This window comes from Colius striatus, chromosome Z, assembly GCF_028858725.1.
Source record: "Colius striatus isolate bColStr4 chromosome Z, bColStr4.1.hap1, whole genome shotgun sequence".
Classification (NCBI taxonomy): Eukaryota; Metazoa; Chordata; class Aves; order Coliiformes; family Coliidae; genus Colius; species Colius striatus.
This window is the reverse complement of record NC_084790.1, coordinates 32562932-32623630: the sequence shown is the minus strand read 5'-3', so window position 1 is coordinate 32623630 and position 60699 is coordinate 32562932. Positions and strand designations below refer to the sequence as shown.

The following is a 60699-nucleotide window of genomic DNA, read 5'->3' as shown; positions in this document are numbered from 1 at the left end:
TGACTTCTGGGGTAGCTTTCTATGCTACTGGCAGGACTCTGACAGTTGAACAAGATTGTTGCTACTCCGGCAACTTGAAACAATTAGACTTTCCTGACTTACTACAGAGGGGCCGATGATGACACTCCTCTTCCACAAAATTCTCCTAGCAAAAAGATATCACATACCAGCTAGAATTTGAGCTCATATTTTGAAAGAAATTAACTTTGTACTTCATTCTTTTATTCAAGACAACTTTCATTTTGTTATTATTCTCCACTTACAGAGCAGCTGCTCTTCAGGGAAAAGCAGCAAAGATTCTAATATTGTCCACTCCTTCAATATTTTGGAAACTGAGGCATGCAAACACAGTAATGTACTGATCCTCTAAACTGCTTGCATTTTCAATTTATTTCCACTGGGAGCTTGCAATATATTTTGAATTGAGGGGTCTGTGAAGAAGGGAAGTTAGAGTGTCTTTGTAAGTGGGAGGAAAAGATTTCATATTTACTTAAATGCGTTTTTTTGAGAAGTCTGAGCTCTTACTATTTGCATACTAGTGATGACAATTTCTTGTCTCAAGATGCTCAAAAATATCCAACATTTGTTTTTGTTCTGGAGTAGGATAAAAAGTTTGAGTAAAAAAGAAATTTTGAAATAGAATATTTAGAATTGTTATATGGGCTTGGAGACAGAGAGCTCATAGATATTGGACTTGAGGCAAGATCAAGTCTGTTTGATATGAACATGGAAAGAAAAATAACAATGGAAATTAAGAAAGGAATCTTTTCCCTGGAAATTAGCTTGAAAACATCTTTAAAGGTTTAGCATTTGATAGATTGCATAGGAAAGTGTTACAAACAAGACAATCACATGGAAATGTTGTCTTTAGAACCTTTAATAAATAACCTGGTGTAATTTCTTGGAAGTCTAGTAGTGAAATTTTAAGGAAACTTCCATAATTTAAAATTTTTTTTTAAAGAAAATCTTCAGACAACATTTAATGTAGAAAGATCTTGAGATAATCCAAATAGTCTCATGATTAGTTTTTATTTAAAGAATATCTTCTTAACAAAAAAAAAAAAAAAAAAGAGAAGTGCAAATTGGAGTGAGAGGAATCTAGTTCAATGACTGAGCCCAAAGAGGGGTGGAGAATGGAGTTAAATCCATTTGGCAGCTTGTCACCAGTGGTGTTGTCCAGGCCTCAGCACTGGGGTCAGTTCTGTTTATTATCTTTATCAATGATCTTGATGAAGAGATCAACTTGTCATGAGGTTCAACAAGGGCAAGTGCAGAGTCCTGTGTCTGGGAAGGAGCAATTCCACGCACCAGTACAGGCTGAGGATTGACCAGCTGGAGAGAAGCTGTGCAGAGAGAGACCTTGGAGTGCTGGTTGATAGTAAACTGAACATGAGCCAGCAATGTGCCCTCGTGGCCAAGAAGGCCAATGGCATCTTGGGATGCATGAAGAAGAGTCTGCCCTGGAGAGGCCTCATCTGGAGTACTGTGTCCAGTTCTGGACTCCCCAGCTCAAGAGGGACAGGGAAGTGCTGGAGAGAGTCCATCTCAGGGCTTTCTAGTCTGGAGGAGTCTGTGGGGGCGATCTCATTAATATTTACAAATATCTAAATGGTGGGTGTCAGGAAGTTGGGACATAAATTTTTTTTCTGTTGTATCTAGTGACAGGACAAGGAGTAATGGGATGAAGTTGGAATGTAAAAAGTTCCATTAAAACATAAGTAAAAACTATTTTCCTGTGAGAGTGAGGGAACTCTGTCACAGGTTTCCCAGGGAGGTTGTTTAGTCTCCTTCCTTGGAGGCCTTCAAGACCCACCTGGACGCATTCCTGTGAAACCTGATCTAGGTGGACCTGCTTCAGCAGGGGGGTTGGACTAGATGGTCTCTAAAGGTCTGTGGTGGTTTAGTCCAATGTCCATCCAATCATAAAATCACTCCTTCTAAACTGGACAGGAGAGAGAGAGAAATATAACAAATGGCTTGTGAGCTGAGATAAGGACAGAGAGATCACTCAGCAATTAGCGTCACAGACAGAATAGACTCAACTTAGGGAGAAAAAGGTTTGATTTATTAAAGAAACAATAAAAGCAGGGAGATGAGAAATGAAACCATTTTAAAAACACCTCCCCCCATCCCTCCTCTTCCCAGGACACCCTTCCCTTCCCCCCTAGTGGCGCAGGGGATCGGGGATAGGTGTTGTGGTCTGTTCATTACAGATGGACTTTCCCGCCGCTTCTTCTCAGGGGCAGGCCTCCTCACATTTACCACTGCTACAGTGTGGGGTCCCTCTGAATGAGAGACAGTCCCTCACAAACTTCTCCAGTGTGGGTCCTTCCCATGGGCTACAGCTCCTCACCAACTACTCTGGCATGTGTCCTCCCATGGGGCCAGCTCCTCACACTCTGCCCCAGTGTGGGTCATCCACCGGGAGAACAGTCCTTCAGGGACAGACTGCTCCAGCTTGGGTCCCTCCCGGGATCACAAGTCCTGACAGCAAACCTGCTCTGGTGTGGGCACCTCTCCCATGAACTCCTAGGTCCCACCAGGAACTTGCTCCAGGACAAACTTCTTACAGTTACACAACCTGTCCCCGATTTCGCATGTAAATTAGGTCTTTTCTTCCTTTCATTTGCGTGTTGTCTCCCGGTGATGGCCGGTGATGGTCTTCGGGGCCTTGGGAGATGAAGGCTGATAAGTTCTGAGGCTTTCTCACCCCTGATCTTAAGATATCGCTTGGCCCCTCGCAGAACCGGTTTCTGCCCTCAAGGAAGTTGGAGGACCCCGGAGGTATTGTGTGAGGAGATAAGCGTGACCTTTTACAGCTTGTGTGAATTTTGTCCTGTCTGAAAAATAAGCTTTATACTATTGCGATAAGTTAGTATAAGGTTTATTAGCACATGTTAGTATAAAGCTCTACATCAATCCCCCGTTTTTCTATAAAATTAGTAAATTCTTTTACTATTGATACAGTGATTCCTTATTAAGGATTTTACTAAAGTACTTATTTGAATCAGGCTTGTCTTAGCTGGTGTTCTTTCCACTTAAGAGCATGCATCTCCGGTGCTGACAACAAAAGAAACATCTGATACAGATGCCAAATAGCACAATGATAACAATTATCAGACTTATTACCACAAAAGTTCTTTCAACCCAGCCAAGTTAGGTAACCATGAAGTTAATTTACTTCATAACTCTTGTCACTTCTCACGCTTTTGCTGTTCTTGTGGGAAATGCCTTTGGCCAACCTGAAAAGGTGTCAGTTAGCACTAACAGGTCCCTTTTCTCTGCCAATTTGACCCATCTCTGGTTTAGGAGCGTTCTTTGGATTAGTTTGGAGGCAAAGATCGCATTGGCAAGTTACTTGTTTTACAGTACTATATAAATTTCTGGCTATAATTTGCCTGATTAGATGCCTGTGCAGAGCCTCTGCCCCCCCAGTGTTCCTTTTTGTTCTTCGCTCACTAAAGACCATACTAATTTTCCTTGTGGGGTAACAGCCTGCTGCCCGTTCCCGAAGGAAAACACAAAACAACCGAGGTCGTTTTATGCAGTGCTTTATTGAGGGCCCTAGGGACCTGAGGACTAGTGTCCAAAGTCAGAGCCCCCACTAACAAAAAATTTCACAGAGTTTATATACTTTCCACAAATGATTACTTCATCAGGTCCCCGTGATGTTTACCAGTTTTCTTAGACATTAGGATTATGTTGTGCTCTTTCATGTAGTTACTTGAGACTATGCTTATCTGAATCCACAACAAGAAATTTCCATAGATAACAAACAGGTAAACATTCGAGATAACGATTTCTTTGAGAAAAACAAGATTCAGCGTTCAGTATTCTTCACTAATCTCTTTGCTTTGTTTAAGCAAGAATGCACAAGCTCAGCATGCCCCACTAGTTCCCTAGACTGTTAGGTTACATCAACATCCCACACTGCTCACTAGGCCTCGATACAGACCTTAGCCTAACTATTTCTAACTTTCCATATACAGTAATGCTAACAAGCCCACAATCCTTCCTCATTATATGTGCCCTCTAGATCTGTGATCAATTTCTTATCCTTTTTAGTATAGTTAGGCTTACCTTCCAGGGAGATTTGTCCATCTGGAATCAAGGCTCCCTCAAACCTTACCTCTCCTTTTGCAGCCTGTTTTGCCTCTCTGTCCGCCAGCTCATTTCCTCTTTCCAACTCCGAGCTTACTTTTTGGTGCGCCCTCATATGCATAATAGCCACTTTCTCAGGGAGTTGTATGGCATCAAGTAGTTTTAAAATTTTGTCATAGGTGCTTCCATCTGTAAACCAGCTTTCCACATTGTCCAGAGGGGTCTCCTTCAGGTCCAGGTGACTTGAATATACTGCTTCAGTGGTCTCTAAGCAATCATGCTGCACTGGTTCTCCTGAGTTTCTGCTAAGAAATGAAGATCTGGAAGTCCTAAGGCTGGGGCAGACATCAGAGCCTTCTTTATCTGATCAAAGGTCCATGCAGCTTCTTCATTCCATTGTAGATTCATCATCACATAAAGGGCATCCAGGTGAGACAGGCATCCTTTATTTTTGTTCACATACTGCAGGAGTTTTCCTTCTTCAGATGGGGCTTCCCATGGTTCGAGATCTTTGGCTAGCTGGTTGCCAAATATGGTGGGGCTATTTTTGAATCCTTGAGGCAGCACCGTCCAAGTAAGCTGAGTTTAAGCTGAGTTTTACGTACACTTTTAGGACTTTCCCATTCAAATGCAAATACTTTCTCGCTGGCTTCATGGAGAGGGAGGCAAAAGAAGGCATCCTTTAAATCTAAAACAGTAAACCAAGTTAAGTCAGGTGTTAGCATAGTTAACAGGGTGTAAAAGTTTGCTACCTCGGGGTAGAGGTCCTCAGTTGTTCTATTATTGGTTTAATCCCCTCCCTGTCCTCCGTCCTCCTGTTTAGTCCTTACCGGCAGTTGTCCTTTAAGTTTTACCTCCACTGGTAGGGCATTCTTTGCCCTTCTGGGTACATCTGTGGCCCATACTCCTGGATGTACTTGGTTCATGATGTCTTCGTTAATGTTTCCTTCTGTATCGATATTAGTTAGTAACAGGCTCATAATTTGTGTATAATTTTGACCATTCACCTCCAAACTAATGTGACCATTTTTAAATTTAATCGTGGCTTGTAACTGCTCCAGCAAATCTCTTCTCAAAAGAGCTTTTGGGGCATTGGGCATATACAAAAACCTTTGAATTTTACTTGCTTTCCCAATTTGTACTTTAAGGACTCAAAAGTGTGACTTTTCACATTGAACAGTGGCTCCCATCACCATAACATAATCATTACTTTGCGGTAACAGTTTAAGACCGAAACATTTAAGACCGAAAATGTCGCCCCTGTATCTATTAGAAATTCTACTTGTGTTTCATTTTTCCCCAGCTTTAGTGTAACCAGTGGATTTGCTAGGGTAGACTCCCCAGGTCCCCGTCAATCATCCTCCTTTAAGTGGGCAGGTCTCCCTCTTCGTCCGTCATAGCTCCCCTTGAACCCCTTAGGGCATTCTTTTTCCAGTGTCCCTTTTTTTACAGTACGCACACTGATCCCTATCCAGTCCCAGTGGCTCTCTTCTTTGTGGTCTCTGTTCCAGAGCTGCCACAGTTGCTATTATTCTTTGTTCCATTCTCCTGTCCTTGTCACTTTCCCTATTCCCAAAGACCTTCCATGCTTCTTCGATTAACCTTTCTATATCCCGCACATCTGCCCCTCTTAATTTTTGCAGTTTTCTTCGGATATCGTCACACGACTGCCCTATGAACAAGGATATTAGCTGTTGCTGGCCTACTTCGGCCGACGGGTCCAGAGGAGTGTATTTACGCATAGCAAGTCTTATTCTGTCTAAAAATTCTGAAGGGGTTTCAGAAGGGCCTTGTCTTACGGCATATAGCATTGACCAATTTATAGTTTTAGGAATCGGATTTTCCAACCCATACTTTATCCACTGTTGATATTGTTGTAACTGCTGATAATCGTCACGATCATTTGGATCCCACCCTGGGTCTGTCAAAGGTATACACTGATCAACTGTCCGTCCCACCAGTGTCCCTCCTGTAATTTGTGCCTGTACTTGTGTTTTTGCAGTTTTCAGTACCAACAGCCTTTCTGTTTCGGTCAGTGCATCCAACATAGCATCTATGTCTCTCCAGTCTGGATCTAAAGTTTTAAGAATCATATCAAACCTTTTAGCAATGCCTATAGGGTCCTCTCGGTAATCTCTTACTGTTTCCTTCCAAGAATCTAAGTCATTAGTGGTAAAGGGAACCTTTATTTTTGCAGGCCCCATTGGGCTCATCGCCTGCCTCAGCGGAGCTTGAATTATTGGACCCACTTTACTCCGAGTCCTTGATGTAATGGGGCTGAAACCAGGGCCCTGTGGCTCATTTTTCACTGTTCCTTTGTCTGGTATCGGTGGTGTTTCCATATTTATAGCCCTATCAGGTCCTACAGAAGGGCCAGGACCCATCCCAGGGCCAGGTAAAGTTCCTGTGTCATTCATATTTATATTCATTGTGGGGAGAGGGCCCTGACTACCAGTAGGCATGCCCATATTCCGTGTCCCCTGAGGACCCATATATTCCATCCTTACTTCTAGTGGTGCTCCCATATTTACAGAAGGGTCAGGACCCATCCCAGGGCCAGGTAAAGTTCCTCTGTCATTCATATTTATATTCATTGTGGGGAGAGGGCCCTGACTGCCAGTAGGCATGCCCATATTCCCTGTCCCCTGAGGACCCATATATTCCATCCTTACCTTCTGTTTTATTACTTCTGCCCTTCTTTCATCAGGAGGGGGCATGGAGGGAGGTATATAGCCTTCCAGGCTTTCTAAATCATTTGCCTGATACACCTTATCTCTATTGGTGCAGTGTTGTCCGACACTGCAGGATGAACAGCACCTTTTCAGTTTTCCCTTGTTTTCTCGTTCTAGGGCCAGTATCAGGGGATCTTGGGGAGGAGCTAACCCACAATCCTGCTGCCATTCTGGGTGATTTCTCAGAGCGAAAAACATGTCCACATAAGAAGCCTCATCCCATTTTCTTTCCCTCCTTATAAACAACATTAACTGCAGGAGGGTATTATAATCCAGAGTTCCATTTTGAGGCCACTTCTCCCCATCGTCTAGTTTATAGAGTGGCCACCATTGGTTGCAGTATTTTGTAAGTGTTTTTTTACTTTCTGTACCCCTAGTCCCCACAAGATCTTTCCAATGTGCCAATATGAATCCTAATGGACTTTTCTCGGCTCTCACACTCTGAGAGTTTCCCATTATTTTTCTATATTCTCAAATTACTCTTTGTAACTCTTTCTCCGAAATGTTTCTCAAAATAGGTAATCCCAACGCCCAACCACAAAACACGGTTGTAATCTCGGCTATGTTGTGTTCTTCACACTCTGGACACCAGCACCAATGCTTATCGTAGTCACCACCACCCCCCCCCCAGGGCACTATAAAGTTTTTGTTAATGCATTAACACCGGGGAGCTGAAACCACCGCAAAGTCGTTCACGTTCCTTATCTTCTACCTTGATAGTGTAAAACAGTACTATTAAAATATTTCTTGGCTCCCTTAGTTCACATAAAACATATGTAGACAAGTTAACAAACACTACAATTACTTGACACGCTTCGTCCGTCTCCGGCTGGTCTCCTCGTGGAGATACGGAACCGTGGATAAGGACTCCACACTCGCTTCGCAGTCAGACTGCGTCTCATTCATTTAACACCCAATACACACACACATCACAACTTTACAATATCCGTTTATCTTAAATACAAATAAGCCCGGGTACTTCCAATGCCACAATACTATTATTATTATTATACCAGTTGTTATCCCTTCCGCAGCTGCAAATTAAAACCAAGATGTCATGCGAATTCGCCCTGTAACCATATGAATCTCGACTGGGGCCTCTGAGTTACAAATACCAAGTAACCCCCCCCCAATGTCGGCTGGGGCCTCTGAGTTACAAATACCAAGTAACCCCCCCCCAATGCCGACTGGGGCCTCTGAGTTACGAATACCAAGTAACCCCCCCCCAATGCCAGTTGGGGTCTCTGAGTTACGAAAACCAAGTAACCCCTCCCCAATGCCGACTGGGGCCTCTGAGTTACGAAAACCAGGTAAACCCCCCCAATGCCGAGATTCTTCCCAACTTACGTGTACATGGGGACTCTGTCGTGCGCCAGACGTCTCTGCGCGACTTATGGATCGCCCCGACCGTGGTCCCTTTCCCTCTGTCACATACCTTGTCCGCAGGATAGATGGTCGTTGTCTGCTCCCGCAGTGAGCGGCTGAGAGCAGAGTTCCTCCGAAGAAAAAGACTTGGGCCACGGCTAGGACGTCCATTCCTCAGTCACTCCTGCAGCCGAGCAGAGCGCGTCCCATCTGGGGTGCCAAAATGACTTGTGGAATCAAACTCTATAACTCAAAGAGTTACAAAGAAGGTATGTTTATTCGGCGCCGGGCGCACGGGGGATCGCTCCACCACAAACGTGCGCCCGACGCATGTTTCTTGCACGTTTTTCTTGCACGTTTCTTGCAACTTGCTTGACTTATATTTGTTACAAAGTTACAAAATCATATGATGAGATTATCCGCCTAGACAAAGACACAACCTGTCCCCGATTTTCACATGTAAATTAGGTCTTTTCTTCCTTTCATTTGTGTGATGTCTCCCTGTGATGGCCTGTGATGGTCTTTGGGGCCTTGGGAGATGAAGGCTGATAAGTCCTGAGGCTTTCTCACCCCTGATCTTCAGACATCGCTTGGCCCCTCGCAGAACTGGTTTCTGCCCTCAAGGAAGTTGGAGGACCCCAGAGGTATTGTGTGAGGAGATAAGCGTGACCTTTCACAGCTTGTGTGAATTTTGTCCTGTCTGAAAAATAAGCTTTATACTATTGCGATAAGTTAGTATAAGGTTTATTAGCACATGTTAGTATAAAGATCTACATCACAACAATCCTCATAGGAAAGCTCAGGATGTGTGGCTTAGATGAGTATACAGTGAGGTGGATCAAGAACTGACTCAATGACAGAGCCCAGAGAATGGTGATCAATGGCACAGAATCGAGTTGGAGGCCTGTGGCCACTGGTGTTCCACAGGGATTGGATCTGGGGCAAATTTTATTTAACGTCTTCATCAATAACCTGGATGAGGGGACAGAGTGTACCCTCAGCAAGGACACTGGTAACACCAAGCTGGTAGGACTGGCTGATTCACTAGAAGCCTGTGCTGCCATTCAGCAAGATCTGGGCTGGCTTGAGAGTTGGGCAGAAAAGAATCTCACGAGGTTCAACAAAGGCGAGTGTAGAGTCCTGCACCTGGGGAGGAATACCCCTATGCACCAGTACAGGCTGGGGAGCAACTGGAGAGTACCTGCTGGACAGCAGAGTGATCGGAGAGTTCTGGTGGACAGCAAACTAAACATGAGCCACCAATGTGCCCTCACAGCCAAGAAGGAATCCTGGGATGCATCAAAAAGTGTGGCCAGCAGGTCACATTCCTTCCGTCTCTACTCTGCCCTGGTGAGGCCTCATCTGGAGTACTGTGTCCAGTTCTGGGCTCCTCAGCTCAAGAGGGACAGGTTCTTTAGAGACAGTCCAGCACAGGGCCACCAAGATGATCAGGAGCCTGGAGCATCTTTCATACGAGGACAGGCTGTGGCAACTGGGACTGCTGAGCCCGGAGAAGAGCCTGTATCTCATTAACACAACTATTTGAAAGGTGTATGCCAAGAGGATGCGGTGGCACATTTTTCTGTAGTGTTCAGTGACAGGGGTAAGGGACAAAAGTGGAAACACAAAAAAAATCTACCGAAATTTAACGAAAACGCGCATCTCGTCCGCCCACCCGTGCACACCTCATCCTGCAGATGCCCGCGGAGCTCGGCCGCAGGTGCAGCGGCTCAAATGGTAACGGCGGGCGCTTCAGCGAGGGCGGCGGGACTGAATCGGCACTGCGGAGCAGTCCTGGTGACTTGCGGAATCAAACTCTATAACTCAACGAGTTATAAAGAAGGTATGTTTATTCGGCGCCGGGCGCACGGGGGATCGCTCCACCACAAACGTGCGCACCCGACTCGGCATCTTGCTTGACTTATATTTGTTACAAAGTTACAAAATCATATGATGAGATTATCCGCCTAGACAAAGACACAACCTGTCCCCGATTTTCACATGTAAATTAGGTCTTTTCTTCCTTTCATTTGCGTGATGTCTCCCGGTGATGGCTGGTGATGGTCTTTGGGGCCTTGGGAGATGAGGGCTGATAAGTCCTGAGGCTTTCTCACCCCTGATCTTCAGATATCATTTGGCCCCTCGCAGAACCGGTTTCTGCCGTCTAGGAAGTTGCAGAACCCCGGGAGTATTGTGTAAGGAGATGAGCAGGACCTTTTCCAGCTTGTATGTGAATTTTGTCCTGTCTGAAAAATAAGCTTTATACTATTGCAATGTTAGTATAAGGTTTATTAGTACATGTTAGTATAAAGCTCTACATCACTGGCGCGATCCCGGCACCCGTGAGGAACCCGCTTCTCCACAGTCACTCGCGCTCCACCTTCCGCCGCGCCTCGGGGCATCACAGCACCCGGGGCCAGGGCGAGCTGCCTGGCGCGCTGCCATGGCACTGCCGCGCGCTTCCGCTTCCGGCGGCAGGCTCTGGCCGCGTTTGGGCCGGGCCGGGCCCGCACCGGGCAGAAGAGAGCGGTATGTGGCTGCCGCCGCTGCTCTGGCTCTTGGCGGGGCTACTGCTGGTTGCCCTTTGCGGAAAGCCTGCGGCGGCGGCCCTTCCCGTACGGAGCGCCGCCACCACCTCCCCGCGCCCCGCGGAGGTGGCCGGCGGGGCCGCCACGCGAAGCAGCAGCAACCGGCTGGCCGAGGTGTCAGCGCTGCCCAAGCAAGGCCAACCTATGACCCAGCGCGCCCTATCCGTATTGGTGCTGGCCAGCGCTGCCCTCATCGTCTACTTCGTGATCCGGACCGTAGGGTGAGAGTGGGCGCCGTGCCGGCCAAGCGCTGCCGAGGGAAGCCGCTGCGGGGGTGGGCCTCTCCGGGCCCCCTGTTGGGAGGCAGCGGGCGGCCGAGGGGGTGAGGCCGGCCCCCACACGTGCTAGCGCCGCGCCGGGCTCGGCCGCTTGGTTTGGCTGTCGCAGCCACTCGGCGCCCGGCCCGGAGCCAGTGAGTAGGAGCCGTCTGCTCTGTCTGCGGCGGGGGCCGACAGCGAACTGGCGGTGCGTCCTCCCCGCCGCTTGTGGGTGGAGAGGGGCGCGGGCGGACGCCGCGCGCGGTGACAGTGCTCGGCGCCGGAGGCGGGCCTGTACTGGTGCGCTCTCATTCTCTTCAAATGAACTTTCAAGGACTGACATGTCAGTCCACTTGAATTAAATTTTATGCATTCTGGGGGTTATTTTTGTCTTACTTGCAAACTACTGTCTCGCTGAACTACCTGATTTATTCGTCTTCTCGGCATTGTCAGTGAGCGTCTTTCTTTCGTGCTTCCTTTTTCAGTAAACATCTCTACTTCATGCTTCCTAGAGAAGGCCCTGAAAACGACTTCCTTGCACTACGAGTCATCTGTCTTTATTTTTTTTACTGAAACTGTTGGTTGTATACCTCCACCTGCTTTTACTGGTAATTACTGGTAATTTTACTGGTAATTAAACAGTGTTTGTGACTGTGTTTCTTGTTTCTTCAGTTTTACTTGCTGTCTCTCATGCTTAAACTATGAACCCTTCTGGGTGAGGCTCAAATGCATAAAGCACATTGATTATGCAGCAAGTTCTTTATGTACTGTTTGTTGTTTTAAAATATACTGGTGATTAGTGTGTCCAGTACCTTCATCATTTTTTCCAGAAAGGTGGTTGAAAGACAATGGTCTGTATGGAGAACCTAGCAAGACATACAGTCCAAGTAAACTACATATCTGTGTTGCTTGTCACTCATACAGATCACTCTTGACCATCCTTCAGTCTTACCTTCCTTAGAATGCGTATCCTGATATCCTGTGTTAAAAGAAATGTTATAGTGTTTTAAGCAAGTGCAAAAGCAAGGACACTTACCAGTGAGTGTTCCTGTTTCTCCTACCGGGAGCCTGTTGGACTTGGAGTTCTGGATAGTATTATCGAAAGGCTAGAAAAATAACTAAAAGTCACTTATCGCTGGAGCTGGAGAAGGAAATTCTCATCTACTGCCATTATTTTCTGCATAAGTGGCAATTATTTGATATTCTGCTTTTGTCAATAAGAAGGTTACCGTTCTGCATTTGAAACTCCAATGCTGTCTTCTTGGTGCTACTGTAAACAGGAAAGTTAAAACTCATGGTTTTATTTTGTATTTCTGCATCTTTCTTTTCATCTTGCTTCTGGAATTCAGAATAGATGAAGCATATGCTTTTGATTTTGAACTTGTGGCTGAAGTGTTGTTGGCAATAAGAAATTCAAAGTTTAGATACAAACCTCCTGGTTTCTTTTTGAAAAAAATTTTCTCAGAATAAAATCATATGTATTGTTATCAGACATAAAAGATTTGCTGCCTTATAAGCTTTCAACTAGGTCACTCTAGTGGATGAAAGGATGATAATGGATGTAAATCTTCTGAATTGTAGTAAGGCTTTTGCTACTGTCTCTTACAGCACCCTTTTTGAAGAATCTGTCCAATGGTGAAATGGGCAGGTTCACTGTGCACTGGCTGGTAAACTGGCTATACAGCAGGATCAAAGGATTGTAATGAATGGGACCACGTCTACCTAACAGCCAGACACTGCTTTGTTCCTTGGGATTCAGTTTTAGGGCCTGTTCTGTACTTTTATCAATGATTTCTATCAAGGAGGCAGGAGTTCAGAGCACCATTAGCAAGTTTGATGGTGATACTAAACTGCGAAGTGCTGTTGACATGCCTTATAGAGAGATCTAGATAGGCTGGATTATTGGGAAACAATTAAGGGGATGAAAGTTAAAATGTATGAATGCTGTATTCACACCAAGGACAGAGTAACACCAGGCTTAAGTATGAGTGGAAGAGAAGTGGCTGAAGAGCAGCCCTACAGAAAGCAGACTGGGCCTGCTGGATAACAGCAGGCTCAATATGAGTCTGTAGTGTGCCCTGTCAGCCAAGAGAGCAAACACAGCATAGCAACCAGTCAAAAGAGGTGATTACTTCACTATTTTCAGCATTGATGCGGCATCACCTTGAGTACTGTGTGGGTTCTGAGCCTCATAGTTTAAAAACAGTGTTAAAAATATTTGAATATTTGAATTCATGTAGAAGATAGCTGCCTTGATGGTGGCAAGGCTGGAAGGTGTGTCCTGTGAGGAGGGGCTGAGGACTGTGGGTTTGTCTAGTTTGGAGAAGAGGAGACTGAGGAGTGACCTCATTGCTCACTACAGCTTCCTGAGGAAAGGAGATGGGGAGGGAGGTGCTGAGCTCTTCTTCCTGGAATACAGTAACAGGACATATGGGAGTGGTTCAAAGTTGCATCGGGGGATGTTTAGACTGGACATTGAGAAGGTTTTTTTCACTAACAGGATGATCAGACATTGGCACAGGCTTCCTAGAGGGGTGGTCAATACCCCAGGTTTGTCAGTGTTTAAAAGGTATTTGGACAATGCACTGCATAACATGCTCTGTCAGCCCGGGATTGGTCAGGCAGTTGGACTAGGTGGTTGCTGTAAGTTCCTTCCAACTAAACCATTCTATTCTAACTTAATATATACACACCCTTCAACTTATTCTGTGGAAAGATCTGTAATTTTAAAATAAAAAATAATATTTGTTGAGTTCTGGTATTTACCTGGAAAATCTATGTCCTGAAGTGCCTTTAGCCAAAGTTTTGCCTGATTCAGGAAAGTAGTGGTTTCTTCCTTTATCAGTTTTATCCATTCTGATAAAGGTATGACTTTTTTTTCTGAAGCACATGACTTTTCTTGGAAGATTGTCCTCTGAAAATATATTTTCAATAAAATCTTGTACAAGCAGTTGCAACTTTAATAGTGTGCCTAGCATTTAACTTCTCTCCATGTAGGAGATTTTGTTTGGCAATGGTTTTCCATCGACCTTCTCAAATGGTAATGCTGATGATACAATTTCTGTTAGGGAAAAAAAAAATAGTACAATCCCAACTTTGTATAGGGACTTGTTTTTCAAACCCCTTGAATATAAAGGTTGATCTGCTTGCACCCCTCCTCCTGGTGAAGGAGATTTGAAGTAGGATTGCTAATCACTCTGTCTTTTTAAGTCTTTAAGTCTTTAGGACTTTAAGTCTTTCTCCTAGAAGTTTTTTACTGTTAGTAAACGCTGCAACTCTCCTGATCACCCTGTAGAGGATTCTGAAAAGCATGTGCCAAGGAAACTGCAATTCTTTCATCACCTCAGAGTTACTTATGGGCCAATATCTGCCTTCTCAAATGTGAAATTCTTAATTTTCTTGCTCATTATGTTGACAGATCCGCAATCCGAATGAACTTATCTACACAGGTATGCAGAGAAGCAGGCACTTTGTTATGCAGTGCTGGGGAACACAGAGGATATCTCCTCCAATTGTGCTCTGGTGTTAGTTAAAATTTTCAAGGTTTTTAGACATTTTAAACAAAGAACTACGTTTGTCCACAAAATGCATGCAATGTCCATCTTTTAATTTGCCCTTTATTTTGATTGTTTCCTAACTACTATAAAATTTCTCAGTATCATAGTGATTGGCTAAACACTAACAGAAAGATATCAGTCCACTTGTCCCGTCCACCTGCCTTGGCAACAGGCAAGTTTTTTTTTAAACACCTGTGCCAGGTATCTTGTGATTATATGAAGTATAAATCAATAGTTATAGAAAAACTAAACTAACAATGGTTATTGTATTAACCACTTGTTTCATAGTTTGCCACACATCACTGGTAAAAGTCCTGTCACTGTGACAGGAACCAGACCATGAAGGGCCATCTGGCAAACACTGAAGAAAACGAAGAAAGACCACTTTTTTGCAACTGTGGTGGTTTTTACAATTTAAAAGAGTACTTACTTAATCATTAGGTGTTTAAACTATTTGCAAGTGCTTAGCTAATTAATTAAATTATTAGCAAGTGCTTAACAAGTTAGTATGGTGTTAGATTATTGACTAAAATAATCTTGTATCTGCAACAATTAGTTCCAAAGCCAGACAACTTTCGAATAGGTGTTTAAGATACAGAGTTAGGTTTTCTCTGAAGGTTTTCGAGACCTATTTGGATATATTCCTGCATAACTTGGTCAAGGTGAATATTCTTTAGTGGGGGAGTTGGACTAGATGATCTCTAGAGATTCCTTCCAACCCCTACCATTTTGTGATTCTGTTAAATTATGATAGTATAATAGAGCTTATTTTCTCTCATATAGATGGAAATGACTACAGGAAAATGCTGTTTTGTGCTAAAATTTCTTTTTAGCATTTAGAGAGGTTTCTGTGTTAAGCTTGTAGCTGGCAATGAATATGCCATATATGACGTATGTAAGCATGATAGATAGTCTATCTGGTCAGTCCTGGTCAATCTTTTATTAAAATATAAATAATTCTGTTAGACCAATGTTGCTGTATTTGTCCTTGTTTTAAGAAAAGGCATCACTGATTATGCGTCTAGAATAAAATCTCATTTGTTTTGCAATATATATTTATTCCAGACTTTTAATTTATATTTTTTGAATTTGCATAGAGTGGAATCATATGACAGCAGAATGAGGAAGTCTTGAACTTTCTGGAGAGCATTTAAGAACAGGACTGGCTAACCTGGAGTTAAATCCAGCTGGTGGCTGATCACCAAGGGTGTCCCCAGGGCTCGGTATTGGGGTCTGTTATGTTTAACATTTTTATTAGTGATTTGTATGAGGGAATCCAGTGTACCCTTAGTAAGTTTGCTGATGACACGAAGCTGGGCAGATGCGTAGATGTGCTTGAGGACAGGAAGGCTTCTCAGAGGGATCTGGACAGGTTGGATTGATGGGCCAAGGCCAATTGTATGAGGTTTAACAAGGCCAAGTGCTGGGTCCTGCACTTAGGCCACAATAACCCAAGGCAATGCTGCAGGGTTGGGACAGATGAGCTTGGAAAGCTGTCTTGCAGAAAAGGACCTGGGGTTGTTAACTGGAAGCTGGCTGAATATGAGCCAGCAGTGTACCTAAGTGGCCAAGAAGGCTAATGGCATCCTGGCTTGTATCAGAAATACTGTGACCAGCAGGGCCAAGGAGGTTATTGTTCCCCTGTAATCTGCCCAGGTGAAGCCACACCTTGAATGCTGTGTCCAGTTCTGGTCCACTCACTACAAGAAGGACCTTGAGGTCTACGAGTGTCCAGAGATGGGCAACAAAGCTGGTGAAGGGTCTGGAGAGCAAGTCTTGTGAGGACCAGTTGAGTGAGCTGGGGTTGTTTAGCTTGGAGAGAGGAGACATGATCACTCCCCACAACTACCTGAAAAGGGGGTTGTAGTGTGGTGGGGGTTGGTCTCTTCTCTCCAGTAGTGAATGATAGGACACGAGGAAATGGGCTCAAGTTGAGATTTAGGAAGACATTATCATAGAATCAGAATGGTAGGGTTGAAAGGGACCTTTAGAAAATCATCTAGTCCAACCACACATTAGGAAGACTATTTTTACTAAGAGAGCTGTTAAGCATTGGAATGGGCTGCCCAGGGAGGTGGTGGAGTCACCATGCCTAGAGATATTTAAAAGATGCAATAGATGAGGTGCTGAGGAATGTGGTTTGCTGTTGGACTTGTCAGTGTGAAGTTAGTGTTTGGTGCTGATGATCATAAAGATCTTTTCCAGCTGTAATGATTCTGTGACTCTATGATTCTCCGTGTCATTGTTAGTATTGAAAAGCCCTTTCATTCAAGAAAAAAACCTCAGAAATATGTTTTCTATTTTTTTTTCTGTTTTGTACGGTCTAAGGACAAAGTAAGTTGTTTCAGGGCTACATTTAGATTTCTTTTGTTCAGGATTTTCCTAAAAGAAGGTGAATGTTATTTGGGGGCTGCTTAAGTTACATCAGTTTATAAAGGGCCATTATCCATGGATATGTCCTTGGAAAAAAAATTAAACAATTTTGCTAAATTAATTTTTGAGAAGGAGTTAAGGACAAATATTGCTGTGACCCTTCTAGTTGTTATCAGATTCAGGAAAGAATTGTTTCAACTGCCTTGTTGGTTGAAAAAAATTTTTCCTCTTCTAACTGAAGTAGTGCTTGAGACTGAAATACCATAGCTTCTCAGGATACACTGTTGTCATATTGACAGACAAAATTAAATATATGAGTTGTCTAGATTTTGTGCAAAAATGAAAATTCTTTCAGGTAAAGGTACCTTGCCCTGTTGCTTTTTGCTTTTTATTCTTCCCCTGATTAGTGCAGGTGTGTTCAGAAGAGATTTGTATTTAATACACCAGATGAGCATCCAAAAATCTTATAGATTTATAACTGAGAATACCTTTTTATACAAGAGATCTTTGAGATCTAAGTTAACATTTAACTATCTGATATAACTGAGATTTTGAGATTTCTGTCAGCAGTTTTGGTATTATGTCAACATGGAAGATGGTGACTATATTTTAGCTTACTCTGTGGGGTTTTTAGCTCTTACTATCCTTCTAAGTCCCTTGCAGTTTTATGTTCCTTTAGACACTGCATGTTCTTTAAACTTGATCTTCTGTTTTGCTTTTATTCTTATTTTCTTAACGTAATTTATGCCAGTTTGGGTTGGTTTTCACACCAGCATTTCTTAGTTTTTCTTACCTAACTCCTCTCTAGATTTACAATCTATTGTATTTACTGTCTCTGGTGTTAGTCAGATAGTATCTGTTCATATTTACTTGTAGATTCCTCTACTGCTATTAGTCTTTGGGGATTTTTTTTTAGGAAGGATTGGAACTGAGCACGTAGAAATATTAACTTTTTATGTACTTTTAAATTATCATTATAATGCTATCTTATTAAACCCCAAGGTATCTGTAGTAAATACAAAGACAAAAATAATCCCTGTGAAGTTCATGAGAAGCATAGAGTGTGCTACTGATTCAAATGAAATTAGAATCTTGTCCTAGGTTTTCTCTGAACAGTTATAGGGTAAAAGATTTAAGGTTTGTGTTTCTTAACATTCCATAACACTACTCTAGTGTCACATGTTACATAAGGATCTCCAGTATTCTTTAGTGGCAGTCTTTTGACCAATAGAGAAAGTTTTCCTATCACAAGTAATTATTTTGTCCCTTTTTCAACAGCATTCGTTTGAATCTAGGATTTGGTACCAACCTTGTAATTAAGATTTTTTTGCATTATCTGTAGTCTAGACTTTTGCTATGCCTTAGATTTTTCTAGACTCACAATAGCGACTCACTGTCCTTTTTTACTCTTTTAAGTAAAAAAATAAAGTATGTAATGTGATTGACAGAAATATTGACTATACAAATAACACGAATGCTTCTACATTTCTTGTTTTGTTTGTGTTCAAAATATTTTATAGTCTGTAAGAATATCAACATGCTTGCCCTAGTGCCAACTGCTTAGCTTCTACCTTAGTAAAAACAAACCAAAAGTTTATATGAAATAACCATATTTTTCATCATGCTTTCATCTTGAAGTTTTAGAATTTTCTTTTGCTTGGCACTTTGAAGTATACAACTTCTTTTTGTGTAGAGAACTAAAGGCCACATGAAATGAAGGAAGAAAATAGAATGAACTTTGTCTTGAACCGAAAGGTGAAATTTTCATCATTGTTGTTAGCCTTAGCTTTAAACAATAAATATACCCCTAAGTTGCTCCTGTTTCAAATCATAGTTTAGGGTGGAGGAAATGATCATACTTCTTTTTGTAGTATTTGAAGAAAGATATGTGTTTTATACCCTTCCCATCTTACCAAATTATATTTGCTTCTCAATTCCAAAAGGAGTTCTAATTTACTGGAGTATAGTCTAAAACAAGACTGGATGCTGCTCTATATTCTTTCAAAGTTGCCCTGGTGTGAAAAGGTGAATGCTTTTCCAAGAAGCATATTTAAAAAAAAAAATTGAAGCATACCAGAGTTCAGGACAAAATTTGAAGCTGGGAGTCTCAATATTGTATTTGATATATCTTACAAAGTGGTGCCTCAGTGTGGGCCAGAGAGGTGATTATGTATAATAATAGTATCTATCTGCATAGTATGATAGTACATACTATAGTAGCATAATATGTTACACATAAATAATTCTTTTTATTAGTAGTTCTGAAATACCTTGTATTGAAGTTCTTAAATGTTGTAAACATCTTTCCTAGGAACTTTGTGTGTAAATTTTGGAGTTTCCAGAAGAAAGGACTGCTGTTACCTTAGCACTATATGCATAGAAAGCATATTCTTTTGTAAGTCCAGTAGTTCTCATGTAGCTGGTGTTTGCTAGTATACAGTAGCTTAAAGTGACTCCATCATCATTTTGTAGAGATGCCTAGTGTTATCTGAGTAGCTAGTGATCTGATCCTCAAAGACTTCAGCAAAGCATGTTCCAATATGTATAGGAGTGGTTCTGCAAAGCCAAAGGGAATGGTTCATTGAGTGTGATTTACATGGGACTCATGGACATGCAGGGAACCCCCAGAAAGTGAGAAAAGTAGATACAAATGGTTAGTTATCTGTGATGTGCATTTAATCCTAAATGTGAATCCCTAACTCTTTCTTCTGAGTTTTGTGGGCGTTACAAGACACTAACTCTACAAATTCTCTCTTATTCCAAAGAGTAACTATAAACATTGTCTTTAACTTTATAGCTCTAAAAGACTTCACAAATGATAATAAAAAGTTTCATTGTCACCCATGACCGGGATTACATTTCTCTTATGGTTTTGAGCGTCTCCCTGGTTTTATCTGCTGTTTTATAGAGGTCCGTAAAACATAGAAAGAATATCTAACAAGACAATTTGTTTTTCTTATTATAGGACCTGCTAGAAACATGCTTTTGCATGTCTTTTTACTTGACATTTGCATTTAGCTACCAAGTGCCTGTATAGGCTTTTTTATTGACTATAGTAATATATTGCAGAACTACAGATTATTTTCTTATTGACCTTAATAATTTTGGTTAAACTCTTGACACTTAGAGTTACTTGGCCTCTGAATTCCATAGAACTTTTAAGTATGTACACTTTACATTATCCAAGTTGTTTAAAATTCATGGTAAGTATCAATATAGCTGTATTTTAAGATACATTTTTCTTGCACTGTTGGCATGGGAAGTAAGGAAGAGTGTATGGAATTTAAATATTTTAAAATACATTTCAGACTCAGAAGGCCAAACAGGAAAACCCGAAGATACGGAGTTTTGGATACAAACGTAGAAAACGTGGAGCTGACCCCATTAGAGCAAGATGATGATGATGATGATGATGATACAACTCTATTTGATGCCAATCATCCTCGAAGGTTTGTATGTAGAAGTTGAATGTACTTCTTGCAATAGAAGTGGAGGAGTACGGATGATAAGCAGTTTCACTGAGAAAGCTCACTGCTGTGTTTCATATGTGTGTAGTTGGGAGAAGGGATGTCAAGATCACTTGAATTTTAAATGGGCAAGAATTTAGTGGGCAAGAAGATAAAAACCATTTGTCTTCAACATATGAGTTCCAGAGAAATGGAGAGGAAGGTAAGATATTTTTATTACAAATACGGTGTCATTATTGCAGGTTATGTTAAAGTAAAAAACTAAATTTTACGTTTCTGGGTTTTTTTTCCCCTTTATTTTGGATGGTCTTCAATTTTTCCTGTGTATTCCCTCCTATGAGAACTATTTCCTTGCTCAAGTTGATAATGGTCCTGCACTATGTTTTAATTTTGGTGCTGCTGCATGGGAAGGTTCATATTCTTAAGTTACTCTTTGAAACTATGTAGATACAGGAAAAATTTGTTGTATTTCCTTTTTGTCCTTACATGAAGTTCAGTTCAAACTTAAACTTTTGCAATTCAGACTTCAAAAAAAAGTTTCCCATACTAAATAATGCCATCACACTGCACATGCAAAGACAGTAAAAAATTGGTAGAATTGTCATAGTGAGGACTACTGTCAAGCATCAGAAGAGGTAAAATGCTTAATTCTGCCAGTCATAGCTATCAATTGATTCAACATTGTTTAATGTGAAACTGAATTAAAGTCTCAAGCAAAACAATTCAACAAATGCAATACATGATGTTTCAAATGAAATAAAATACTGGAGTAATAAGTCAAATGTTCCACTGTTTACCAGGAAACAATTTTGAATGGAGTTCTGGCACTTGAAGTGAAATATTCAGTAATTTTTTATATTGTCTCCTTAAGGAGAATCTTGCAGACGAAATTTTTATCATAAGTCACTCTTTCCATTTTTTCTCCCCCATACATTAGAAGAAATTAGTTGGAATAACTTAATTTACTGTTCCTGTCATTAGAGTCATGTGGCACTTACAATTACTCCATATAACTAGTCTTGTTCTGGTATAAATTATACCCATCAGGTAATAGGTAGTTGTTACCAGAAACAACTATTATATCCAGAAAGTCCTTCAATGTCTTTCTTAGATCTTTTAGCATCTCTTGTAGCTCAGCATACTTATTAGACTTCAAAAGTGTTTGATGAACAGTTGACACGATAGTCCTCATATACATTTATTTACAGAGTTATCAAGTGAGTTTTTTAGTAGGAATTAATATGATAATATGACTAGGCAGTGGTAAGAAATGGTATTACACAATAAAGAACAGTATTATTGTATTCATCTTATGAGGGTTACTTCACACTCTTGTATGCTTATTTAGAGATAAAGCGTGCCTTTATTTGATGTTACACTTCAAGGACATGATTATGTCTTAAGAGTACTATCTTAAATAAAGAGACAGTAGTATTAATATGTTAAACAGGTGTATGTACTGAGTCTTCTTTTGCAGAGGAGGTGTGTTTAGAATCATAGAGTGGTAGGGGTTGGAAGGGACCTTTAGAGATCATCTAGTCCAACCCCCCTGCAGAAGAAGGTCAACCTAGATCAAGTTACATAGGAACATGTCCAGGTGGGTCTTGAAAACTTCCATGGAAGGAGACTCCACAACCCCTCTGGGCAGCCTGTGCCACTGCTCCATCACCCTCACAGTAAAATAGTTTTTTCTTATGTTTAAGTGGAACTTTCTGTGTTCCAGCTTCATCCCATTACACATAGTTCTGTTGCTAGCTACTATAGAAAAAAGGGATGTCCCAACCTCCTGACACCCACCACTTAGATATTTGTAAATATTAATAAGATCCCCCTCAGTCTTCTCTTTTCTAGACTAAACAGTCCCAGTTCCTACCGCCTTTCCTCGTATGAAACATGCTCCAGTCCCCTGATCATCTTGGTGGCCCTGTGCTGGACTCTCTCCAGAAGTTCTCTGTCCCTCTTGAGCTGAGGAGCCCAGAACTGGACAGAGGACTCCAGATGAGGCCTCACCAGGGCAGAGTAGAGAGGGAGAAGAACCTCCCTTGACCTGCTGGCCACACTCTTCTTGATTCATCCCAGGATGCCATTGGCCTTCTTGGCCACGAGAGCACATTGCTGGCTCATGTTCAGTTTATTATCAATCAAGACTCCCAGATCTCTCTCTGCAGAGCTACTCTCCAGCAGTTTGACCCCCAGCCTGGACTGGTGCATGGGGTTGTTCCTTCCCAGATGCAGGACTCTGCACTTGTCCTTGCTGAACCTCATGAGGTTTCTCTCTGCAAGCTGGTCGAGATCTCGCTGAATGGCAGCACAGCCTTCTGGGGAATCAGCCAGTCCTCCCAGTTTGGTGTCATCAGCCAACTTGCTGAGGGTACACTGTGTCCCCTCATCCAGGTCGTTGATGAAGATGTTGAACAAACTGGCCTCAGAACCAATCCCTGTGGAACTCCACTGGCCACAGGCCTCCAACTCAATTCTGTGCCGTTGTTCACCACCCTCTGGGCTCTGTCATTCAGCCAGCTTTCGATCCACCTCACTGTCCACTCATCCAAGCCACACTGCCTGAACTTTCTGATGAGGATGTTATGGGAGATAGTGCCAAAAGCCTTCCTTGAAGTCAAGGTAGATGACATCCACTGCTTTTCCCTCATCTAGCCAGCTGGTTATGCACTCATAGAAGGCTATCAGTTTAGTCAAACAGGATTTCCCCGTGGTGAATCCATGTTGACTCCCCCTCATAACCACCTTTTCCTTCATATGTTTAGTTACAACATTCAGGATGAGTTGTTCCATCACCTTTCCAGGGATGGAGGTGAGGCTGACCAGTCTGTAGTTTCCTGGGTCGTCCTTCCTGCTCTTTTTGAAGACTGGAGTGACATTGGCCTTTCTGCAGTCTTCAGGCACCTCTCCTGTCCTCCATGATTGTTCAAAAATGATGGAGAGAGGCTTAGCAATCACATCAGCCAGCTCCCTCGGCACTCTAGGATGCATCCTATCAGGACCCATTGACTTATTATGAGCCTTAAGTTTGGCCAAAAAGTCTTTAACCTCCTCCACCTAGGGCAAGTCCTCTGCTGTCCTGGCCATCCTGTTATCCTTGCTGGACTGGGCTTCCCAAGGGCTGGCCTTGGCCATAAAGACTGAAGCAAAAAAGTCATTCAGTACTTCAGCTTTCTCTGCATCCTCAAGTCACCAGGGCACCCTCTACGTTTAGCAGTGGGCCCACATTACCCCTCGCCATCCTTCTGCTGCTGATGTACTTGAAAAATGCCTTATTGCTGTCCTTAACTTCCCTGGCTGAATTTAATTCTAGAAGGGCTCTATCTAGCCTTCCTAGTTGCACCCCTGTATGCCAAGCCAGCCCCTGTTTCCACCTCTCATAGATCACTGCTTTCTGCCTGAGTTGTCCCAGCAGATCCTTGCTCATCCATGGAGGCCCGCTACCTCTTTTTCCTTCTTTCTTACATGTTGGGACTCACTAATCCTGGATTTAGAGGAAGTGATGTGCAGGGTTCCTTTTACTTTGTGCAGGGGTTGTTCTTCTGGTCACGGGAGTGACCAGACACCAGTATGATGTGCATCAGCTCCAATTTATTGTCACATAATCATCACTTACATACATTTTCCAAATGCTGTGTACGTGCTACAGTTCATGTCAGAAAGTTAATCCTAAGCATCACGTGCTATGCATAAGGCCTCAAAGTTTCATTTTTGTAACAACTTAAACACCAACCTCATTGTGTAAAAACCCCATCCTTATTGTGCCTAAAACATCAGCCTTATTGTGTCTAAAATATCACCCCATCTGTTCGACCTTCAGTTAGTTTTCTCTCACACTATGGTTATGCTTACCTTACATTTAGTTAACTTTATAGTATTGTTAGTTACATATGTTACAATTTATTAGTCTAGTACAGTCATATAATGCTAAATTGAATGCTTTATTCAGACTTCTAACAATGTCCTGTTTAATGTCCTGTCCTATCTTCTTGCTTTGACCTTGTTTCTGTTACAATCTGCTGTTTTCCCCTTGCTCAAGCTTGCTATCACATAGGCATTCTTTTCTGTCCTTTTTTGCTGTAGAAGGCAATTCAAAGACAAACTGCAGACTTTCTTCGTTTCTGACTGACTCCATAACATTCATTATAGCCCAGGCCCCAACAGTGGTGCTTGAACATTGACCAACTCTCACTTCTACCGGCTAGAATCATAGTCCCTGTGATCCATCCAAGTAGGTCTTAGAAGAGGCCAAAGTCAGCTTGCCTGAAATCCAGGGTCACAGTCCTGCTTTGTGTCCTGCCTCTTCCACACAGGATCTTGAACTCTACCATCTGGAAGTACCACTTTAAGAAGCAGTATTAAACTATACTTGTCTTGTGCATGTAGATAAGTATGGTGATTTTTGACTGCATATAATAACTAAAATTTACCTATTTTAGACATTTTGGGGGGATTTTATTGAGCTTTCCAGATATTAACATAGCAGCCTGTGTCTTTTATGTTAGTAGGTTGCTGTTTAACTCTCATTCTACAGGTAAATAAAATTTCTAGCTTGAATATTACTGTGTATTAAGATAAACAAGATAATATTTTTGAAGTCTGAAATGACAAAACTAACCCAAAGTGTCAATGTGGTTGTGTCTTTAAACTTCTTGTGTACCTTAAAATAGAAGCAATGAAAATGTTAGAGGGAAAGTTAACTAAAATTTTTAAGTTTTTCAGAGGCTAAATTTCTGATTAATTTTTTTTCCCTTCTAAGTTTCTAAACACTTTCAGGGATAAATAATTTTTGTTCAAGTATTTCATTGTAGGAGTATTTAATATTCACAGTACTTTAAGGCAAAAGCATTTTGCAATCATAGTCATACCCAAGCATGTAAAGCAGATAGTGGTCGTATTTGGTTTAGATACTTCAGTTGTTTCATTCTTGTCCCTGACAGGATGCATAAGGATGAAAATGAAAGTGAGAACAGTAAGTAAAGGAAGTGTGATTTATACTGATGTCTGTATTTTTGTTTTACTTTTCTCTTTTTGGTACACAAACACACTAGGGAGATGCTGGAGTGTATACCTGCTTGTTGACTGTCTTTCAGTCTGAAGAGGCACATTCTTAAAACTCTAAGGCAAAGAGGGAAAAGTAAAATCATGTGAATATACGTCATTTATAAATATTGAGATGTTGCTTTGTTTTCCATGGTGGGAGAGCTCTCAAAATTTTAAAAGAACAGCTGGATAAAATACGGTCCAAACTTGCAAAGCAATGGCATTGCTGGGAGGGAAGTTTGAAAACTGATGTACAGGACTTAAAAATCTGTAATTGGGAATGTGCTTTTTTTTCAGTTAATTTGTTTCCCTTTGTGTCTATTAAGCCTTTTGCATCAACACTGAAGCTTAGTAATCAGTCTTTATGTTACTACTTAACCAAGAATGACCAAAGGGAGTACTAAATACGTGAGTTGTCAGAGTTGCTGAAAATAAACTGATGATGATACTCAGATATTCCCAAGAGATGTCATTACACTTTGTCCTGACATTTGAGTAATTCAGAGCTGTGGTTGGTTGCTTTTTAAGCCGCATATATATCCAGTCAGACTTGGAGCAACTAATTGGGGAACAAGGAAGAGGGGCCTTTAGTTTAGTCCTTTGTAAAGTAAATGACAGTTACAGTTTTGATTAACTACAGTCAATTATCAGCTTATTCAGTTCAGAAGTTTCTTATCCTCATAACTCAGAAGTCACTAAAAAACTAAATGTGATTATAAGAAATTGTAATCTGAATGTTCTGATGGCTTCGTATGCATTTGTAATGGAGAACAAGTTATAGAAGCATTGTCTTATATAGAAAATAGTTCTTTTCCTTCTTTATGACCTTTTAATAGACTGAAGTAGCATCCACTCTGCGATGCCACAGCACTGTATGCATATATTAGAAATCTCTATAGAATTGTTTTGGGTTATCTGCCAAGTGTATTTGAGCCTTTCAAAGGCTAGACAGGGAATCTGTCTTCTTTCCTAAAATTAGGACAGCAGTGTTAGTTCAAGTGTTGATATTTTCTTTCAAAGCTATGTGAAAAAAGTCCACAGTGCCCTCTGCTGTAACACAGATTCTCTTGGAACATAGATACAATCTCAGCGTACTCCCACTGTCACCTATCAACCATGTAGCCAGCCTCTATATCTCTTCAGTTTGGGGCAGTTTATCTGAATGGGTTATTTTATCCATTTTCTTCAATGCCATACTATTAATTGTCAAAGCTTGAAATTTGAACCTTTGTTTTTTCATTATGCAACTTTACTTACATGTTCAGAGAAATACAGTATCCTAATACCAGGTCTTTGTTTCTCAAAGGTATATCACACTAATAATTTACAATCCTCTTTAAATCACTTTATACACAAACTAATCACTACACTGCAAGGCACAAGGAGAAGTACTTAATAGTTTTGTAACATTGCAGTTATGGAATGCTCTTAAGAGTTAATGAAGTTTGAAGAGGAACTCATGAGCCTCGAGAGGTTAAAATGAATGGAGTTTTATGGCATTTTGCTTCACAGTAATATCGTAACTATGAGATTTTTGTAGGGAAATTTAATAATAAAATGCTATATATCTATGTTTTTTGTGATATTCGATCTTGAAATGTGTAGGCTAAAGTTCCCCTTGAAACAGGGCATTTCAGATTAATGCAACTGTTTCTTCTGTTGTAGAGAAGTACGTGCCTTTCAATGAAAAAACTTAATCTTAGAACCAGAGATGGAGACTGCGTCATGGGAGGAATGAGAAGCAAAAGGGTATGCAAGTTGGGGGGACTTATTTAATCTGTGTATATTATGACATCTGTAACTTTTTGCAATAAACACTGTACCAACTTGTTGTACCTTTTTGTATATAGAAGATTCTAAATGTAAAGCCTACAAAGAGAGAGTGCACGAAATTGAAAACCTATGTGGAAGGCAGATTGCTTTTAAAACAGGGCATTTTTTGCTTGCTACAAATCTTGTACGCCATGAGTGTGGTATATATTTTTTCTACAGTAACCTGGAATGTTAACACATTTTTAGCTGATATGAAATTGTAAGTGAACGTAGCCTCTGTGGACTCCTCAGAATTGTTAGAACTTTATTTTAGTTCAGGAGATGCTTTTTTGTTTACAAATAAAAAGCCAAACAACTACCTTTTGTGTTAAGACCTTCTTTTTAACAGAATTAGTATGTTTTATGTAAACTTTGAACAAACAACTGTTGACAGTGTTCCTAGCATTTGGAGTGATACTTCAATACTATAACTTTAGGACTGTTGATAGCATATTGTAAAACTCTGTGTTGCAATTTCTTTTTGCTGTTAAAACTACTGATTACAACTACTGAGTCATTTTTTTGTGAGTTCTATCTTAAACCTCTGTTGAAGAATCTTAATTAAGCTCCTAGTTTTATGGATTTTAGACTAGCACAGACATCTGCAGGAAATTACTTCATTCAAAAGCCTATAATGCCATACAATATTTTGAAACTTGGAGATTCTCCAGGGGAAGTGCAGTATGTTTGCACTGATCTTGTTCTCTTGAACCTGCCCTGGGCACTGTCCAAGAAAAGATGTGTGACTAGGTGGATTTCTATTCAGACCAAACACAGGTGTTCTTATTCTGTGCTCTGGTAGAATCTAAAGGCCTCTGATCTTTCTAAACACAGAGAACATAGTTTTCTGAAGATACATATTAAGCAACTAATCACAGCTGGAGCAAATACATAAACATTGTTGCAAAATTTCTGAAAGCTAGTCTTAGGCCTTCAGGTATTAAAATTATTCAAGTAAGTTGAGAAATCTAGTTCAAAGCCTAACTGTCCTTTCTAGCAGATTGGTTTATAATTTTGTTTTTCCTGATGTGTAATCTAAGTCTCATTTTTAGTGATTTTAAGACTGTTAGACTTAAGCTATGATGAATGGTATAAAGTGCTTCATACTATTGCAGATCTCCATGTATTTTAAGATCATTATATTCCCCCTCAGTCTTGTTTAAACAAAGCACCCTCTGTTTCTTTCCTGCTACTCTTATGGTATAGGTAATGTAATACATTTCATTCTGGAAAGGAACCATTTGCCTGTTTCATAAAATTGCCTATTTGTTATCCAAATCAAACTGTTTGTTTGGATCATGTATTTGTGAAATGCTGTTTTATGCTGTGTAGATTCAGTTCTCAGACAACAGTCATTACAAGTGCCATTTCCTGCTGAAGCAACACTTAGCCTTAATCATTTATGTATCTTGGCTGAGTGCAGTATGCATGTTTGAGCTTTCATCTGATAGTCACAGCTGTCAAAATAACATTTCCCCTTTGGCATGGTTTTCCCCCTTATGAGATGGAAGAGGTTGGTCTGAAGTGTTAGGTATTAACTTAGTGATTGGAGGCACCTGTGTAACTTTTGCAATTTGCATTCAGTTCATTTTCTGAATTTTACAAACTTCTGAAATAAAAACGTTTTTTTCTTACATCATGGTTTAACCCCCCTCAGCAACCAAACACCACACAGCTACTCACTCACACCCTTGAAGCTGTGCAAGTGCTGCTCAGCAATAACTGAGACGTCCCTGTGTTATCAATGTTCTTTTCAGAATAAACCCAAGACACAGGTCTGTATCAGCTATTAGGGAAAAAATGAACTCTACTACCCAAAACCATGCTCTGCCTCTACCCATATAAAAGATAAGCTATCATATTTTCAATTTTAATGCTCTAAATACTTCTGTTTAAAGCATTAGATTTTGTAGCAGCATTGGAACCCTTCAATACTACAAAGTAAATGTGCAGAAAATAGGGTTCTAAATTGAATACAAATAACTATACATATATTCTATATCTACAAGCAGGGCTGAGGTTCTAGAGCTTTGTTCATACCAAGCCAGGACATGATGACATTCATTTTCCTGAAGATGCTGTGAGAGCACAGCTTATTTACATGAGCAGCTGTAGTGCTTTTCTCCAATGTTATGTGGTCTCTACTAATATAATACAGAAATAGTTGAGCTCCAGTAAGCAATATTGAGGTATCTGAGGTGTTTGTAGTCTTCAGGATATAAATAGGAGAGAGTGATTAAGATTTTCATTGATTACGTTGGCAACTCTAGTTACCGTTGAGAAAAAACTTTAAATTCACATGTGTTGTCGTAAGTTTCAAGAAAAAGCTCAAGTAGGATATGTGAAAAACTTGTAAAATATGTTATTCTTTATTTTGCTGCTTGAATAAGAACTATGTTGTCCTTGGTGCAGATACATCTGTCTTCAGTACCTATGAAATTTAAATATTTTCCTCAAAACACTGTAACTATGATTCTGTACATTTTTATGACAAGTACTGTAACTGAAATCAGAGAATTTTTCCTAACATTTCAGATTTTTAATGAAAATTAGAATTCCCATGTTGGATTCAGTTTTCTTTTCTTTCTAAAATGATAAAAGGGCAAAATTATGGTTAAAAAAAATGTAAGTCACAAAGGTTTAGTTTAGGGGTTTTTTTCCTCTGGTTCATAATTTAGAACTTTAAGTAAATAATTCTTCCATAAAAAAGAAATTTTAAGATCGAAGATTCAGGCCATCTAGCTGGATAATGCTACAGTTATCACTGGTCACCCATGCTTTTGAGTGCAAGGAGTTGTAACAATCACTGTAGTAAATTGTTGTCAACAGTTCTTACGCAAAAGTGTGAGACTTGTCTTGAACGAGACATTTTAGATGAAAATCCTATTGAAACATTTAGAATTGTCAATTTGATTCTTGCAGCAAATACTTCAGTTTTGGGTGCCATAGGTCCCATTCTCTAGTGAGCAAAAGCAATAGAATGTTGTTGTGAATGTGCTTTATTTAGTAAAATTAGAACTACAGCTTCTTAAAATTTGTTTCTAGTTAAATGGCAAGGTGATAATACTTTGGTATTTTCATGATTCAATTTCAATATTTGATTTGGAAGATATTTTTCATTTAAAGTATGAGACTGGACTACAGTCTTGTATATAGCAGAAGCCATCTCTGCTTCAGAGAGAAGTTAACAACTCTCTTCTAACAGTGGAGAGCCCATTCTTAGCTCATACTTAGCCAAGAAGGCCATTTTCTAGATGATAATAGATGTAATAGTTTAGCCCTGTCTGGGTGCCAGATGACCAAGTGTGGTTCTATCACTCCCCCTCCTAAACTGGCCAGGGCAGAGAGAAATATAGCAAGAGAGTCACAAGTCGAGATAAGGACAGGGAGATGATTCAGCAATTACCATCATGGGCAAACAGACGCATCTTAAGGAGCTCTAATTGCAATGGATTCTTCTACGTTCTCAACACTATGTTGAGAGAAGAGATAGTTTGTTTATAAGCAGTGTACATATTTAACTCCAGAGTAACTGCATTACTCAGAGTTCTGATGTGCTGTATTCTTACTAAGCATTAATAGTGACTTTTGTTTAAAACAAACAAACTTATCAGAACACTTAATCATATGCGTAATTCCCACAGAGATCAACTGGATTTAACCTATACCTAATGTCTCTGTTGAGCTAAGATTTTCAAGCATTTCAAATTATAGTAATGGAATTCCAATTTGTCTGGAAAAATCAGGTAACTGTACCAGGCCACTAGAAAGCCATTGCCCAGGGAAGTATACAGGCAGACACAATACCCTGTTCATGTCAGTAAATCACATCTTTGTTAGTAGTACTAAGTAAAATTTGACAGACTGTTGTTTTGGCTGACGCTAAAGTGTGGATATGTAAATGTTCACTTGCAACACACAACACGCTTGTAAACCATTTTGGTACAATTTGCAAACCACTTTGATACAAAGGACTTGCATGTGTTCAACAACAGATACTCATCAGGTTAGAGGCTTCAGTGTACCAAAAAGATGAGTATTGATTCAACTTTAAAAAGACAATTACATATTGAGTGGCAGTAGCAATATAGACAATTCAACCACATGCTATATTAAACATACTTTGTTCTGTATGAAGGTAAAAAATTTCACTAGGCACATTCCTTGATACCTTAAAAAATGAATACCTTTGTTTGATGGTCCTGGTTTGATATGAGTCTGGTTCTAAGATGGACATAAATCTTTACATGCATTTTTGGCCCTCATAATCAGACGCTTGATTTTCATTTTGCTGTTTTGTATTTGCTTACAGTAATTGCTGTTCAGTTTTATACAACTGTTTTGGTTTTTTTTTTTAAGTCTTAAAACCTATTCAATAATATAGTAAATCTCTTACCTGCAAACTTCTTGTCATTATTTATATAGGGAACATTTCAAATAGAATTCCTCTGACTCTTGTTAGCTTCTCTCACTGTTTGTGTATGTATATGTCCACATTTCATACAAAACAGTTAAAGCTAGCTGAAGTTACAATAAAAGAACAAGTACTTAAATGTTAGAAAGTGTACAAACTTTCTGTACAGCCTTAATTATCATGTATAAAAATAATGATATTATCATTACTACTGAATATATAACCATTTTTTCCTCAGGACTTTCCTTCCTTACCATGAGACCAAGAAACTCAGTAAATACATTTGCATGACTTAAGCATGACTGAATTAAAATGTTTTGCTGCATAAACAATGACTACTTTCCTCTCAGCTTTCTTCCAAGACACTGATGCAAGTAATGGCTTAGACCTTCAAATAAATAAAAGGAAATTGATTTTAATGGAAAATCTAAAAGTCCTTATTCCTGTTTTAAAGATAAGGAACTAAGAATGTGAGAGACTAAAACAGTATGGATTTTATTAAGTTTGCTTCAGCTAAAATAACTAGAAATGATCTTGTAGGATGTCAAAGCATTTCACATGTTCTAAGTATGTGTTGTTTTATTCATCATTGTATTGTAAGAACTTTACAGATCAGAGCTGGAATCCTAATTTGATAAATCAGAAAATGAGAAATACATAGTGAATGAAAAACTGGGCAAATTTTGCGATAAAAGACTTGTTTAGTATCACCTGTAAAGTCAGTAGCAGAGCCTGGAGTAGAATCTATCTCTGTATTGTTAATTTTTTTACCATTTCCTTTTCCTTTTGACCTTGTAGTAAAGCACATAGATCTTTAATCACCATGTAACCCTAGTTCATTCCTCAAGTACACTCCATTTGTTATGCTGAATGAAGAAGGACCCTTAAGGAAAAATATTTTCTGGTTATGTAATTAGGTACTGTACTGCAGTGCATATGCACAAGAGGGCAGCTTTCTTCTGCTATAATTAAAGAAGAGTTATTTGTCTTTGGAGAACTAGGCTAGTAATTGGTAGGGGATAAAACAGGATAAACTTGGGAACTGTTAAATTTATGCTTGTTTTGGAAGGGAGTATTTTATTAAAGATTCTTCTAAAGGAGAGGGGATTTGTTTGAGGGTAGGGAATATAGATGATGTATTGAGAAGAAAGACCAGTCTTTGGAATATGTTTTCCGTTTTACTTTATGAGAAACTAATTCTGAATGATTTTCTTTGAATAACCTGTTACACTGCTGGATCTGTGAACTGTATGAGTTATCTACAAATCAATAATTGTTGCTCAAGAATGTCTGGGCAGGAATTTAATGCTTGGCAGACCAAAAAGTTGAAGGAAACATATACCTGACATGAGTAAATTTTAAATTCTGTCTGAGGATATACTTCAGTTTGTCACAGATGCATGTCAGCAATTTGACTTACTGCAGTATAGCTACATGCTCTGTTTTGTAGATACCTGCTATCCCAACCACTTGTACTTGATTTTATTCTTTACCTAAAAAATGTTTCTAACAAGATGCCTCAAGTAGAAGCAAGGTAGAATCAAGGATTCTACTGTGTGCCAATGTAATTGGTTTAACATAAATAACAAATTAAGAACTTAGAAACTTAAGCACGTCAAAGCTGACAAAGGATAATAGAGAAACAGTACCAGTGTCTTCATTTTATGGCTACAAGAAGTAGCATCCACTACCAACTGACAAACTTTGCATTAGGTAAGGCAGATCATAAACTATTAGCTAATCTAATCACTTTTGATCTGTCACCAAATTAAAATGAGAGCAGAAGACTTCCTTTTATTTCTCTGCTGAAGGAGTAATAAAAAGATGTAATAACTATATTAATGGTTTATTTATGGCTGTTTTTAAATAAGATGTCTTATTATCCCATCTTACTAAGATATCTTATCCCATCTTACTCTGTAACACAAATTAGATGGTTGGGTTTAGTCTTCCTGTCCCATTAACTGTCTAACCATTCTAGTTATATGTGGATAAATAAAATAGATAAATAAATATGAAAGTAAGAAAGGGTCATATTTATTCTGACAAAGAAATTGCTTTGCCTGTAATGCTTAAATGTCTAACAAGAAGTATGGGGATGGTGGATTCCAGAGGATCCTGCAGAACCTACTTGCAGTCTGTTTAGTCCTTGGGATGGACTAAAGAAAAGTTAGGGGGCCAGATGCTGGACCAGGGAGAGATGGCTCTGACATGTTAATCCTAGACATAACTATCAATGTTTGGGGCAAAGTGAAGTAGATATTAGTGTATTAGATCCTCATTTGCATATCTGAGTGTAATACTGGTTGGTCATACTGAGTTGAATCACAGAATCACAGAATGGTAGGGATTGGAAGGGTCCTTTAGCGATCATGTAGTCCAACCTCTCTGCTAAAGCAGGTCCACTTAGATCAGATCACACAGGAACACATCCAGGGGTTTTGAAAACCTCCACAGAAAGACACTCCACACCCTCCCTGGGCAGCCTGTGCCAGGGCTCCCTCACCCTCACAGTGAAATAGTTTTTTCCTTATGTTTAAATGGAGCTTTCTGTCTTTCAGCTTCTATCCATTACCCCTTGTCCTGTCACTAAATACAACAGATATGACACTTAATGGAGGCTGGGTCAGAGCAAGTGCAAGTGAAGAGTACTTGCAGCAAACCAAGAGGTGGCATTTGAGTTCCTGCAGTGAGAGGTCCTGAAGAGAGTTTGGATTTTTCATGTGCACAAGGCATAACCAACCTCAGTTTCAGTGCTATCTATTTTAGGCAACAGTAACAGCAGTAAGTAGTGAATAGCCAATTCTTGAAAGGAATTTGAATCTCTAAAAAGGAATTTGTGTATACAGAGCTCCACCTTGCAGATCAACCAGAGTTTGTGAGGGAAATTACAATGCATGTTTGCTAATACTTGGCTTTGCTAATACTTGGGCTTCTTTGATGTTGATCAATTTATGTTTGTTGTATGGTATCCAAGATTTCCTTGCCTGACTCCTTCTTTTTATTTAATTAAATACAATTTAACTCTCTGTGGGAATAAACATATTTTAAAAAAAATATTTATTAAAAAAATGTTAAAAATTCCTTGATTTCCTGTTATGCTGATGTGTAATAGTTTAGAAAGGTCAGAGATTATCTGTAGTAGTTTTCCTTGCCACAAGGTGTCAGTACTAAGCGTGACACTGGGGCTCCTGTGTCAAGGGATTCACCAGTTCCTGGAGGGAATGAGAAGCACCAAACTCTCCCATAAGCCCCAGGTGCAACTGTAGGGTCCTCAAATATCTCCTTTTTCTTTTTGTTTGGAGTCTGTTCTTAAGGAGAGTGTAAATTCTGATTTCAAGTTTGTTAACAAATGGACTCTGTCAGATTGCAACAACATATCAGTGCCCAAAAACAGTGATCGTGTGAAACTGTGCTGAAAGTAACAGGAAACACACATTCCAGTGACAGAATGGACCTTTTTCAAGCTGTCATGGAGGAAATGAAGTAGAGTGCAGTCACTAATAGATTTTGAGAAGGATTTTTCCACATTTGTTCCAGAGAATCAGCTACAGAATGATGTAGCTGGGTGAATACCGTGAACAAGTATTTAAAATGTTATTTCAGGTATGAAGGATGTAGAGGAAAAAAAAAATTCATTTCATTTTTATAAGATACATTTTACTTCCAAAATTATCTTACTGTTCTCAGTTGAGAGTAGCTGAAGTTGCCTTTCTCTAAGAGATAGTGCTATTTTTATTGAGTGAAATATCAAGACTGTATTTTAATATAGCAATTTTAGAATTACTATTAAAAATGTAGCAGAACTACTCTATGCCTTAAAAAATATACTATAAATCTTCAGTTATATGCAGAATCTTCCCTGAAGTGATTAGTACTAGTATGAAATGCATTTATTTTCCATATTATTTATTTTTCATTTTTATGGTAATTTCATAATGGAAATTACTGTAGCTCAGCTTACAACTTTGAAGTAGAAAATGGAAGGTGAATAAAAACTATGAAGATGTGGATTTAGGTCTGTGAATTTGCAGAAATTAGTAGATAACTGTCAATAACAGAGTCAGTGATAAGGGATTTGTTAGAACAAAACTGTAGTATTTTGTGATGCCCTTTCTCCAACCTATGGGTAAAAAATTTCCGTAAAAGAGCAACAAGTAACTAGTAAGTGCTACAGAGATCTGGCTCTTGTTTAACCATTCTTTTTGAGATTGTTAAACTTTTCGTTATATTACAACTGTGGATCTTTAGTCATAGAATCATAGAATGGTAGGCATTGGAGGAGACCTCTAAAGATCCAACTCCCGTGCAGAAGCATCCTTGATTAGGTAGCATAGGAACACGTTCAGATGGGTCTTGAAGACCTCCAAGGAAGGAGACTTCACACCTTCCCTGGGCAGCCTGTTCCACTGCTCCCTCACCCTCACAGTGAAATAGTTTTTTTCTTATGTTTAAATGGAACTGTTTGTGTTTCAGCTTCATCCCATTACCCCTTGTCCTGTCACTCAATACAGCAGAAAAAAGGGACGCCCCAACCTCCTGACATCCACATTTTAGATATTTGTAAATATTAAACCTAGTTATTCATCAAAATTGCATCTGAAAATGGGACATTCAACAATGTGCTTGTGAAACAACTAAAAAGAAACATGTAAATTTCAACAGTCTCAGACACATTGCTTTGAACGAAACATTTTTCACCATCTGCTTTAAAAAACTTTATTCATGTTTTATTTGTGATTATGCTTTATTTTTATTAATATCATCAGTACTTTAAAGACTGGAATATGTTATACTGATTCCTTTTGTTTCCACTGGGACAGTAAGCTGAATTAACAGAAGTAATGTTGCAAGTCATTAATTCACATTAAAGTAGAGGAAAAAACCTCCCATTTCTATTCAAAAGGGGTGCAAAGAAAGGAAATTAGTCTTGCTGACATCACAGGTCAGATTAGGAATGTTAGAACCAAATTTAAACTGGGATCATGATGAGAATAAGTCTTCTGTAGCCTTATTGTTGTAATCACATAATGAAAGAAATTTACATGCAGTATTTTAGCACCTGATATCCTACACTTCTTGAAAAGGTTTTACAGTCACAATTATATCCAGGTACTTGGGCAAAAACGATTCCCCTGGATGGGATTGCCTTTGCCCGAGGCAGGATTGACCCAAACTGTCTTTCCTAACAGATTTTTTCATACTCACTGCAGGGACTTTATCCCCTTCTACAGTGTGTAGGAGCTCTGATTCAGCAAGGCCAGCTCTATTGACAGATGGTAGCCTTTGCTAGGTAAGTGTCCCAATGTTTGAAGGTCCCACTTCCCGTCACTCTCAAAGTGGTCTTTTATAGTCCATTGTACCATTCAGTTTTCCCAGAAGCTGGTGCATGGTAGGGGATGTGGTAGACCCACTTGATGCCATGCTCTTTGGCCCAGATATCTAAAAGGTTGTTTTTGAAATGCGTCCCATTGTCTGACTCGATTCTTTCTGAGGTGCAGTGTCACCATAGGACTTGCCTTTCAATGCCCAGGATTGATGAGGTACAGGATATTTCTAGCCATCTAGTGTTTTCCTCCACCATGATGAGAACGTAGCGCTTGCCTTGGCAAGTCAGTGGCAGTATAATGTAATCAATCTGCCAGGCCTCTCCATATTTATACTTGAGCCATCGTCCTTCATACCACAGAAGCTTCACCCATTTGGCCTGTTTGATAGCAGCACATATCTCACATTCATGAATGACCTGTGCCACAGCATCCAAGGTCAAGTCCACCTCTTGATCTCTAGCCCATCTATAGGTAGCATGTCTTCCTTGATGTCCTGAGGCATCGTGGGCCCACCGAGCTATGAAGAGTTCACCTTTATGCGGCTAGTCTAAAATGTACCTCAGCCACTTCAATTTTGGCGGCTTGATCCACCTCCTGGTTGTGCTGATGTTATTCATTGTCCCGGTCCTTGGGTATGTGGGCATGTACATACTGCACCTTCACAACCAGCTTCTCCAGGTGGGCAGTGATGTCTTGCCACAATGAAGCAGCTCAGATGGGTTTGCCCTGGCGTTGCCAGTCATTCTGTTTCCATTGTTGTAGCCACTCCCACAAAGCATTTGCTAACATCCAGGAGTCAGTACAGAGGTATAGTATTGACCATTTTTCTCGTTCAGCAATGTCTAAAGCCAGTTGGATGGCTTTCACCTCTGCAAACTGACTTCATTCACCTTCTCCTTCTGCAGCTTCAGCAACTTGTTGTAGGGGACTCCACACAGCTGCTTTCCACCTTCGGTATTTTTCCACAATACAGCAGGACCCATCAGTGAACAAAACATATTTATTGTAATTTTCTGACAGTATGGTGGGGCCTCTTCAGCATGTGTCGCTTTTTCAGGCAATATTCCAAAGTCTTCGCCCTCCGGACAGTTGGTGATCACTTCCAGGATGCTTGGGCGACTGTGGTTTCCTGTATGAACTTGTTGTGTGATCAAGGCAACCCAATTACTCCATGTGGCATCAGTCGCGTGATGTGTGGAGGAGACACTCCCTTTGAATATCCAGCCCAGCACTGGGCAGTCAGGCTGCTAAGAGGAGTTGTACTTCTGTCCCAATCACTTCTGAGGCAGCTCGGACTCCTTCATATACTGTCAATATCTCCTTCTCAGTTGTAGTGTATCAGGCCTCAGATCCTTTGTATCCCTGACTCCAGAACCCAAGGGATTGGCCTCAAGTCTTACCAGGTCCTTTTTGCCAGAGGCTCCAGGTAGGGCCATTGTTGTCACTACCGGCAACATCACCAGGCCGCCTGCACGCAACATCACCAGGCCGCCTGCACGGATCACTCAGCCCACCCCTGCTGAGGGGATAATATCACTACATACACAGGATGGATGGTGCTTTATTCCAACTAATTGTTTACACCATGTGCTTTTATCTGCTAACACAAGCACCTCTTTTCACTCCACCCTGTGCTCACCTCTTCTGTACCCTCCACCTCTCGCGTTACAACCCGAGATCTTCTGGATGCCTACAACATGCCATTCTTTCCTGCTGCAGTGAAAAGCACTTTTTTCACATCTGATCCTGTTCGAACTGGCCCAAGGGCTACTGCCTGAGCAATTTCTTATCTGTTGAAAGCTTTGCTGTTGTTCAGGTCCCCCACTACCACAAATTATGCAGTCGAGTTTCCTGCATTTGGGGAAATTGCAGGGGTCAGCACACCCGGAGGGCAGGGGATGAACCTTGCCCTGGGAAAACCACCTGCCAGATCATGGTATCTCCCCTGCCAGGTAAGTATTTTGAAAGCCTTTTTCTTCTTAGTAGAGTCCAAATCTAACTGACCATGCCATTGTATTTAGATTCTAACAGCGTGCTCCTGTAAAATTTCCACCCTTATCTCTTAAATATGTGCCATGAGGTTTAGATTCGCTTTCCTAAACTTTAGTTTAAGTTTGCTATTGAGAACTTGCTTAATTTTCTATCTACTCCGATAAGGCAAAACTTTGAGAACTGTCTATTTCTTCACCAACATCCTTGTTTTACAATTGGACCCCAAGTGCCCAGTACCTTTATTCAGTCAGGATGAATGCCTTCCATTTCTTCTGCCACTCCTGATGATTTGTTTGTATACTTAATTTCCTATTATTTTCTTCTTGTGTGAACTGCTTTTGTAAGGGAAATACCATTGCTTTTGTAAAAGTGTACTGAATGGTGTGTACTGGTGTCTGTGCAACCTTAGCTAATGGTAGGAATTCACTGAGCACAATAATAATTACTAAATTAAATCATAACTTGAATATAGCTGGTGCTGTATACAGCTAGTGTACACTAGCATTCTTGCATAGTGTGTTAGTATATACTATCGTTGTAATGCAGGAAGTTAGCACTTGATTATGTTTCATATCAGACTGTAATTTCTAAACAAACCATTATGATATTCAGGTGGTATCTACTTCTTTGTTAGTCTGTAATTTGTAAATGACCAAACTTTGATTTGTTTCCATCTTAGAAAGTTGTAAAGGGAAATGCAACTAAACTATTAGAAAAAGGTAAGAATTAGAATCCGATGAATTATAAAATTATAGATTATCTCAGGTTAGAAGGGATCCATGAGGATCAAGTCCAACTCCTTACTCCTGACAGGACTACCAACAACTAAACTACCCTAAGAGCATTGTTCAGATGCTCCTTGAATTCTGATAGTCTTAGTACTGTAATGATTACCCTGGAATCTCTGTTCCAGTAACTGACCATGCTCTCAGTGAAGAACCTCTTCTTAATGTCCAATCTGAACCTTCTCTTACAAAGCTCCATTGCATTTCATCATATCCTGTTGCCGATAACCAGAGAGGAGAGCAGTACCTCCCACTCTACCGAACCCCTTGAATAAGATGTGTACTGGAAAGAGCTCACCCCTCAGACTTCTCTTCTGTATGCTGGGAGTCATATAGTCATAGAGTGGTAGAGGTTGGAAGGGACCTTTAGAGATCATCTAGTCCAATCCCCCTGCAGAAGGAGGTCCACCTAGGTCAGGTCACACAGGAACACCTTGAAGACCTCCAAGGAAGGAGACTGCAGCCTCCCTGGGCAGCCTGTTCCAGTGCTCCGTCACCCTCACAGTAAAATAATTCTTATGTTTAAATGGAACTTTTGTGTTTAAGCTTCATCCCGTTACCCCTTGTCCTGTCACTGGATACAACAGAAAAAAAGGGATGCCCCAACCTCCTGACATCCACCATTTAGATTTTTGTAAATATTGAGATGCCCGCTCAGTATCCTCTTCTCTAGACTAAACAGCCCTAGTTCCCTCAGCCTTTTGTCATAAAGGAGAATGATCAAGTGAACAAAAATGAAGGGACAAGGAAACAAAAAGATAATGAACATAGCAACGTCAGTTATTGCATGTTGCATTTTCAGACCAGTATTTTGAGTATTATTACTGTTTCATCCTCAGAACTTACTGAAGCCTACTGCTTCTCTCTATCACCTCACTTTTCAACATTTAGCTGACCTTCATCTCCTTTTCATTCTTCATCACCGTTATCTTTTTGGCCTCTCTTCACTCCTTTCCATGATCCTAAGCTAACACCCAGGTGGGATATACATGAGTAAATCCTCTGAAACCTATGTATTTTACAGGTAAAACTACCATCTAATAATCAGTGTTGCACATGAGAAGCCATATAAAGGCAAAATGTTAAATTTCTGTTAATTCATTTGTGAACTATAATGATTATTATTGGTAAAGAGAACCCTCTTTTTTCCTCTATCTCAAATGGACCACACTGTGATCATATGATTCATGCCTCCTTTTGAACAATCTTAATTTAAGTCTCTCTTTCCACAGGAAATATGATTGATTTGTTTCTTGAGTAAGTGACTGTCTGAATCTAGGTGTAAGCTTTTGAATTTTTTTCTAGAAGATTATTACCTTTTTTTTTTTTTTTAGACTGGTACAAGAAGCAGTGCAGCTAGCACTTTAGTTTCCTACTTTTTCATAATTTTACAGGGTAAAACCTGGTTAAAAATTGAGGACAGGAGACAGGGGTCATGGTTTGCCCTAGCTAGCACAGCAGCACGACGACAGTCTCTCACTCGGTGCCCCACATTCACCCCCACCCTCGTTAGGATGGCAGAGGGAGTAAAAAGATAAGCAAGGTTGTTGTGGACTGAGACAAGGGCAGGAAGGGCTTGCTGCCAATTACGGTTCCGGTCAAAACAGACTCCAGTACTCAACTTAGAGAGGAAAGTAGGAAAGTTTATTCTACACAAAACAGAACGGAATAAAAAGCAAAAAGGGAGTAGGATGATGAGAAAATTACAACCAGCACTTTAAGACCTCCCTCCCCCATCCCTCCTTTCTCCCCGGACCCAGCTCACTGCTCCCGATATCTCTACCTCCTCCCCCCTCAGTAGCTCAGGGGGGCAGGGAATGGGGAATGTGGTCATTCTCTGACAGATGGGCTCTGCCGCTTCTGTCTTCTCGGATGAGGAGGACTCCTGGCATTCTTCCCCTGCTCCAATATGGGATCCCTCTCCTGGGACACAGTCCTCAGTGATTATCTCTGCTGTGGATTCTTTGCCATGGTTGCAGTTTCTGCAGATACAGGCTCCCTCCCTCAGAACATGGCCTCTTCTGGGCATAATTTTAATGAGCTTCTTTGGTGTGGGTCCTTCTCCACGGTTACAGCTCCTGTAATATTGGGTCCCTCCCATGGGACACAGCCTCTGCTGGCCACAGTTTTAATGAAGAGAATCACTGTTCCTGGCTCGGGGTCTGTAAAGAAGTGATTGAGTCCCTCCAATGGGACACGACCTCCTCCAGCCATAGTTACTGTCCCTGGCTCGGGGTTCTTAGTAAAATGAGTCTCTGCTTCTTACAGGAGCCATCTGTGCAGCCCCTTCCCCCTTACCAGAAAAGGCTGTCATGACAACAGGAAATATCAACTTGGGTGGAATTCTCAGATGCTTCAGCACTCTTGGAAGTAGGATTCAGGAGAGGAAGGAGAATGGAGCGTGTAAGAATGGAAGAATTAGTGGAAAAGGGGAACCATATGGCAATAAAAGTGGAAGTAGAAAAATAGAAATATCAAAGAGAAGACTAAAGAAAAGATCAGCACTTCTAGTTAAATTTTGTCATATGAAATGCAATGTGTTCAGTGTCCAGAGGAAAACAAAGCAGATGAGGATTCCTGTAGGCGGTGTGCACTGTGAGTTATGAGAACAGGCATAGAACAGTCATTTTTTCATCTCGTTACTTCCCATAAAATCCCTTACTTTAGGTAGCAGATTTTTCTAGCTGCATTTCTGCTGACACCAAGATTTCAGACAGGACCTACATGCTGAAAACCAGATGATGGTAATTTTATTCTTTGCGAGAAAGAAAAGGACAGTCTTCTAGAAAGTATGCAAGGATATAATTTTCTTAAAATAGATTTTGAAAGATTTCATAAAAAGGAACTTGAAAGACTCAGAGGTTATTCACATTTAATTCCATAGTATTTAGTATTTCCTACTCTTTCACCATGCTGCTGCATAAATGATTTCCCTTCTTCAAATCACACCATGTTCTTTGAAAACCATTTCTTACCTTACATATTTGTGTTTCTTTTCAGGGATAGATTCTTAAATGAATTTGAAATAGATCTTAAATGTAGCTGCTGTTCTCTTCAACTTAGTGCAACACCTCATTCCATAAAATTCTTTCTTGGTTGCTGCCCATTCCTGCAAAAAGACAAAATAGGGCAGTTTTCCATCCTGCAGTCATTAAACCACATGATGATTTAATGATATCACACAGTATATCTCAGCACAGGCACAGGTTCTGCACAAAAGAGTATGAGGGGATGATATGCTACCTCTCCCAGACAGTAGCTCCTATCAGGTCAGGTCAGGTAAATGGATCATGATCATAGCAAAACAAAAGGCAAAAGAGTGAGGGCTGTGACAGAGTTTGATTGAGCTTGGGCAATGCCATATTCTTAGTAAAAAATGCTTTCCCAGTCTTCTCTCCCTGTTCATCTACTTCACCTTCCTAATTCTTGTTTTGTCATGGCAGTATATGAATCTACTGTGATACGTTTTGTCCCTCAACTCTTCAGCAATTAGTCTAGCTCCTGTGCGAACATAGCTTTGCTCTCTCAGTTGGTACAAGCTGAGACAAGGTTTTAAACTAAAAAAGGGTAGATTTAGATTAGATATAAGAAAGAATTCTTTTATGATGAGGGTGTTGAGGCACTGGAACAGGTTACCCAGAAAAGCTGTGAATGCTCCATCACTGGAATTGTTCGCAGTCAGGTTTGATGGGACTTTGAGCAACCTACTGTAATGAAAGATATCTCAGCCCAATGGCAGGATGGTTGGACAAGATGATCTTTCAAAGGCCCTTCATACCCAAACCATCCTGTGATTCTATGATTTTAAGTTAAAAAATAAACCCCAGTGTTTAGGTCAGCTGCATCTCACAGGAGGAGAGCATCAATTTTGTGACGTAAATAGTCCTCCAAAAAAGAAGTTTCTTCCCAAAGATAAGTCTCTCATATCTCAGGCAGTTGACAGCTGTCTAAAATGAGATTGTTTTAAGAACAAAACAATGCTGGCTATGAATAGACCTCATATACTTCTGTTCCATAAACGTATCCTCAATTGTCAGAGTTTACAGAGTTTTGCATAATACTTGCAGTAGTGTATTGGCTTAATACACTTTTATGCAGGTTAACAGTTTTTTTTTTTTTTTTAAAGCAGATAAATTATTTGAATATTCATTAGAATATTAAAGATAGCTTTTATCTAGTTTTTTATCTGGAATTGCTGACTGACATCAGCAAGATCACAAGCTGTCTGTATGTTCTCATTACAGATTTATAAATATACAAACTGTCTCAGGTGTGAATTTGTCATGCCAACATCACTGAATCTTCCCATATTTATTGTAGTTATACTATGATCATGTCAAGAGAGATGGGCTAGGAAATCTGTGCTTGAAGATAGTTGAAAGTCTGCACAAAATCTTATGTATTTTTTTTTAGAAATTGCAATGTTTACACAGAGAAGGAAATGAATAGACCAATGTATTTTCGGAACATTTAATTTAGCAAATTTAAGAACAGACTGGTTCTTGTCAGTCATGTTCTGTAGCTTTTAAATCCAGAAGGACTCAAAACAACTTTAAATTTAATATTCTCTAGAAATACTTCTAGATACTGGCATTTAAACAAATGTATCATTCTCTTGGTGGCTGCTAAGACAGTTCTACTCAGTTTATACTCACCAGACAATTTTAAGGCAGAGTTCAGGAGTTAGTATGGGTCAGAAAAGCATGGTTGTGTTTCAGATAGGTACTTTACACGTTTCAAAGTTTTATGTGAAGAAAAAAACACATGTTTAATGTAATTTGATAGAAAATTATTATCAGAGATCATTGGGATCGTTGGAGACACTTGTCAAAATGTTTCAATATGGTAATGACTATGCAGGATTCAACTGTTAGAAATCAATACTCATCACTACAAACAAAAAGTATTAATTTGGAATTGTTGCTAGCAAAAAAATATAGTCCCTTAAAGGTAAAATGTCATATGGAAAAATATTTCAGCTAAAATATTTTCTATGTTTAAAAATGCTTTATAAGTTGTATTTTCTTTCCAAGCACAAGAAGTCAGGCTTTTTTTCAGTTCCTGGTGTGAAGCAAAATTTCCAGTCTCAAGTAGACATTTATCCTTTCATTTTATGTCTTGGTCTTATTTGAAATTTAATTTGAAATACTGAGTCAAATATTGAAATATTGCTTTAATGTAATGAAGTAGTCAGTGAATTGTGCAAAATAAATTCAGAGCATATTTGCATCTGCAAAATGTCTGTCTACTTCAGTTTTGTCCTAATTAGAAAGAACAACCATTATTCTCTTATTGTGAGTTTTTGAGAAGAAAAAACACTCTTGTGTAACGTGGTCAGCCTTCCTTTATTTCCTAGCCTCACAAGTTTCTTTTCTTCATGAAGTATGAGCCTTGAAGAGGTTTTCAGGAAATTCAATTACTGAAGGCAAATTTGAGGTTTTACTTACAGAAGTTTGATCCTGTAGTTCCCATAAACCTGATTTTTAGACTTCAAGCAAGATGCTATTGTACTTAGCAGAGCTGGGACAGGACTTTAGGAAAATCTTCATTCTCATTTAGGCACTTAAAATAGCTCATGAATTTTCAGAAAAATTCAGATATTGTTATATTGGTGATGGTCAAATTTTTAAGAGAGAAGTGTGACAGAGGTTTAACAAGCTTATCTGTCTGTCTCTGACTAAAGAACTTTCTATTAAAACCAATAATAGTTGCTTTCATTCAAAAAATGTAGCTGTAGGCCTCTCTATATATGTATCCTTGAAGGGCTAGACAGACTCCTGGATGAAAAATGGATCATTAAACATGAAATATTAAAACAGAGCTGAGTAAACAAACAAAATATGTGCTTGGCAGCAAAGATATCTGGAATTTTATTGAGGTTTTTTACTTTCTGCTGCATCTGTCTGTGATGGGAGATGAGATGACTAAATTGTTACAGAAATACACCATCAGAGCAGAGTAAAATGTAGGCAAAATCTCATCTTCCTTCTCTCTTTGCCTCAGTGCTGGCCACACAGCCACCTTAGCTGTGATAATTGGGTATGTAATTGAAAGTTAGAGGAGGGTACGGATGCTTGACATGCCCCCTGTAATGGGAAATGTGAGGTCTGGCATTTCTTCCTCTGTGTGTTTATGTATGTTTGCATACAGAAAGGGCATGCTCTTAACAATTACCTTTTTGTCATCTATCACTGGCCCTATAATTGATTTTGTGGTCAACACATCACTCATTTGCACTTCCACATTTAATAGCATTTCCTAGCACTTTTTGAACATCCTGATTAACTTATAGCTTTTCATCCATTCTGTTTCTCTCTCCTTCCTTCAAAGAGTGCAGACCTTTTCTGTATTAGTACAACTCTTCACCTTTGTTGGACAAAGAAAATAGCATTATTGTTGAAAATACTTACCTCTGTTGGAGTGCTTGTGTATTACTTGAGAACATCATTACTCAAGAAATTCTGCTGCCATATTATCTCTGTCACACAAATATTCATAGAGGTAGGAGTTGGAAGGGATTTCTAGAGATCATCCTGTTCAACTCCTCTGCTTAAGCAGGTTCACCTAGGCCAAGTCACACAGGAATGCGTCCAGGTGGGTTTTGAAAACCTTAAGGAGATTCTACAGTCCCCATGAGCAGACTGTGCCAGTGCTCTGTCACAGTAATGAAATTATGTCCATTATCCCATGTTCTATCACTGGAGACATCAGTAGAAAATGTTGCCCCATCATCTTGACATATACCCTATAAGTACTTGTAAGTGTTAATAAGGTCTCCCTCTTTAGTCTTTCTAGGCCAAACAGCCCCAGGTCCCACAGCCTTTCCTCATAAGAAAGGTGTTCCAAATGTTAAACCTGTTAGAAACCACATGAAAAATCTCTTGAGGAAGTCTTGAAAATAGCTGTGCTGTGGCAGATTCAATGAGAGGCAAATCAGGGTGCAACTAAGAGCCTGGGAAAAAAATGGGAATTCCTTTTTATTTCCTCCTATTCACCTGTGTCACCCCCAGATTTTCCACTGAGGCTTATCAGCCTTCTTGCTCTTTGAAAGTCACTTGAGAGTCAGTACTGCTACCAAAAAATGTTTGCTGTACAAAAATTCAACCTGAGTGACATTGCTGAGAAAGTTTGGTCAAACACTGGCTTCAATTGTGATTCAGGTCTTAAGAGCAAATTAAGCACTTAACAATGTTAATGACAGATTAGTTCTGCTAATCAACTAGTAGTGCCCTGGCAATTCTGCTTTTTCTACTGTCATTTCAGAAATGGTAAATGATGAGTGACATTGAATCTTAACTTATTTATTTTAGTTGTTAGCCAGGACACAAGAAGATGCCAGGACACAAGCTGTTAGCAATTAGGCCAGAAGAAATTTCAGTTGTCAGTGGACTACTTTCTGTCCCTATTACAAAACCTTGGAGACTGTAGAAATGACTGTAGACTTAACCTGTGTAGTATCTGGGAATGTGCCCTAATAAAGGCTTGCTTCCAGTCCAGGATGAGCCGAGCATACTAATTATAGGAAAAACAAACCAAAAACCAAAAAAACCCCAACAAAACAAACAAAAAACATAAAACAAACAAAAACCCCTCCCACCAAACAAACACAAACCTTTAAACATTCATCAATTTGAAAGAGTGACTATCTAAATTCTAAATATTAACTTTCCTCCAGGCTTCAGATGATTAAAATTTCAGTAGCATATGTTACTGAAAAGTTTTGTTAAATTAGCTGTTCTAGATGCCATCTTCTCAACCAAGAGGAAAAAAACCCATGCTGTAAACTAATTTTGGAATAGATCAGATTCCTGTGGACCTCCTCAGACCTTTAGCAGACTGTTTTTTTCAGAAGGGAAAGGCAAATATTGAGTTTGCAAAGAGATGTGATAATATTTCTGCTCACTTGTTTCTTATTTTCCTCTGACACGGAGTTATCAGAGAAAGTATCAGTTCATATAAAGCAGTTGCATTTCTTTTATAGTTAAATGGGAGAGGATGGATGAGCGAGTAGGTGGGTTTTCCTGTCTGCTCTCCAGGACAAGATGAGGTGACAGAGACAACCAGCTAGGACCACAGTGAACTTCTTTGAATGAGAATGTTTCCAGCTAGCAGAGTTAACCTCAGAAGAAAATTTCCCACAAAAGTTTAATTTTCTTTTGCATGAGAAAATAAGTACACATCTGTGTAGCAGCCCAATTTCAGAAGGTCAGTTCTACCTGTCAGTTTGCAGACAGATTTTTGTGCTTGTGTAAAACACCAGTAAAAAATAAATTGAATCTGCAGCACAGCGTGTAGGCTCAGATCCAAAATCTGTAAAATATGATCAAGTGCTTTGGAATGGAGACAAACACAAAATACTCGTGTTATTCATGACACACTTTTGCCTCATCAGGGTTTAACTTATTGTCAGTGCTCTTTATAAATCTGAAACATCGGATTGAATCAAAGTCTGGGACAGTAATATTTGCCCTTTGGAAATTTTTCTTCAGTTTTTCATTCTGATTCATGGACTCAGACACCTGTACAGCTTCATCTTCCAGTCTTGTTCTCAGAAATGAGCATTGCTGGCTGTGTAGGTGAGATGCAGATTGTGAACTCTTCATGCAGTACGGTGCATTTACACTTTGATCACGAGGTCTGACATTTCCACAGGCAGATACTTGTCATGTCAAAAGCAGTGACAGAGACTTATTGGCAATGCCTGCAGTAAGCTTACAATGTAAGACAAATTGATAGATTTTTGTCAATTGCTTAAACCAGTTTGGCAAAGATAAATCACATATTTTTTCTGAATTACCTTTGTTTCACCAGCCAGTACTCTTTTACTGAGTTTTTCATGATAAACAAAATAATGTCTTTAAATTTTTATTATTTTCCAGTTCTTTCTTTTTCCTTGTTGATTTTGTAAAACATGTTTTTAGATTATAAAATAGCCATCCATACAATGGATTTTCATGCTTCCTCAAGTTTTCAGCACTTTTTATATCTGCTCTTTATTTTCCTCTGTTTGGCCTGCCTTAAACTGGACCCCTGGAGAACAAAGTGCTGCATAAGCAGTTGTTTTTAATGTTCCATGTGTATAGCCAACACAGATAGGACCTGCCAAGAGCTAATTTATTCTCATTGCCTCACAATCCGGGCAAGATCAAAAACAGCACCTGGGCAGAGACACACAAGCGGGGACACAGCATTGTGGAGCTCTGGCCTGCAAGCAGCAGAGCAGAAAAGCAAAGACTTCAAACCTGCTGCTTTCACCTGTAAATCAGGGATTGATTTTTAGGTATAATTTTGTAGTGGTTTTGCCTAGGCCAGGTTTTTTGGTAGCAGGGGGAGCTACAGGGGGTGGCTTCTTAAACCAAAAATCTGCGAGAAGCTTCCTCTGTAGCTGATAGGGTTAGGACCAGTCAATTCTAAACTGAACCCCGCACCTGACCCAGGCCTGGCCAATTAGTGATGGAGGGAATGCCTCCGTGATGAATGTATTTGAGAAGGAGAAAAAGTTGCTGCACAGTTGCTAAACTACAGCAGCTACAAGGAGTGAGAATGTAAAAACATTTCTGCAGACATCAAGGTCAATGGAGAAGGAGGGGCAGGAGGGTGCTTAAGGCCCTGAAAGAAGAGTCCTCTGGGACACATGGTGAGGACCATGATGAGGTAGCTGTCCCTGTGCAGTCCATGGAGTATCACCAGGGACCAGAGATCCACTCGTAGCCCATAGAGGACCTAATGCCAGAGTAGGTAGATGCCTGAAGGAGGCTGTGACTCTGTGGGAAGCTCACCCTGGAGCAAGTTCTTGGCAGGACTTGGGAGCCCATGGGGAAAGAGGAGCCCACACCAGAGCAGATTTGCTGGCAGGACTTGTGATCCTGTGAGAGTCTCAGCTGCAGCAGTCGGTACCTGAAGACTATTCTGGTGGATGACCCACATTGGGGCAGAGTGTGAGGAGCTGCCCCCATGGGAGGCCCCATGCTGGAGCAGTTCGTGAGGGACTGTCTCTTGTTCGGAGGGACTCCACACTGTAGCAGTGGTAAATGTGAGGAGGCCTCCCACTAAGAAGAAGCAGCAGCAAAGTCCATCTGTAATGAACGGACCGCAACACCTATACCCCATCCCCTGCACTCCTGGTGGGGAGGGAAGGAGAATCCTGGGAAGAGGGAGGGGTGAGGGGAGGTGTTTTAAGATTGTTATTTCTCATCTTCCTGTTTTTATTGTTCCTTTAAAAAATCAAACCTTTTTCTCACCATGTTGAGTCTGTTTTTCCCATGACACTAATTGCTGAGCGATCTCTCTGTCCTTGTCTTGACTCACAAACCTCTCATTATATTTTTCTCTCTCTGCTATCCAGTTTCAGAGGGGGAGTGATTTTATGACTTGGTGGACACCTGGCTAAACCACCACAAATTTTCACTGTGTTTTGATCTTCTCCACAGCAAGGCAGGTATCTCAAGAATGTCTGATAGGTGCCTCTCAGCCTGTGTCATCTAAACAGGATGTTCTACTTTAGCACACAGGGCTAAACAATAGTTAGCATTGTTGATATCTCTGTTTTTCATCACCTCAGCTGCAGGTCACTTGAGCATATTTACAATCCTCCTTGCCAATCTTTTGTTAAGGTCCGACACCTTTAGACCCCTTAGGACTTCTTTTTGTATTTCTTTCCAGCAGAAAACAGTAATAGATTCTGAATATCTCCTTAAGTAGCATGTTCTGCTTATTAGACACATCTAATGGAGCTGTGTGTCCTACTTCAGTACTTCGGTGTGCATGTTTTATGTTCTGCTATGTCTTAGAGAACAAACATTGAGCCTTTGCTCTTAACCAGTGTAGTTAGTTACATAAGTAAGGCTGAAGATGCTTCTGTATCTGAGCACATGTTCAAGACTGGAGATGTATGACAAATATTACCATATAATCAAAAAATCTAGCTATCCCATCATGTACTTCTGTCTGTAGGTGTGTTTAACAATGGGACAAGTCCTTTCTTAGATTGCATGTCTTAGAAAAGGGCAGTTTTGTGAGCAGTTTGGGTTAATCAGTACTGTGGTATTTATCAAAAGTCCACATTCACAAAACCTGCAATTTAAAGTGAAAATAAACCTCATATATGCAAGTAAGTGAGATGACATGTACAAAATTGTGGTATTTCAGGTAATTAACACTTCTAGACATAACTGTTCCCCTTCTTTTCCTTCTTAGTTTTATTATTTACACACACACATACACACACTATGACATTAATTCAGTAGCTTTCTGTGTGAATATCCAAAAGGGATTAAGACTACATGAGCAACGTATGTATTTCAGTGATCTGTAATTTCCACTACATTTGCAATGTTTTCTGTTTCTGTTCTAGGAAATAAACTGGCACTTTATTTCATATGCAGTAGGCCACAAACTGCTCTCTTATATCAGTGTCTTTCTGACACTACTTCTGTAGTATTATCCAAGAGACATTTTGTTTCTGTGTTCAAAATTCAGTAAAAGCTTTGTCTGCTTGATTGATGATTAATAAAAATTGAAAATAATCTACAATATGCCAAATTGTGGCTTTACTTTCTGTTCTTGTCAGAACATTTAATACAAAAAAGATTGTCTAGATGAGAATCACAAACACTTGAGGAAAGAAAGGGACAAGACCTTCCATAGATTTTAGCTTTACAAATAATAACTCTCCTTACCTCCTTTGAAGAATATTTTATTTATTTCATTGTTATAGATTTCAAAAATCAAACACTTGAAATTGGATTTTGGTTTCTGATTGTCAGCTTCTATTGGGTAACATTCAGAATAAGAAATTTAAGAAAGATCTAAAGTACCAATGTCTCATGATGGAGAGTTTTATGCATTTGGATCTACTTTACAAAAAATGTGGTATTCTAAAATATATTTTGGAAATAGTACAATACATTAAAAGGAATAAATTCACATACACATTGCAAACATTTTGTGCCACTGGATGGACTTTAAAGATTGGGTTTATGCTTGATAGACTCCTATTCCTGTTATTCATTGTGTGGAAATTGCTCCTTTCTTGGTCATCTTTCAGTTTAATAACAGATACTTTAAAGCTGAATAATGTCTGTCGTGCAGTTTCTTGATGCCAAAAAAAAAATCTCCAGTAGAATGAAACACAAACTGTGCAGAACTAACATCTCTCTTTTTCTTTGGCTCTTGATTTAATCATACTGTATTGCAAAGGAAGTGTTATTGTAATTCCTGCTTTTGGCCTGGCTTTCTAACGAAACAAGCTTCAAAAGCCTTTCTGCTAGCCTCTCTTAATAATGAAAGATGCTATAATATTTCATCTAGATATGACAGAAAAACTTATCTTCCTACATATTAAAAAAAGAAAAAAGAGCAGAGACCCTAGAGAAGAGGAAGAACTACAAACTAAGTCTATTAAACTGAATACAACGTGTACATGAGTAATAAATTGAAAACCAGAATGTATCAGTTCACCTGAATACGGAATTGCTTTTTTCCTTTGGCCAGACTGGAAGTGCACAGTCCCATAAAACTGCCCAAGCTGTCATGTATGAAGCTTCTCCTGCTGAAATTGAGAAAACATTTACACATCAGTGATGTTGACTTTTGTGAGCACAGCAAGTATGCATACATTCGAAGAAAGTTTTATTACTGTGAAATTATCTCAGGTCCCAGTATTTTAAATTTGTGCATCATTAAAATGTCAACAGTTTTCTAGTTCCAAAATTCTTTCAAATTATAAGTTTTTCTAATTTTTCGATTTTTTTTAGATCCATATTTCCAGTGTAATTACTATTCAGTAAAAAAGATTCTTAAGCAGAACCAGATTTTATATATTTTAGTAATTCACAGTTCTCTACTGTGGCCTGAAAGAATCACAGAATCGGAAGGGTTGGAAGGGACCTGGAAAGATGATCTTGTCCAGCCCCCCTGGCAGAGCAGGCCACATTATCAGACTTTGTGTTAGGCCTGTACCTAACAAGTGCTCAATGATTGTTCATCTTAAAAGGAAATAATTTTATTCAAAGTAAGTTTATGAATGTGGTAAAAGACTGTGCTCTTAGTAGGCAATCTAGTATAGCAGAAGGATCATTTATTTCTGAAGTATTTCTGAGGACAGAAAAAGAAATACACAAAAAAATCAGTTTGCCCTACAAGGGATGAAGATAAGCCAGGGCCATCACAGGAGTGGGAGGAAGAGTCAGAGCCAGAGATAATAACCTGGTCTCTGTCTGGGAGGGAGCTGTGAGATGGGTGAAAGGATTGCAATTGCCACCTGGGTGAGCACATTATCACCTAGCTGCTCCGATGCAGGGAGAACTGGGCCAACAGTTTGGACTTAGAGAGCAGGGAAGCCAGGCAACTAGCTGGCTTCCATCCAGGATGGCAGCATTGATAAGACAATCAGGAAAACAGACAAAAGTCCTCAGCTTCTGGAGACAACTTCAGTTTGACATGAAGGAAAGATACTCCTTCAAGGAAGATATTACATGCCACTCAGGCAAGTGGACTACCATGGAGAAAGGTATTCGGTACCTGAGGGAGTTAGCTGTGCTGGAAATGATTTATAATGAGCGGTCACCAACAGACACAGATGAGGTCCAGTGTACACAATCTCTGTGGCAAAAGTTCCTACAAAGTGCACCATCATCCTATGCCAATTCATTGTCAGTCATCTCCTGGAGAGAATGTGAGTGACAAAAAATGGAGGAAATGGCTGCTCAACTTCTGCAATATGAAGTCTATCTTCCTCCATACAGGCTTGTATCTCAGCTGTAGAGAAAATGTCTCAGAAATTCGACCACCTGCCCAAACCCATACCTCACCTGTTAGGAATAGGTACTCCTTTGTTCAAGAGAGGAAATATAAAGACTATATACCTCAGGATGCTCCAAGGTTCTACTCACAAGACCAGGAGACAACATGACTAAGTGGGACAGGCCACCTACTCCTGCTCCAAGAGCAAAGGTACAGGAGTTGCAGGGAGAAACAGCTAAAAGAACCAATTCTCGTGGAAAAATGCCACTCCAGTTTCCAGTGAGCAGCCCCCTAGGCAAGATAGAAGAGTTTATTTCAATTCTGGTCCCCTAGAGGGGACTTGTGGGTTTTTTTTCCCACGAAAAGTAAGCAATGACTTGCTGTGGCCAGTATTAGGGGGGACCTGCCCCCAGCCAAGGACAGATGGATTTACTGGACTGTGTGGATTCAATGAACTGGCACATCAAATCCACAAGAGTACAAGGCTCTTGTGGACACCGGAGCACAATGCACTCTGATGCCGTTAAGCTGTAAAGGGGCAGAACCCATTTGTATTTCTGGAGTGACAGAAGGATCTCAACAGCTAACCCTGTTAGAAGCAGAAGTGAGTTTAATTGGGAATGAGTGGCACAAACACCCCATTGTGACAGGCCTAGAAGCTCCATGCATCCTGGGCGTAGACTGCCTCAAGAGAGGATATTTTAAGGACCTGAAAGGGTACCAGGCTGTAATGGAGAAAGAGGAAACTTAACAACGGTCCAGCACGCCCAGCCTCTCAGAGGACCCTTCTGTTGTGGGGTTGCTGATGGTTGAAGAGCAACAGGTACCAATTGCAACCATGACAATGCACCAGCAGCAATACCGCACCAAGACAGATTCAGTGATTCCAATCCATAAGTTGATTCGTCAATTGGAGAGCCAAGGGGTGATCAGCAAAACTCACTCACCTTAACAGCCCTATATGGCCAGTGTGAAAGTCTACTGGAGAGTGGAGACTGATAGTAGACTATTGTGGCCTGAATCATGCCACCACTGAGCGTGGCTGTGCCGGATATGCTGGAACTCCAATATGAACTGGAGTCTTCTCAGTCCCTTTGGCAGCAGAGTGCAGGTTCCAGTTTGCTTTCACTTGGAGAGGGGTTGTCCCAGCGGTGAAAACACAGCTCCACCACCTGCCATGGACTGATCCAGGCTACAATGGAGAAGGACAAGGCCCCAGAACATCTGCAATACATTGATGACATTGTTGTGTGGGCAACTCAGCAGAGGAAGTTCTCAAGAAAGGGAAGAAAATAATTCAAATCCTGAAGGCTGCCTTTGCCATTAAATTAAGTAACGTCAGAGGACCTGCACAGGAGATCCAGTTTTTAAGATTAAAATGGTGGGATGGACGTTGCCATATCCCAGTAAAGGTGATCAACAAAATCGCAGTCATGTCTCTATCAACTAACAACAAGGAAGCACAAGCTTTCTTAGGTGTTGTGGGTTTTTGGAGAATGCATATTCCATATTACAGTATGATCATGAGCCCTCTCTACCATGTGAAATGGAAGAAAAATTATATTGAATGGGGTCTTGAACAGCAACAAAGTTTTGAACAAATTAAACAGGAGATTGTTCATGCAATGGCACTTGGGCCAGTCTGGACAGGACCAGATGTTAAAAATGTGCTCTACACCGCAGCTGAGGAGAATGGCCCTACTTGGAGTCTTTGGCAGAGAGGACTTGGGGAGACTCGAGGCTGACCCATTGGGTTCTGAAGTCGGGGATACAGAGGATCTGAGGTCCAATACACTTCAACTGAGGAGATACTGCCGGCATATGAAGGAGTTTGAGCTGCCTCAGCAGTGATTGGCACAGAAACACAACATCTAACACCCATGCCAGTGCTGGGCTGAATGCTTAAAGGACAAAATAAAGCCTCCACCACACAACGTGCAACTCACGCTACATGGAGTAAGTGGATTGCACAGATCACACAGCAAGCTTGCATTCTAGCCACCCTGGAACTCTGGAATTGATCACAAACTGGCCAAAGTGTGAAGAAGGTGACACCTGCTGAAGAGATCTCATTGTATGATGAACTTACAGAAAACTTGGAAAACTGGGAAACTACAGGCCAGTCAACCTCATCTCCTTCCCTGGAAAGGTGATGAACAACTCATCCTGTCATCACTAAACATATCATGGAAAAGATGGTTATCAGGAGGAGTCAACATGGATTCACCAAGGGGAAATCCTGTTTGACTAAACTGATAGCCTTCTACGAGGGCATAACTGGCTGGCTAGATGAGGGGAGAGCAGCGGATGCCATCTACCTTGACTTCAGCAAGGCTTTTGACACTGTCTCCCGTAACATCCTCATCAGAAAGCTCAAGCACTGTGGCTTGGATGAGTGGACAGTGAGGTGGATCAAGAGCTGGCTGAATGACAGAGCCCAGAGGGTGGTGATCAATGGCACAGAATTGAGTTGGAGGCCTGTGGCCAGTGGAGTTCCACAGGGATGGATTCTGTGGCTGATCTTGTTCAACATCTTCATCAATGACCTGGATGATGTCAGAGATGAGTGTACCCTTAGCAAGTTTGCTGATGACGCCAAACTGGGATGGCTGGCTGATTCCCCAGAAGTCTGTGCTGCCATTCAGCAAGATCTCGACCAGCTTGAGAGTTGGGCAGAGAGGAACCTCCTGAGGTTCAACAAGGACAAGTGCAGAGTCCTGCATCTGGGAAGGAACAACCCCATGCACCAGTCCAGGCTGGGGACTGACCTGCTGGAGAACAGCTCTGCAGAGAGAGACCTGGGAGTTCTGATTGGTAATAAACTAACCGTGAGCTAGCAATGTGCCCTCATGTCCAAGACGGCCAATGGCATCCTGGGATGCATCAAGGAGAGTGTGGCCAGCAGATTAAGGGAGATTCTCCTCCCCCTTTTTCTCTGCCCTGGTCTGGGCTTCCTAACTCAAGGGAGAGAGAGAACTTCTGGAGAGTCCGGCACAGGGCTACCAAGGTGATCAGGGGTCTGGAATATCTTTCATACGAGGAAAGGCTGTGGGAACTGGGGCTCTTTAGACTAGAGAAGAGGTGATAGGGGGAAACATTTAATATTTGCAGATATATAAATGCTGGATGTCAGGAGATTAGTTCATCTCTTTTTTCTATTGTATCTAGTGACTAGACAAGGGGTAATGGAATGAAGCTGGAACACAAAAAGTTCCATTTAAGCATAAGAAAAAAATATTTCACTGTGAGGTTGAGGAAGCATTGGCAAAGGCTGCCCAGGGAGAGTGTGGAGTCTCCTTCCTTGGAGGTCTTCAAGACCTCCCTGGATGCATTCCTGTGCAACCTGATCTAAGTGGGCCTGCTTCTGCAGGGGTGTTGGACTAGATGATCTCTAAAGTTCCCTTCCAACCCCTACCATCCTATGAGTCTATGAAAATGAGAAGCGGTATGCTGGGTTCACTGATGGATCCTGTCACATTGTGGGAAAGCATTGGAGGTGGAAGGCAGCTGTGTGGAGTCCCCTACACAAAATTTCAGAAGATACAGGAGGAGAGAGAGAATCAAGTCAGTTTGCAGAGGTAAAAGCCATCCAGTTGGCTTCAGACATTGCTGAACAAGAAAAATGGCCAAGGACTAACCTCTACACTGACTCGTGGATGGCAGCAAATACTCTGGGAATGGCTACAGCAATGGAGACAGAATGACTGGAAATGATGAGGCAAACCCCTCTGGGCTGTCCCGATATGGTAAGACATCGCTGCTTGGCTGGAGAAGCTGGTTCTGGAAATGTGACATGTAGATGCCCACATACCCAAGAACTGGGCTGTGGAAGAACATCATTATAACTAGGAGGTGGACAAGACTGCAAAGACTGGAGTAGCTCAGGTAGATTTGGATTGGCAACACAAGGGGGAGTTATTTTTAGATCAGTTGGCCCATAACACCTCCCATCATCAAGGAAGAGATGCCACCTATAGATGGGCACATGATCGAGGGGTGGACTTCACCTTGGACACCATTGCACAGGTTGTCCATGAGTGTGAGACGTGCTATGATCAAACAAGCCAAATGGTGGAAGCCCATATGGTATGAAGGGTGTTGGCAGAAATATAAATACAGAGAGGCCTGGCAGATTAATTACATTACTCTGTCACAGACTCACCAAGGCAAATGCCATGTGCTCACAGTGGTGGAGGTGACCACTGGCTGGCTGGAAATGTATCTGGTGCCTCATGCCACCGCCTGCAGCACCATCCAGGGCCTTGAAGAGAAAATCCTCTGGTGACATGGCACTCCAGAAAGGATTAAATCAGACAATGGGACACACTTCTAAAACAACCTCATAGATGTCTGGGCCAAAGAGCATGGCATTGAGTGAGTCTATCACACCCCCTAACATGCACCAGCCTCTGGAAAAATTAAATGATACAATGGATTAATGAAGACCACACTGAGAGCAATGGAGAGTGGGACTTTCAAACACTGGGATACATGTTTAGAAAAGGCCATCAACTCCAGAGGATCTGTCAACTGAGTAGGCCCTGCATACTGTAGGAGGGGATACAGTCCCTGTAGTGCACATAAAAGTTACATGCAGTCTAGGTGAGTCCTACTTTGGGTAAAGGCAAACCCATTCATGGGATTGTTTTTGCTCAGGCACCTGGGTTCACTTGGTGGGTGATTGCCAAGGATGGGGAGACTCAATGTGTACCTCAATAGAATTTTATTTTGGGTGGGAATAACCTGTGAATTAAATTGTATGATGATTGTTGTTGAATAACCCTGCTGTTGTATGGCATCACTACTATAGTTACTCTATGCTGTCACTAACATTGCAGGAAGAACCATCCAGATCACTGGAAGATGGACTTGAATGAGCAAAACATAGGATGGTGAAAAGTGGACTACCACCCAGTGACTTTTTCAAGATCAACACCTTCAACTCACAAATTGTGAATACGAGACAAACTGAATAGACTAGATGAAAACTCCTGCTACTGCATGCAATGACTCACCTCACGCACACACCCTGTCTCTCCTGCTGTGAAAGATTTATGATGAATGAAGACCTGAAGTTATTGACTAAATGAACTCAGCAGGCACATTAGAGGGATGGTCCGTAAACTGAGGGAATGATAGACCTCTGTGTGTCCGTATTTTTGGGGAGAGGAAGTGTGGTGCTAAATAGTTGTAAAGTCTAAACCCAGGCATGACATAGATGGTATAGAATAAGAGGTGGAACATCCTGGATTGGGCTAGGAGAGAGTTAACTCTTATGAGGAACTAGAAAGGGGCACAGCATGGGCAGCTGACCTAGGCTAGCCAGTGTTGGTATTCGATACCATACAGACATCATGCCCAGTATATAGGTGGGGAGCTAGCTGGAAGGAGCTCTCTTCCAGGTTTGCTGTTTTTAGCTGTTGGTCAGGAGCAGTCAATCAGGTGGGGTCCTGGTCCCTGGTGATGAGCAACTCTGTCACACACCAGTCTCTTTGGTATATTCTCTCATTTATTATTGTCATTGTTTAGGTCCATCAGGCAACAAAAGACCATGATTAGCCTCAAGTACCTGAGAATTGCCAAAGGGCAGGGAGAGCTTAATTGCTGCTTAAGGTCCAGGACAAAACAGACCAGGCCACTGGGCTTGGGGAAAAAAACCAGAAAATAATTTAATCCAACACCAACTAAAGCATAACCATAAAACCCCAAAACATAACAAACACAAAACAACACAGAGTGGTGCAATGATGAAGAGCACAAGCAGCTTTTTAAGACCATCTTCCCCCCAACTCTCCCCTCTTCCCAGGCTCAGAGCCCTGATCCCAGTGTCTTTATATCCTCCCCTGCCAAAAAGCTCAGGGAGGCAGGGAATGGGGGTTTCAGTCAGTCTATTCCTGATGGTCTCTGCATTTTGTCTCTCCTCAGGGCAAGCGGGCTCTGCGCCAGTCCTCCCTGAACCTCCATGGGGTACCTCACACACATGACAGTTCTGCACGGGCAGTTCCAATGTCCATTTATCCCAAAGGCTGCATCTCCTCTCTGCCTCTCTTGTGGGGCTGCTCTTCAGCGCACAGGCTCTCCAGCACGGCTTGCGCCATGGCTGCCTCCTCACACAGTCTCTCGCCCGTCCGGGTGCACTCACCTGAAGCTGCTGGTGGCTCAGTCCTGCATAGCCCTCCATGGATTGTAGGGGTACAGCCTGCGTTCTCACCATGGGTTGCAGAGGGTCTGGTGTCCCTCCTTCCTTCTTCCTTCTCTGACTGTGGGGTCAGTGTGGTTGCCTGCGTCTTGTATCATTCTTACACCTCCTGCCAGCACTTCCAATTCTTGTCCCCTAAATAGTAATCGCAGAGGCGCCAGATTGGCCCAGCTGGGCTGGAGGTGGGTCTGAACCCAAGAGCTGGGGAAGAGTGGGAGAACCTTTTACTGGGTCTTCACTGCAACCCCCTCCCCATGTTACAAAGCAAAAGCTGCTCCTTGCTAAACCATGACAATTGTTACAGCTGCTCCTCCTTAACTTGTTTTGTTCTATTAAACTGTTCTTATTTCAGACCACATCAGTTCTTTTCTCTGATCCCCTCCCCATTCCACTGGGAGGGGAAGGAGTTGTGGGGTTTTTTCCCTTTTCCTGGCTGGGCAAAAACATGACAATCCACTTCTCTAGGAAGGCTGTGCCAGTATTTGACCGCCCTATTGGTAAAAACAAGCTTCCCAATGTCCAATCTAAGCCTCTCCTAATGCAGCTTTGAAACATTCCCAGGTGTCTTGCCACTGGATCCCAGGGAGGAGAGCTCAGCACCTCCCTCTCCATTCCCAACCCTCAGGAAGCTGTAGAGAGCAATGAGGTCACTCCTCAGCCTCCTCCAAACTATAGAAACCCATAGTACTTAGCCTGTCCTCACAGGACACACCTTCCAGCCCTGCCACTAGGTTGTTCTCCTCTGCATGCATTCAAATACTTCACTGTTTTTAAATTGTGGGGCCCAGAACTGTATACAGCACTCAAGGTAAGAACACAGAATAATCACTTTTGGCCATACTATACTAGCTGTATTAGGTTTGCCCTCCAGGCTCCCAGAGTACACTGGTGACTCCGATGGAGGTCACCAGCACCCTCAGACCTCAAGGTCTATTAAAATT

At 40.9% G+C, this 60699-nt stretch overlaps 1 protein-coding gene and 1 non-coding gene across 4 annotated transcripts; one reads left to right on the top strand and one right to left on the bottom strand.

The window, feature by feature from the left end:
• Window positions 1–10665: 10665 nt before the first annotated feature.
• Window positions 10666–27614, top strand: FAM174A (family with sequence similarity 174 member A). 3 transcript variants are annotated; one of them, XR_009820853.1, is made up of 5 exons: window positions 10666–11007; window positions 20282–20422; window positions 20529–20642; window positions 25381–25412; window positions 27149–27614. XR_009820853.1 is itself a non-coding variant. In XM_062018259.1 (4 exons), exons 1-4 carry the CDS (start codon window positions 10730–10732, stop codon window positions 27178–27180), a joined length of 483 nt encoding a protein of 160 aa, XP_061874243.1. In that variant the 5' UTR covers window positions 10666–10729; the 3' UTR covers window positions 27181–27614. The 3 variants fall into 3 exon arrangements, 2 of the variants coding, with proteins under 2 accessions (XP_061874243.1, XP_061874244.1); XM_062018259.1 differs by lacking the exon at window positions 20529–20642; XM_062018260.1 differs by lacking the exons at window positions 20529–20642; window positions 25381–25412.
• Window positions 27615–38833: 11219 nt separating this feature from the next.
• On the bottom strand, window positions 38834–38999 carry LOC133628985 (U1 spliceosomal RNA). Its single transcript, XR_009820945.1, has one exon. It is a non-coding gene; the product is annotated as a U1 spliceosomal RNA (small nuclear RNA).
• Between the last annotated feature and the right edge of the window lie 21700 nt (window positions 39000–60699).

Coding starts and splice junctions, on each gene's coding strand:
- FAM174A (XM_062018259.1), top strand. CDS start 10,730: ATGTGGCTGCCGCCGCTGCTCTGGCTCTTGGCGGGGCTACTGCTGGTT. Junction 20,423..25,380: donor GATGCCAATCATCCTCGAAG/GTTTGTATGTAG, acceptor TGTCCCTGACAG/GATGCATAAGGATGAAAATG. Junction 25,413..27,148: donor TGAAAATGAAAGTGAGAACA/GTAAGTAAAGGA, acceptor CTTCTGTTGTAG/AGAAGTACGTGCCTTTCAAT.